Source organism: Brassica napus, chromosome C8 (assembly GCF_020379485.1).
Source record: "Brassica napus cultivar Da-Ae chromosome C8, Da-Ae, whole genome shotgun sequence".
NCBI lineage: Eukaryota > Viridiplantae > Streptophyta > Magnoliopsida > Brassicales > Brassicaceae > Brassica > Brassica napus.
Genome location: NC_063451.1, coordinates 25340048 through 25410548, shown reverse-complemented (window position 1 = coordinate 25410548; position 70501 = coordinate 25340048). Strand labels below are relative to the sequence as shown.

Here is a 70501-nt window from a genome sequence, read left to right as displayed (position 1 = left end):
GTAGGTGAAATATAACAACAAATTTACAACGAATTTACAACGAATATATAACAACGAATTTACAACGAATTTAGGTAAGCTAAAGCACATTAAATACACGTTTACACCTAAATATAACGGTAACATGTTTCATTGTAATGTCGATGTAACGGTTACGACGAATTTCTCTTTCCACGTACTTTCGTCGTAAACTTACATTGACTTTACGACGAAATTGTTTCCTCGTAAAGTTACCTGGAGTTTACGACGAATTTTGGACTCGTCGTAATTTCGTTGTAAATGCCATGTAAATTTACGAGGAAAATTTTTCCTCGTAAATCTTCGTTGTTATAGAAACGTTTTCTTGTAGTGTTTCAAGATTTGTCTATATTTTATTCCATCGACTGACAAAGAAACTACTAAAAGCATATCTCTATTAGTTAAAATTTCTTATTATTGGAACTTTGGTTTGATAAAGAAATCAGATACAAATTATTTGTATTATAAAAAGTAGAGTTGATAACTGCATAAGATGAGATAGGGGATTTCTTCTATGCTAGGCAAGTGCTGATCTGCATACTGGGCAGGTTAAGTTGATCTTGATCCAGCCTAAGATGCATTGGTGATGGCAAATTGTTCAAATCTCCTTATGCTCTAAGCTCGTGGTGGCAAATTGCGCAGATGTCATTCTCTTCGCTAGAGTTGGGTTCTCTTCGGTTGCTTCGCAGGTCGATTGTATAGACGTCGAGATCAATTCTGCTCCAAGCTTGTGGGTTGTAATCAGTAACCTTAACAATTATATCAAGATCTGTAGATGTGACATCGTCGAGTGTTGGAATAACGCTTGCGATATAGTTAGTAGTCTCATCTATAATCTCTGTCACCGAGTCAAAGTTGATTTCATGATATTGAAGCATGTACTACATATCGCTGATTGTAGTGTCGTCTAGGTGGCCGTTACTTGATGTTCTCAGTGCTATAGATATTGTGATTGGTGTTTGTTGGGTGTTGGGCATCTTGATCTTCATGGTGAGAGTTCTTTTAGGAGATGAGGAAGCTGGTTTCGTTTTGTCGCTTAGAACCAGAGTATATGGTGGTGGATGATTCATTTTTATGGTTTTGTTGGAGTAGTTTGGTGGAACCGGATATGAGGGTATATATGGCGGCAATGACGTTAAGAATTTGTTAATACGCTTTAGTCAATAACGCAAAGAAGAGGAGTGTATTGAAAGGGGCATTCATTTTCTACAACCTGAAACCTTTCTAAATTTGAAAAACGTTTCTAATTTACTACAACTTAATTGTTAATAGGTTTTTGTATTTCACAAGGGTCTAACTTGAGTACGTTTTGTTGTTATCAGTTTTCTCTTAATCATATTCCGATAGAACAGTTCCCATTCAAAATAGTATTGCAACTGAAAATGAATAAAAGAAATTTATCACAACTCACTTAGGTTTTAAAAACCAAAAGATTTAACAACACTAAAATTATCAAAACAACATGAAATAAGAGATAGTTAAACAAAATAGTACTATCAAACGATAAAAGATGCAACAACACTAAAATGAGTAAAGCAACACGACATAAGTAATACGCAAAAAAAGGAAGAAAACAAAGCATAGTCTTTAATAAACACCAAGGTTGTTCAAATGATGCAAAAAACAAAATACCAAACGAAGGAAACAAAGCATAGTCTTTATTAAAACAAAGAACAAAACCAGTACTAAAAATTTATTAGCCACATTTGGCACGCTTGGTCTCTCCCGACTCAATCCCATCAGAGTTCCTTTTCACAGTCCCACCTGCAGCTTCATCCCTTTCATCAGCAGGTTCCTCATCCACGTTTTCCTCTAGGACGCCTTCAAGTACTGGAGCTTCAAGAGGTAGCACCTTTGTCACAGTCAAAGCTTGGGTCTTGCCTTCCAAATTATGTTTTGATACCTTGACGACGAACTTGCGAGTTTGCCCAATTGTATCAACCAGAGCTTGAGGCACTGGGACCACGGCATCATCACCTACGCTCTCATTGGCCTAGCATAATATAAAACACCTCAGAGTACTCTATTCAAAAAGATGTACGACGAACAGGTTTGTAAATACCTCAAAGTAGCTCTCAACCAATTCAGAGGCTAGCTTCCTAGTCTGATCACACCCAGCATCATAGAGAAGCACAAAACGCGCATGGTCATTATTGTTATAGACAGAGATGTTTGTGAGGTACCTGTGACAGAAGCACATTAGTAATTAATGCTGAACGTATGAGGAAGAAAAAAACTAAAACTCTTACTCTGCAACACCGGCAACTTCAGCTTTTCCACATTTCTTACACATAAGTGTGGTAGGCCCTTTGGTTGCCTTAGTTTTGCAACCACCGCAGGCAATATAATACCATGCAGAACGAAGCATAACATCATCAATGGTGGCTGTGCACTCAAACCGAGCAACCTGCGCATTTGTATTATAGAATATCTTGAATAACAAAGTCCAACGCAATGACTGTGTAAAACGCATGAGATATTATACCTTTGCTCCTTCCTGCTTGATGTAGGAAAATATCTCCCTATAGTGACTGTCTCAGCCTTGGTGACTATATCGCATTAACCCTGTTAGAAACATCTGAGTTTGAGCCCAACCTGAAGGAAAATATTACAGAAAAACTAAATAAGTCATTGTTTCAAATTGCATATACAACAAAGGAAAATATACCAAGTCAGATAGTCTCTGGTTGGTTGTACGTCCAGGTCAAAAAACACACGGGAAGATGATAGAGAGGAGATAGAAAGGGCGCCTGCAGCATAACCAATGTTATCATACACAACAATAATAAAACAGTACAAAACAAAAGGTAAAAAATCTTATTCCACACCTAACGTGTCTAATCTATGTTCTTCATGCATCATATCAACAACTATTAACCGTAAACAAACTTTTAATAATACTGACCTCCAAATCGTTTCGGGTTTACGGTAGTCACCAGAATAACACTTGGAGTGTTTCCTTGCGCCTTAAATTTCACACAGAAGTCCGTAGCAGCTTTGTCCCATAAGTAAAGCTTCATCACAGGACCACTACAACAATCCGAAACTCATGTGTTAAGTGTAACATATAATTCTACAATTGTGAACGTATATATAATAAACATGAGCAATAACTTACTCATGTGTCTGAACATGAACCAAAATTCGTCGTGAAGAAGCTATCTCGACTTCATCAAGCACAAGGCTGTTACTCAGGGTCTGCTCATTCACCAATTTCATGTGACCAACATAATCTGCAAGAAGATAGAATTGAACTTAATACTCTATATACCAACAAACCTAAACCTAACCAGCTAAGACCGAGACATAACATCATCCAAACCAATCGAGTGCTAAAACATAAAAGCCGTGGAGGCTTACCATAAAGATCCCCCTTGAAGTCACAGGCCGCTTCAAACTCTTCATAACTATAGAACCGAAACCGATCTTCAAGAAACTGAACCCGACTGTTCTCAAGAACGGAGAGAACAGAATTCCATGAGAAAGCAATGGTCACATCTTGTTCAGCAACTCGGTACACAGTCTTGCTTTTAGATCCATAAAACTTGTTAAGCATGTAGAGAGAACCAGCGACCATATGTGGCAAATAGGTGTCAATCCTGGTCGGTGGGATGAACCCTTGGATCACAGTACCCTGTTGATAACGGAAAAAAAAATGAAAGTTAGTATTTGATCGACCAAGCAAAACCGAAACAAAATCATAAATGTCGGTATAGACCTGTCCGTCAATCAGAATCATTTCAAGACCAATAAGTATCTTCGTGTGTGCGTTCCGTGCCTCCCAAAAATGTATCAGACGAAACCTTATCTCGCCTTCTTGTGGTCCGAACTTGACATCTTTGAAGAACAGCACTTCATCAGATGAGGAGACAACGGCCTTGCGGTTTGATTTCTTCGGTATAAGCTCGCCGGAGACAGCGTTTGCACGCGAGCCACCGGTGCGTCTGATCGGCTCGGCGGAGGAGACAACGGCCTTGCCGTCTAGTTTCTTGGACTTTGGATCGCCGAAGACCGCTACAACGGGATAGACTCCGGTTTGGATGGCTTGTTTGATCGGCTCGGCGGAGGAGAGAACGGCCTTGCCGTTTAGTTTCTTGGACTTTAGATCGCCGGAGACAGCTACAACGGGAGAGACTCCGGTTTGGCCGGCTCGTTTTATCAGCTCGGTGGAGGAGACAACGTCCTTTCCATTTGGTTTCTTCGCGGTAAGATCGCCGGAAACAGGTGTTTGGCAGTTGGATTTCAGCGCTTGAGAGAGTTGTTCTTGTCCGTAATAAACCCGAGCTGAGAAGATCATTATAAAGGAACTCAGATGATGGAAGTCGAAAGGAATCCATAAATGCGATTCTCGGAGGATTCATTGCACAGAGATTTATTATTGTGTCGATTGAACGACGATCAGCTGAGAAGCGGTAACGACGAAGCGTAAGTCGTTGAAAGGAGAAGACTCAGCATATTAGGGTTCGAGCTGTTTCACCGAGATGATTCAGCAATTCCGATGTTCAAGCGGACTGGGCTTATAGGCCCATCGTATAAAAAAGAAAAAAAAAACCGAAGCCCAAACCGAGTGTGACGTGGACAAATAAACTCACCCCATTAGCTGATTTTAATGGCCGACGTGGATGATCTCTCTTATGAGTCCAATTGAATTAAAAGGTAAACTATAATTGGATGTGATTATAAATATTCGAGGTAATTGGTTGGGATATAGCACTACCACCTTAAAAATTATTTTTATTTAGTTTTTAAAGTTAAAGTTAAAAAAAAAAAAAAGCTTTAGGAATCCTATTTCTAAAGTATTATTTATTAAACTATAGAAAAAAAATATTTACCGTAAGAGTATCTTTCATTTTCTTTTCATTTAATTTATACAGTAATATAAGATACAACTACATCAAAAAAAATTACAAACTAAATCATACACTAATATTTTTTAGAGCTATACTCTAACCAATCATCCACATTATATAGTAATTCAAATTAAGGTTCATGTAACATATACTTGCCTATCTCTAAATTCTAGCTTACAACTCACACTCTATATCCCAGAAACAAGAACAAGAATGCAGAAGGTACAACTCTGGAAAAACAGAGAATAAGCCACATCAGCAAAGATATGTATTTTATAGTCTTAAGACTTTGGGGTCGACCGGTAAGTAGACAGGTTTAGAATGCCAACACGTTTTAAATTCGATATCATTTCATGCATGAAATTAAATCACATTACTCTTGGACAACCACACGGGTACGAGCTATTGCTTTCCATCCATTTGCTTTGGCTCCAGGGCTGATCTTCATTCAAGTGTCTGCGGGATTATGTGTCTTTTAATCGCCGGATTGTTTTCCGTTTTTGGACTTCAGTTTCTTGTTGACTTGTAATCTACCTTAGTAGGTTTGTAATGTTGTGTTTTAATAAAATTTGGTTTTCAAATTTTTTTTCGAATGAATGTAAAATTTATTCAAACGGAAAACGTTTTTACATTAAGTGCTTCTTATATTTGATTTGTGCAAAGAATCAAAAAAATAAACATCATGGACCTATAAGTTGTGTCCCAAACCAGGTACACAACCCTTCATCAAGATAGCTCTTCTCTTTGTTTTTTACTGCAAGCCGCTTTAGTCTGATCGTCTTGTCTACAAACTTGTAGAGAGTTTCCTTGTCTCTCGGTTGCTCTCCATGTCCACGAGCATTACGCTCACGCCAGATACTATGCACCAACGCTTGGAAATCATAGCGAAATAGAAAGCCTTCTGTATTTTCACGACCATGACTGGATATAAGCTCTATAATCTCATTCCAAACAGGGGTGAAACCATCTCTCATAATACCTCCAACCAGTTTCCTCCATACTTTCTCAGAATATCTGCATCCAAAAAATAGATGCTGACAAGTCTCTTCTCCTCTTTACACAGAACACAATTCACATCAATAGTAGTGTTCCACATCTTCATTCTGTCACAAGTTTGCAGCCTATTTCGTATAGCCACCCAAACTATTACACAGTATTACACAATAATATTCCTGTCATGATGCAGTCAATGGCCCGTTTGCATATTCCTGTCATCGTTGCTTCTGGTCCTCCATATACTTCCAATCACCAATCGTAATGATGATTAGTATTCAACCTAAACGGACAGTATGCTAATACTACATAAATAATAATCTGATTATTAAACATTGAAGTATTGTTGGAATGAAAAGTTTTATAAAGATGGAGAAAGTGTTTAAAGTGTTTGAAGAGAAAGAAATTTTGTGAAGAAGAAAGATTTTATAACTTAGAAGAAGATTTTTATTACTTGTTACAAGCTTTGTTTATTTCTTGGTGATACAAAATGAAAGGGGAGTGGAGGTATTTATAGCCTCCAAAATACAAAATATCTTACATATTTTAATCATAAATCTAGAGAATTCTACCATAATATCTAAGATTTTTTATTATAATTATCTAGATAATTCTATGAGAATATCTAGATTTTTATTCTAAGGAGGTGGAGGATGATTCTAGATATTGGACTAAGTTTGGACTAAAATGATTAGTAAATTATTAGCCCAAAATGTGATCCAAATCAAGTTTAACTTTCAACACCCCCTCTTAAACTTGATTTGGTTACTCCTAGCAAACTCCTCATCTTGATAAAGTCTTCTCGCTTGAGTGGCTTGGTGAAGATATCAGCTACTTGATCATTTGTCTTCACATACTCTAACTGCACATCCATCTTGGTAACACATTCTCTAATGTAGTGATAACGAGTATCGATGTGCTTACTCCGATCATGGAAGACTGGATTCTTCGCCAATGCTATTGCCGACCTGTTATCCACAAAGATCTTTGTTGGCTCCTCTTGTGGTAGGTTCAACTCCTTTAGCAAGTTTCGTAACCAAATGGCATGGCAAACACATGAAGTAGCTGCCACATACTCCGCTTCACAAGTAGAAAGAGTGACAATTGGTTGCTTCTTTGACATCCATGTGAAAGCGGTTTCTCCAATGAAAAACACGAAGCCACTTGTGCTTTTCCGGTCATCTACGTCTCCACCCCAATCGCTATCGCTATATCCAACAAGCTTGTAATCGTCAGAAATAGAGTAATACAAGCCAAAGTTGATTGTACCTTTGATATAGCGTAGGATCCTCTTGGCTGCCTTGAAATGAGTTGTTGTTGGATGCTCCATGTATCGACTCACAACTCCAACTGCGTGTAGGATGTCGGGCCTTGTGCACGTTAGATATCGTAAGCTTCCAACCAAACTCTTAAAAAGTGTTGGATCCACACTCTCTCCTTCTTCTTCCTTTGATAACTTGACTCCACATTCCATTGGCGTGCAAACTGGATTTGAGTCATCCATCTTGAACTTCTTAAGCACCTCTTTAGCATAGCCTTCTTGAGTAATGAAGATTCTATTCTCTTCTTGCTTTACTTCAATGCCAAGGTAGTATGACATCAATCCAATGTCGGTCATCTCGAACTCCTTTGTCATCTCCATCTTGAAATCTTCAAACATAATCGGATTGTTGCCCGTGAATATCAAGTCATCAACATATAAGCATGCAATCAATATATCATTGTTTTGAGTTTTGATATAAAGTGCATGCTCATATGGACACTTGATGAAGCCTTTCTCCTTGAAGTACTTATCAATCCGAGTGTTCCATGCTCTTGGTGCTTGCTTTAATCCATAAAGCGCCTTCTTCAGCCTTAAGACTTTGTCTTCTTCTCCTTCAACCATGTAGCCTTGTGGTTGCTCAATGTAGACTTCTTCCTCAAGGTCTCCATTTAAGAAGGCTGATTTGACATCCATTTGATGTATCCTCCAACTCTTTTGGGCTGCCAATGAAATGATTAGTCTAACCGTTTCTAAGCGAGCAACTGGAGCAAATACCTCATCATAGTCGATCCCGGCTCTTTGACTATAGCCTTTTGCCACCAATCTTGCCTTGTACCTTTCAACTTCTCCTTTAGAGTTCTTCTTTGCCTTGTACACCCACTTCACACCAATTGCCTTGTGTCCATTTGGAAGTGAAGCTAACTCCCATGTATCATTCTTTTGAATCGACTTGATTTCCTCATCCATTGCACTTCTCCATGACTTCTTTTCTTGGGCTTCTTCAAAGTTCATAGGCTCGCAATCCGCAAATAGACAAAATAGAGTAAGATTGTCTTGATTTTCGGTTACCTCGTAGATGTCTTGTAGACTTCTAAAACGTGGAGTCCTTTCACTTGAGCTTTCATCTCCTTGAGAACTTGTTGTTGGTGAAGTTGGTGGTGTAGCTGGCTCTTCTCTCGGTTGCTCCACATTCTCTTCTTCAAAGGATGGAAAGAAGTTGTAGTCTTCATTATTTGATCTCCAATCCCATTCTCCTTCTTCATCAAAGATGACATTCCGACTAATGATTGTCTTCTTTGTTTCAGGATTGTAGAGCTTGTAGCCTTTGGAGTTAGCGTCATACCCAATGAAGATGTACTTCTCACTTTTATCATCTAGTTTGCTCCGCTTCTCGTCTGGAACATGAGCGTGAGCAATGCTTCCAAAGACTCTTAGGTGTGAGACTCCAGGCTTCCTTCCGCTCCAAGCTTCTTGTGGTGTTTTTTCTAAAACACTCTTTGTTGGAGAACGGTTTGATATATAAACCGCACAAGCAACTGCTTCTGCCCACAACTCCTTTGGTAGCTTCTTACTCTTGAGCATGCTTCTTGCCATCTCAAGTATTGTCCTATTCTTTCTTTCCGCTACTCCATTTTGTTGAGGGGTTCTTGGCACCGTCAACTGTCTTCGAATGCCATTATCTTCACAATACTTCAGAAACTCCTTGGACATGAATTCTCCTCCTCGATCTGATCTCATGGACTTGATCTTAAGACCACTTTCCTTCTCAACATGGGCTTTGAACTTTTTGAAATTTTCAAACACTTCTGATTTTTGATTCAAAAAGTAAACCCATGTTTTTCTTGAAAAGTCATCAATAAAGAGAAGAAAGTAGTTACTCTTACCAAGTGAACTTGGTTTGATTGGCCCACATACATCTGTATGTATGAGTTCTAGTGGCTTTCTTGCTCTTGTCTCCGACTCCTTTGGAAAACTCATCTTGAATTGCTTTCCAAGTAAGCAACCTTCACACACTTGATTTGGATGATTGATACAAGGTAATCCTTTCACCATTTCTTTCTTGGAAAGTAGCTCTAAGCCTCCGAAGTTGAGATGACCAAATCGAAGATGCCAAAGCCAAGATTCCTCCTTGTAGCACATCTTGAGACATCGTGCAATGTCATTTTGAATGTTTAGGACAAACATTCTATTGCTTGACATTGGCACCTTTGTGATGAGATTATTTGCATTATCTCTTAAAGAAAGGCTATTATCTTTTAGTCGAATGTCATAACCTTTCTCTAAGAGTTGTCCTAGGCTCAAGATGTTGGTCTTCATGCTTGGAATGTAGTAAACGTTGGAAATGAATTGATGATCTCCATTCTTCAAGCGGATGAGAATATTTCCTTTACCTTTCACTTCCATCCTCGATTCATCTCCTAAAGCCACATCAGTTTTCACCGATTCATCAAGCTCCACGAACATGCTTTTATTTCCACACATGTGGTTGCTTGCACCACTATCAAGGTACCACTTGTGAACCTCATTTGGTTCATCCTTCTTGTAAGCCATCAATAGCATATCTTCTTCTTTACTCCTTTCTTCAACATAGTTGGACTTCTCTTCAACTCTATTCTTGTTTGGAGTTTTGCACTCAGAAGCATAATGTCCAAATTTTCCACAACTATAGCATTTGATGCTTGATTTATCGTACCTTGATTTTGGGTTTCCTCTTCCACGATCTCTTGATGAATTCTCTCCTCTTTGGTTGAAGTTGTCTTCATATGGTCTCCAACCTCGTCCATTTACACCACAACCTCGTCCTCGGAAATGACCGCCACCACGTCTTAGATTGCTTCGGCCACTTTCTTCCTTGTGATCAATTCTCATCTTGAGAACTTGCTCCACAATATCTTCTTTCTTCTTCTTCTTTTCTTCATAAGCTTGTAGTGATCCAAGAAGTTGCTCCATTGTCATAGTCTCCAAGTCTTTTGTCTCTTCAATAATGGTGACGATATGCTCGAATTTTGAATCCAATGATCTAAGAACTTTCTCCATGATTCTCACCTCATCTAACTTCTCACCATTTCTTTTTAGGTTATTAGTAACCGTCAATACTCTTGAGAAGTAATCTGAGATGAGTTCTCCTTCCTTCATTTGTAATGCTTCAAATTCTCCTCTTAGAGTTTGAAGACGTACCTTCTTAACTTGTTCCGCTCCCTTGTAAGATGTCCGAAGCTTCTCCCATGCTTCTTTGGATGTCTTTGCTCCAGCAACCTTCTCAAATGTATCTTCATCTAATCCTTGATGGATTAGACAGAGAGCCTTCTTGTCTCTCTTCCTTGAATCTCTCAAACCATCCTTTTGTGTTTGAGATAAACCACCATCATTCTCCGGTTCAACGAAGCCTTTCTCGACTATCTCCCACACATCATGTGCTCCTAAGATAGCCATCATCCTAAGACTCCAATTGTCATAGTTGCTCTTAGTGAGCAATGGAACTTGGAAGGGAACACCATTATTTGCCATCTTCAAAAGGAACTTGTGGCTCTGATACCACTTTGTTGGAATGAAAAGTTTTATAAAGATGGAGAAAGTGTTTAAAGTGTTTGAAGAGAAAGAAATTTTGTGAAGAAGAAAGATTTTATAACTTAGAAGAAGATTTTTATTACTTGTTACAAGCTTTGTTTATTTCTTGGTGATACAAAATGAAAAGGGAGTGGAGGTATTTATAGCCTCCAAAATACAAAATATTTTACATATTTTAATCATAAATCTAGAGAATTCTACTATAATATCTAAGATTTTTTTATTATAATTATCTAGATAATTCTATGAGAATATCTAGATTTTTATTCTAAGGAGGTGGAGGATGATTCTAGATATTGGACTAAGTTTGGACTAAAATGATTAGTAAATTATTAGCCCAAAATGTGATCCAAATCAAGTTTAACTTTCAACGAGTATAAAGCCACTAACAATAATAATATTAAGGTCAACTTTAATCTTCGATGCAAGTATATACAGCCTGAAACAGTAAACAGTAACCCAAAAACGGTAGACAAAGTCATGAATTTGTTAGCGTCTTTAATTGATTGACAAGAACAAGTTTATATTATATGAATAAGACAAGCCTGCTTGCTACTTTGATTTTAGTTTCTGCAAGTTTTTGTTTTTGTTTTTGCACCGTTCTTGAGTTTAAACGAGTGCTTGGTGTTCTTCTTCTTCTTCTTTCTATTCTTATATCCTCTTGCTTTTTCTTTTCTACTAGACCACGATGGGGGACGTTTCAAGCGTAATCTCAAGCGGCTTTCGAGCTTCAAAAGATTGGTTTTTTGAAAACACCAAGTATATACTCGAACTGGAAGATTATCTTGAGGATTTGCAAACGGTTGCGCCACGCCTCGAAGCAGTGAAGATTGACTTGCAGAATCAACTCGAGATGGCAGAACGAAAAGGTTTGCGAGGGTTCCACGAATTTAAGGTATGGATTTCAGAAATCGGAGCCATTCAACCAAAGATCACTAAACTGCTTGAAGATAGGACTGCAGAAATCCAAAGATTGTCTATGTACGGGTACTGCTCCAGCAACTTCTTTTTAACATATCGTTATGGTAAAGATGTTTCAGAAACGTTGGAGAAAGTACAAAGAACCTTGTCTTCAAAACCTTCTGGCGAGGTGGTGGCTAGGATGGGTCCTCCACCTGGTATAGAGGAGAGAGCCACTCAACGCACAGTCAGTTTGGAGAACATGCTCGAAGCTACATGGAGCCGTCTCATGGAGAATGAAGTTGGAATCATGGGTCTTTACGGGATGGGTGGAATAGGGAAAACCACCCTTCTCAAACAAATCAACCAGAAGTTACTTGAGAAGAAAGATGAGTTTGGGGTCGTGATATTTGTAGTGGTGTCTCAAAATCTACAAGTTGAAAAGATCCAAAATGAGATCGGTGAAATACTAGGCATTTGGGATAAAAAAAAACTCAAAACCAGAAAACTTCTCGTATAAAAAATGTTCTTGCAAGGATAAGATTCGTTATGTTATATATTAGATGACATATGGAGGAAAGTGGATTTAAAAGAGATTGGTATTCCATTTCCCTCACCAAAAAATGGAAGCAAGGTTGTCTTTACCACTCGCTCGAAAGAAGTTTGTGGGCGAATGGGGACTGATGACGACCTGGAAGTCGAGAAACTAGACCAGAAGAATGCTTGGGAACTATTCCAACAGAAAGTGAGAGGTACGATACTAGCAAGTGATCCAAAGATTCTCGATCTAGCAAAACAAATATGTGAGAGATGTCAAGGCTTACCCCTAGCACTCAACGTTATCGGGGAAACAATGGCATGCAAAACGTCAGTACACGAGTGGCAGTATGCTATTGATGTTCTAAATACAAATGCGGCCAACTATCCAGAAGTTAAAGACGAGATTCTTACAATTCTCAAGATTAGCTATGATGATCTTAAGGACGAGACAGTACAGCAATGTTTCCAGTACTGTGCTTTATTTTCAGTAGATGATAAAATTTATAAAGACATGTTGGTCGAGTACTGGATATCCGAAGGGATTATAAATGGAGGTGGAGATAGAGAAAGAGCTATCCACGAGGGTTATAATATAATCGGTATCCTCGTTTAGGGCATGTCTATTGATGCCTGTTGACATTTCAGGGTTTGTAACAATGCATGATGTGATTCGCCAAATGGCTCTTTGGGTTGCTTCAAATTTGGGGGAAGAGGTAGAGAACTTCATCGTCAAGACAGGTTCTGGACTCCTTCAGATGCCTAGGGTCAAGGACTGGAATGCGGTGAGAAGGATGTCACTAGTAGGAAATAAAATTCAGAACATCTCCGTATCCCCGTAGTGTCCTAACCTTACCACATTGTTGTTCATAAGGAACAATCTGGTGAACATCTCAGGTGATTTTTTTCTATCGATGCCTAAGTTAGTGATTTTGGATCTATCTTCCAACATAAATCTAACCAGGTTGCCAGAAGAAGTTACAAGCTTAGTGAGCTTGCCACATCTTGACTTATCAGGAACAAGTCTAGAGAAACTTGCCTGCAGGATTAGGAAAGTTGATTCAGTTGAGATACCTTTCTTTGGAAGGCATACGAACTCCTCAAAGCATCAGTGTGATATCAAGTTTGGTGAACATCGAAATGCTGTTGTTAAATTCTACTACTTATTTAAGTCTGGAGTTGATAGAGGATATCAAGTTAATGAAGAATTTGATAGGCTTGGGGGTAAGTATCAATGATGCGGTTGTTTTGAATTGTAGCAAAATACGTTCCGTTTGCAACGGATATATCTAGCCTTCGCTCTATCATGATACAAGGAGGTACCATCTCTAATATAATGGATCATTCGAGATATGGATGCAGAAGTACAAGTGCTATATGCTTCCAAAACCTCTTCTTTGTCAAAATATCTGGCGTCAGTGGTATGCAGGATTTGTCGTGGTTAGTTTTTGCTCCGAATCTTGCGGTTGTGTTCGTAGAGGGGCCATCATCGGAATTGCAAGAAATTGTAAGCAGAGAAAAGGTCTCTGGTATACAAAAGGAGGGGATCGAGTATTGTACCCTTTCGAAAACTACATACGATTCGCTTAGTCTCTTTGTGGGAACTGAAGAGTATCTACTGGGAACGATTGGAATTGCCAAGTCTAAAGAGAATGTTTATAAAAAAATGTCCAAAGCTGAAAAAGCTTCCATATAGCAAGGAGAGGGCATACAACATTGACCTACATGCAGACAATGAAGAAATATTTCAGTGGGAAGAGCTACTGAAGACTAACTAGGTGGATCCATCCGTAATCAGGTAAAAACAAAAAGCATATAACATGTTTTTCAGTGTTTATCTTACATCAACCCTCACTTCACATCATGCTTTGATATTCTCAGGTCACCTTTGTAAAAATGAAGCAATAAGAAACAAGATGGTGGGTTAAGGTCTCAAGACAATGGAGATACCACTACAAGGGACAAACATGCATGGTTGGTTAAGGTCTCAAGACAATGGAGATGCCACTACAAGCGACAAGCATGCATGGTGGGTTAAGGTCTCAAAACAATGGATTATTAGTTTATCATATCTCATCTACCATTTACCATATTTGTAACCACTATATATATGAGATGTTCTCATAAGCAAATTAATCAAGTGAATAAGATTATCCTTCTTTACTCTCTCTCTCTTTCTCTCTCTCTTGTTCTTCACTATGTTCTTTAATTTCTAACATGGTATCAGAGCATCAAAGCTCTTGAACACCAAACTGCTTCCGCAAATCTATTCTATTCACCTTACTCTTTCACTTGTTTGGTTTACTTTCTTCAGAATCTCTTTCATTTTCTTTTACCCAGTAGCAAGCAAAGATGGAGCAACACCAGCTAGTGAGGATTCCAGTCACCCTGAAGGGTCCTAACTACATTACTTGGTCGAGATTGACCAGGACAGCTCTTGGAGGAAGAGGTCTATGGGAACACATCACCACAAGTGAGGCCCCAAGACAAATCACCCAAGGAGAAGATGGCAAGGAGGTTGTATTGGTAGATGAAGGCAAATGGGGTCAGGAGGATCTCATGGTGCTGTCTATCTTGCAAGGCTCACTTGATACTCCTATCATGGAGTCTTACTCACACTGTGAGACTGCAAAGAAGCTATGGGATACCTTATACAAGGTATATGGCAACACTTCAAACCTCACCAGAATATTTGAGGTTAAGAGGGCAATCAACAACTTGCACCAAGAGGAGATGGACTTCACCAAACACCTTGGAAAGTACAGCCAGTTGTGGTCTGAACTTGAGATGTTGAGACCAAGTACCACTGATCCTAGTATACTAGAAGAGAGGCGTGAGCAAGACAAGGTCTTTGGATTGCTTCTCACACTCAACCCAAGCTTCAATGATGTACTTAAACACATATTGAGAGCTAAAGAGCTTCCAAGCTATGATGATGTGTGTGCTCAACTTTGGAAGGAGCTAGGCTCAGATGGTCTCTTTGGTGGAAAAGAGGAGCTGTCTATGGCAAACAAAGCTGAGAAGATGGAGAGTGCTTCAGGCAACAAAGCACACTTCAAATCAAGAAGAGGAGGAGACAAGTCTGTGACTTGTGAGCACTGCAAGAATCTAGGCCACTCCAAAACCAATTGTTGGATCCTCCATCCTCACCTCAGACCTGCTTCAACCAACAGATACAACCAGGCCAAAGCACATGAAGCAAGAGCTCATGAAACCACAATATCAGGCTCCATGCACATAGGAGAAGATGGAAGAGCTATGATCTCAACCACCCACACTGGTGGATCCACATCCCATGCCATGTCTCAGCCATCCCCTGATGATGCCTTCATCCGCAAGTCAGACATTGAAGCGCTTATCAAGGCTATCAATGCAAACTCTGGTAACATCAGTGTCAATGCTTTAAATTCTATTCACAGTGCTTCACATACTACTAGACCTTTGATCATTGATTCTGGAGCTTCTCATCATATGATTAGGGATGCTAGACTGATTAGTGATGTTAAACCTGCTCTAGGGAGTGTAGTGATTGCTAATGGTGATAGAATTCCAATTGAAGGAGTAGGAAACTTGAAACTGTTTGATAAGGAGTCTCAAGCTTTTTATATGCCTACTTTCACATCCAACTTATTATCTGTCAAGAGAGCAACCAATGATTTAAATTGTAATGTTATTTTCAGTCCTAATGATGTGTGCTTTCAGGATATTAAGACCAGGAAGATGCTGGGAAAGGGTGTGAGCAAGGGAGAGCTTTACTTGCTTGAAAACACCAAGCTTTCAGATTTATCTTGTGCTTTCAATTCTGCTTCTGTGTTAGCTAGTGATGTTTTATGGCATGCTAGATTAGGTCATCCTCATTCTCGTGCATTAGGATTGATGTTACCTAATCTATCTTTAAAGAATGGAAGTTGTGAGGCTTGTATTCTTGGTAAACATCAGAGATCTGTTTTCCTTAATTCTAAGACTATTTATGAAAATTGCTTTGATCTTGTGCACTCTGATGTTTGGACAGCACCTTGTGTGTCTAGGGAGAACCATAAATATTTTGTTACATTCATAGATGAAAAATCAAAATATACATGGATCACCTTGATTCAAACTAAAGATAGAGTTTTAGAAGCTTTTATTAACTTCCAAAACTATGTATCTAACCATTTCAATTCCAAGATCAAAATTTTTAGGTCTGATAATGGCGGGGAATACACAAGCACTGCTTTCAAACATCACTTAGCAAAACATGGCATAATCCATCAAACAAGTTGCCCATACACACCACAACAGAATGGAGTTGCTGAAAGGAAGAATCGCCACCTTATGGAGGTTGCAAGGAGCATGATGTTCCATACCAATGTTCCAAAGAGGTTCTGGGGAGATGCTGTGGTCTCAGCATGTTATTTGATCAACAGGATCCCCACCAAAGTCCTCCAAGATATCTCTCCTTTTCAGGTATTAAACAAAATAAAACCTCAAATTGATCACTTGCGTGTTTTTGGGTGTGTGTGCTATGTCTTGATACCAGGGGAACAGAGAAACAAGCTTGAAGCCAAGAGTGCCAAAGGCATGTTCATAGGATATACTCATGCGCAGAAGGGGTACAAGTGCTACATACCTGAATCAAGAAGAGTTATGGTCTCAAGGGATGTTAAGTTTGTGGAATCAAAGGGATACTATGATGAGAAGAATTGGGACAGTCTTCAGGATCTCCCACAAGGATCTTCAGATAGGGCAAACAACTTGAGAATCATTCTGGAAAACCTAGGCATCAGCCAGCCTCAAACAAGTGGCATACCGAGCACTTCACCTATACCTCCAGTTGTGGATGAAGCTGCATCAGTTGAAGAAGCAGTCCATCCTGATCATGAGGGGGGAAATCAACCTAATTTGCAAATCCATGAAGAAGCTATCATCCATCAGGAAGCTATCCATGAAGAAGCTATCCATGACGAAGCCATCCACGAGAAAGCTATCCAAGAAGAAGTTGTTAATGATCAAGATGGAATGCAACAAGAAGTTCAACCATTAAGGAGGAGTACAAGGGTGAAGAAACCATCTCAGTGGATGGACACCAAAGTATACTTCAACAACAATGCAGTAGCTCATCCTATCCAAGCAACATGTTCTTTTGCGAGACTATCTGAAGAGCATGTAGTCTTCATCAGCAACCTGGATCAAGAGTATGTACCAAAGACTTATGAAGAAGCCATGAAGCATGAAGAATGGAGAGATTCAGTTGGGGATGAAGTTGGTGCCATGATCAAGAATGATACTTGGTATGAAACTGAGCTCCCCAAAGGAAAGAAAGCTGTTACAAGCCGTCTACTCTTCACCATCAAGTACCTTGCCAATGGGAAACCAGAAAGAAAGAAAACAAGGCTAGTTGCAAGAGGATACACCCAAGTCTATGGAGAAGACTATCTCGATACATTTGCACCAGTAGCTAAACTCCACACCATAAGGATTCTACTCTCATTGGCAGTGAACTTGGAATGGGATTTATGGCAGATGGATGTCAAGAATGCTTTTCTTCAAGGAGAGCTGGAGGATGAGGTTTACATGAGGCCACCTCCGGGTATGGAAGACATGGTCAAGCCAGGGAATGTCCTAAGGTTGAAGAAAGCAATCTATGGATTAAAACAGTCACCAAGGGCTTGGTACCACAAACTGAGTACAACTCTCAATGGAAGAGGGTTTGTAAAATCAGAAGCTGATCATACACTCTTCACACTCACAAGCAAGCAAGGAATTGTGGTGATTCTTATTTATGTAGATGATATTATCATCACAGGAAGTGACAAGGAAGGTATTATCTCAACCAAAGTATTTCTTAAGTCTACTTTTGATATTAAAGATTTGGGTGAGCTAAAGTACTTTCTAGGGATAGAAATATGCCGCTCTAAAGAGGGGCTTTTCTTATCTCAAAGGAAGTACACACTTGATCTTTTGAATGAGGCAGGAAAGCTTGGAGCGAGAGTAGCCAAGACTCCACTAGAAGATGGGTATAAGGTGTTGCGTGAGGGGGAGATTGAAGATAAGCCTTATGCTGACGTTAAACACTATAGAAGAATGGTAGGAAAGCTGATATACCTCACCATCACCAGGCCTGATGTATGCTTTGCAGTTAACCAAGTAAGCCAGAATATGCAAGCTCCCAAGATACACCATTGGAACATGGTTGAAAGGATCCTAAGATACCTAAGAGAGGCGCCAGGGCAAGGAGTGTGGATGGGATGCAACAAAAATACAGAGATAGTTGGGTATTGTGATGCTGATTGGGCAGGAGACAGAGTGGATAGGAGATCCACTACCGGTTATTGTACATTCATTGGAGGCAATCTTGTCACTTGGAAGAGCAAGAAACAGAAGATAGTGTCATGCTCAAGTGCTGAAGCTGAATATAGGGCAATGAGGAAGCTCACTAGTGAGTTGATTTGGATCAGAAACCTACTTCAAGACTTTGGTATAGAGACATCAACTCCAATCACCATGCATTGTGATAATCAAGCGGCAATACACATAGCCTCCAACAATGTGTTCCATGAGAGGACTAAACACATTGAGGTGGATTGTCATAAAGTTAGGCAAGCAGTGGAACAAAGGATCATCTTACCCTGCTATACAAGAAGTGAGGATCAACTAGCTGATATCTTCACCAAGGCTGCAAGCACCAAGGTTTGCGAGTTCATACATTCCAAGTTAGGACTCGTAGATTTTTCATCACACTGATCCTCTTAGTCATGAAGTGTTCTACTCTTTTTCCTTGGCTTGGTTTTTATCCCATGAGGTTTTTCCAAGCTAAAGGTTTTAATGAGGGAATGCTTCATGGTTTCCAAGCTTGACCAGTTCCTATGATCAAGCTTGAGGGGGAGTGTAAAAATGAAGCAATAAGAAACAAGATGGTGGGTTAAGGTCTCAAGACAATGGAGATACCACTACAAGGGACAAACATGCATGGTTGGTTAAGGTCTCAAGACAATGGAGATGCCACTACAAGGGACAAGCATGCATAGTGGGTTAAGGTCTCAAAACAATGGATTATTAGTTTATCATATCTCATCTACCATTTACCATACTTGTAACCACTATATATATGAGATGTTCTCATAAGCAAATTAATCAAGTGAATAAGATTATCCTTCTTTACTCTCTCTCTCTTTCTTTCTCTCTTGTTCTTCACTATGTTCTTTAATTTCTAACATCAAATAGACATGCAACTCCACAGTTCACCGCTTCCAAGACAATCCATTTCTTGAGTTGAAACTGTTTGTCTTTTGCTCCTGTAATTGTATGCGCCTTGGGTGTTTTTCAATTTTTTACTTTACTTTCTTATAGACGCAAATGTGAGTGATACCTCAAGATACTTTGTACCAAAAATAAATAAACTTGTTGTGTGATGTTGTATGATTTTGCGTGGTGATAAATTTGTTATAAAGATATTTGTACACTTTGGTATAAAAAATCAAAATAGTGATATCTTATTTGTACACTTAAAACAAGGATTTTGACCGTTATGATTACTTACACTTTTTGCAACACAACACACAATGATTTGGTTTTCAATATTACACTCACACAAGCAAAAGATTCAAAGAGCTTTTCATTTTCAAATGTAGAAAGAGAGATGAAGAACAGGGTTCAACACATACACTCCTCCCAGTCTCCAACTCCACGTTTGTGTTCTGCTGTTTTCAACTGAAGAAGAGATCATAATAGGTTTGGTTGATTATGCATCAGGTAACATGATGCAATCAATGGCTCGCTTGCATATTCCTGTCATCGTTGCTTCTGGTCCATATACCTACAATCACCAATCCTTATGAAGATCAGTATCAACCCAAACCGACAGTAAAGCTAATACTCCATAAGTAGTTTTGGTTACCTCTAGAGGAACACCGAGTTCATCACCCAGAGCACGCATTCTAGCCAGACCAGTCTGGTAATTAGGACCACCTCTTCTTACGTAAATGTGCATTCTTGATGCTTTCAGTCTTGTTTCCTGCTCATGCCCCACACAACAAAGATACAACACAAATAGCCAAACACCGATTCAACTCTCTTAGGCAATCATCTCAACTTCGCCAAAATGCACTAGCAGCTGTTAAAGGAACGTACCTTTTCTCTTAGAGCGCGGATGATACCGCTGAAAGTAGCTGCCACGTCTGTGAAATTGGCAATGCCACCTCCAATGAGAAGAGCTCGTTTGCGCCCATCAGGATCAGCGGTAGCACACTGACAAAGCCAGTAACATTTGGTCCATGAGTCTCTACATTAGTATATAGCTAATGGCAAAAGCTAAGTTCTTTGGCAAGACTCACATCAATGACAACTCTAGCGTATTGTAACACTTCTTCCTCATTAGGTGCTCCACTATACTCTGCGTAGTTCCCAAGCTCTGATGCGTAACCTAAATCTCCAACCTTGTTAAAAGCAGATAAGCATAGTGTGAGAAATTGTTTTGGAGTCCTCATAATAACACTTTCTTTCTTTTACAAATTTCACCGTATCAGCATATATGACGCTAGCACCGCCTCCAGCTACCATTGTCCAAATGCGACCTTTAGGATTCAAAACAGTGAACTTCAAAGAAGCACTTGTCTGCATTAAGTTAAAGTAACACACACACATGTACTATCAGTAACACTACTTTCTTTCATGAGTCATATAAGAAGTGTCTCAACTCTCAAGCCAACGGCTTATACCTTCTCATCTAAACCATGGATAAAGCTCTCCGTTGGACTCAGGACTCGTCCAAATGGCAGAGGAAATTCAATATCTCCCCACCTGAGTTGTTAGATCTTATCAATCTAATGAGCTCCCACAGAAAAAAATTACTGAGAAATGTTTAAACCTACTTGTTGAAATTTTTGAAGGCAGCTGTGTCATCTAACTCTCCCCTCATGTCCAAAGGATATGGCTCTCCATCGACTAGCGTAAAAGGATTCATCTCCAAAAAACTGAAATCCAAATCTTCAAAGAGAACACAAGGAGATAATAAGTTAACGCTCTCAGAGGTCCTGTAACATAACTCATGGTATTTGCACAAATGCTTGAAAATCAAGAAATGACCTCATCTCATGTAAATACATACCTTGGAACACAGCAAACACGCCCATTATGAAGCTGCCTATTTTACCTCTAACCTGAAAGGCATTGAAACATTAGTTAGAGAAAGGCTTAACATAATCCTTTTTAAAGCATACATCTAAGCTTTTTCTAAACCAAACTAAAACTTCAGTTGCATGGTGCCACTGGCACACTCAGAAGCTTCTATAAACGCAGCAAAAAGAAACTTACCTCAAGAGGAAGTGTTGCTATCAAAGGAGCACATACTTCAAGCGTCATTGGCTTTTCCGCAGGAAGAAACACAGTCTTCACCTGTTGATACTCCAGGTGAATTTTTTGCTATAGATTACTTATATAACATTAGAACCAAAAAAAAAAAAAGGAAGTAGTTACTTTGTCCCAGTTCTCTTCAATTTCAATACCGCCACATTCAGAGAAGCTTATAGTGCAGCCAAGCCTATCAGACACTACAGAAAGATAGTATTCTTGATCATGAGGAACAAAGGGCTCCACAATGAATGTAGTGATAGGAGCTTTACATCCACCCATCTCAACCTGCACACACACACAGAAAAAAAAAAAATAGCAAAAACAAACATTAAACAATATAGCAAGATTCAACCACTTTGTTCTATCACTCAGCTTCAGAGATCATTCACCTCAGAACCGAGGCGGGCTTTGACAAACTCTGCAACTTCAGCAAGATCCAGCTTCAGAGCTACCAAACCACTTTTCCCGCGTTTTCCAAACAGCATATCAGGCTTCACAACTAGCTTCGTGGAAGAGAGCCATGCCTCCTGGTTGGTCAACTCAGTGAAATCCGTAGCTTCTGTCACCTGCAAGAGAGAAAAAAACAGTTTCAACTTCAATGTTTCTTCGTTTGGTTACAAACATAGTAATCATCAAAAATCAGATTCGATGAAAACAAAGCTATAGAATATTCGTGAGAGTGACAGACCTGAGCAGAGCGGATTTGGAGGTTGATGTTAGCGAGACGTTTCAAGTGTTCCTTGAGAAGTCTCTTCGAGTCGTACTCTCTGATCTTCTTCCTCGCCATCGAGTTTCAACCTCAAAGCCTAAAGAAAAAGAGAGAAACTCAGAATCTGAACACAGAGACAGTAAGTTTTAAAAGACAACGATCGTCTGAATCATACAAGTGTTTAGCAGAAAAGGTGACAAGTTTAGAGAAGATAAGATCGAAGAAGTTGAGTAACAGGTGATCTCACCAAGAGGCAACAACAAGACAGAGAGAGAGAGAGAGAGAAGTAGACGCCGAGTGGGAACCAGAAGAGACGTTGACGTTTTTAGTGCTAAAAGTCAACCTACCCACCCCCGCCTAAACCATTATTATATTCATTTTCCTCAATAACCAACCGTTTTACTCGAACCAAAAATAACCATTTTGGTTTCCGTAAATAGTGAAACTAATCAGCAGCTGGCAGAAGAACTACAGAAGTTAATCTTGTTCTGTCTTGACTTTACACAGTAACATGTTAAGCTTAGCTTAGTCAGTAGGGATTCAGAGCTACTATGTCTCTCACCAGTTGCTTGCTTCCCTTCTCTCAATCAGCGACGGCTCCTTTGACCTCCACCTGTTCTTGCCATCTCTCCGCCTCTTTTTCTACTTTTCCGGTAAGCACATGTACTCTCCGTACAACCTTCAGCTTTCTTTGCATGTTTGCGATCTATGAGATGATCAGTAGATAAGTAGTTCACTTGGTTTAAGCTAAGTTTTTTGTGACATCTCACCAGAGATACTGAGATCTTTGCGTCTGAATCTAAGCTTAGTGTTATAAATTTGGGGACTTGATACGAACATGAACTTGATCTTTGCTCCAGTTATTGAAATTCGAATCCTTTTTATCTGAGTAGGTTTCATCAAGAAACTACTATAGTTACTTGAGAAATGAAAGCCTTGTGCTAAACGGAGGAGGCTCGAATCTTTGGAGGAGATTCTACGGTTACTTACATCTCCTGTCTTTATTTCATCCTTCTTTAGCATTTCCTGAGGTCAAAACGTGATGCAGGTTCTGCTGCAGATTTACGATCAGAGGAGACTATTCTAGAAACTGATTTGGTTACTGGTTCTCACAAAGCTGGAGATTCACCATATGTGTCAAAACAGTTCTTGGACGGTCTCTCAGATGTGCCAAGAGGAGCCTCACTTTGCATAGCTGTTGTAGGAGCTACTGGTGAGCTAGCAAGAGGGAAGATTTTCCCTGCTTTGTTTGCCTTGTACTATAGTGGCTACCTTCCTGAGGTATACTCTCTATGCTCTCATGAACAAAATGATCATTATAGTTTCTTTATTTTTTTTAGTTGTCTTGTTGATTGGTCTTTATTGTCACAGGATGTTGGTATATTTGGGTATTCAAGAAAGAATCTTACAGATGAAGACCTCAGATCCATCATCGCTTCAACTTTGACTTGCCGCGTTGATCATCAGTATATATATTGCTTGTTCTTAACATAAATTTTATTCATTGACTTGTTTGCTAAAAGAATGATGTTACATGTTCAGGGAAAACTGTGGGGACAAGATGGATGCGTTTCTTAGTAGAACATACTATATCAACGGAGGTTATGATAACAGGGATGGGATGTCTCGACTTGACAAGAGAATGAAACAGATTGAGGTTTGTCTTTGTGTGTTTTCAAACATTTGGACAGACAAGCAAAACACAGTTTAAAAATTCATTACCAGCTTCATTTTTAGGGAGTATCGAAAGCGAATAGGATATTTTACCTCTCGGTACCTCAAGAAGCTCTTGTGGATGTGGCGTGCAATATTGGAGATAAAGCTCAGGCACCACAAGGCTGGACTCGTATAATAGTTGAGAAACCTTTTGGTTTTAACTCGTACTCGTCTCATCAGTTGACGAAGTCACTTCTCTCTAAGTTTGAAGAGAGGCAGATCTACAGGTCCTTCTTCCAAATCTAAAATTCTTTCTGAATGCACAGTTCATCTTTATTTACAGTTTCTTTATATTCCCAATTCAGGATAGATCACATGTTAGGAAGAAATCTCATTGAAAATCTGACTGTGCTGAGGTTTTCAAATCTGGTTTTTGAACCATTATGGAACAGAACATATATACGCAATGTGCAGGTAGTATCACTGTTTTATTTTGTGTGTAGTGTCTAAAAGATTCTCTCTTTCACATTCTGAGTTGTTCACTCTGTCTACAAATGATACTTTCAGGTTATTGTATCAGAATCAGTTGCGCAAACAGCAAAGTAAGGCATAGTAGTTCCATTTCTAGCATATCTTTGCATGCATGCGTAGACAATGAAATGGCCTCAGTTATGTTAATTTCTACTGCTTTTTTAAAAGGTATTCTGATGGATATGGCATAATACGAGACATATTTCATAGCCACATACTTCAGACAATTGCATTACTTACCATGGAGCCTCCAATAAGTCTTGATGGTGAAGATATCCGCAATGAGAAGGTTAACCTTCATAAACAAAGAACAGTATAGTCTTGTGATATATAGATAAGTAGTAGTGTATTCTGTTTCTGTCAAATGACCTGGTGGCAACAAACCTAGGTGAAGGTTTTGAGATCGACTCGCAGATTAGATCCTGCTGATGCCATCCTTGGGCAGTATAAATCCAGATCTGGAGACAAAAATGAAGCTATCTTGAACAGTGTAGGTCCTACTTACTGTGCTGCAGCCTTGTATATCGATAATGCCCGTTGGGATGGTGTACCGTTCCTAGTAAGAGTTGGCACTGGCCTCATTAAACACAGGTAAGAGTTAATAACTCCTACTCATGGTAACATATTGGTATTGTATCAGTTGACATAGCAAATGATTTGGTGTGCTTTAATGTTTAAAAGAGTGGAGATCCATGTGCAATTCCGACATGTTCCGGGAAACATATACCGAGACAACATTGGAGTCAACATAGATTTGGGGACTAATGAGCTTATCCTCCGTGACGAGCCTGATGAAGCCATCCTGGTGAAAATCAACAATAAGGTTCCTGGTTTAGGTCTTCAGCTAGACGCTTCTGAACTTAACCTGCTCTATAAAGACAGGCATGTTTTGGTTTTTCTCAACTTTGCTCCTACACGTTTTGAATTAGTACGTTCTTATGGTTTATTTGCATTGTTGTTGGGTTCAAAAACTGTAGGTATAGCACAGAAGTACCAGATTCATATGAGCACTTAATTCATGATGTGATTGATGGAGACAACCATCTGTTTATGAGAAGCGATGAGGTTGCAGCCGCATGGAACATTCTGAGTCCGGTCCTGGACGAGATAGACAAGCACCACACAGCTCCGGAGTTGTATGAGTTTGGTGGACGAGGACCTGTTGGAGCATACTATCTCTGGGCCAAACACGGCGTCCCATGGGCAGATGAATGAAGGGGAAAACATAGATGCAGCAACTAACAAAGCTTTACAATCTGTGAAATACTTTTATTGTGAAGTGGTTAGTCTAGCTTGAAGCTACTGTAACACATGTATGACATGTTGCTATATGAATGTCTATCATGGTGGGCTCTCCATGATTGTGTTGAAAATTCTCTAAAGCCACCCAAAGAGGAAAGTATGGAAGACTTCTAGATAAGGTTGTGTTGTTAGTCCTCTCACTAGAGGCAGGTATTATATCTCCACCAAACCCTGCAAAAAATTCTTCCTCCTCAACCATGTTGCTGCACTGTAGTGAAACCAAATAAGAGAGGAGAGAGAGAGAGTAGGATACAAAATTGTTTGGTGAGTGGTAGAATGGATGAGAGAGATAGAAAGAAGATGAAAATGGAGAAGCAAGAAGAGGAGAAGATGGAGAAGTTGTACACATTGCTTAAAAATGCGAGGGAGATGCGGAAGCACGTCATCAGCTCCATGGAGAAGAAGAGGCAAGAAGAAGAAAGAGCGAGGGTTCACAGATTCCCTTCGTTTCAGCCAGAGGATTTCATTTTCAATAATGAAGCAGAGGCCAACAACAATGAGAACGCAGCAGGTAATGCAAGCTCTTCAACTTCCAACAAGTACGGCTCTAAGGAAGAGAAAGAGGAAGCTGAGACTAACGTTTGTTTAGACTTGAATCTTTCTCTGTAGTAGACGAGACACTAAATTGCTAGTAACAATAAGAAATGTGCCTTTGGATTCTAATTTTGCTTGAATGGGAGATGACACGAATATGCAAACGAGCTATTAACTGCATCATGTTGCCTGATGCATAATCAACCAAACCTTTGATCTCTTCTTCAGTTAAGAGAAAAACAGAACATGAACATGGAGCTGGAGACTAGGAGTGTCTATGTGATTGTGTGTGTGTTGATTAATGTTCATCTCGCTTTGTGCATATGAAAGTGGAAAGCTCTTTGAAACTTTTGCTTGTGTGGGTGTACAAATAAGAATTTTTATACCAGAGTGTACAAATAATTTTATACCAAACTTAGACGCAACATCATACACCTCACATAACAAGTTTATTTATTTTTGGTATAAAGTATTTTGAAGTATCACTCACACTCGGTGCATACAAGTTTCTTCAGACCGAATTCAAAACAATCATAACATATTAACATGAGACAAGAAAATACGATACAATTACAGGAGCCGAAGACAAACCATTGCAACTCAAGAAGTGGGTTGATCTCAGAATCTGTGAGCTGTGGAGTTGCATGTCTATTTAAGAGCGACCTGAGAATATCAAAGCATACGTGAAGTGAGGGTTGATGTAACATAAACACTGAAAAACATGTTATATGCTTTTTTGATTTTTACCTGATTACGGATGGATCCACCTAGTCTTCAGTAGCTTCATCTTCCCACTCAAGTCTTTCAAACCATTCTTCATTGTGTGCATGTAGGTCAAAGTAGTATGCTCTCTCCTTGCTAAATGGAAGCTTTTTCAGCTTTGGACATTCTGATATTAACACTTTCTTTAGACATGGCAATTCCAACCTTTCCCAGTAGATACTCTTCAGTCCCTTCAAAGAGAGTAAGTAAATCTCACGTAGTTTCCGAAAGGGTATAATACTCGATCGACCCCTCGTTTAGTATACCAGAGACCTTTTCTCTGCTTACAATTTCTTGCAAGTCCCGTGATGGCCCCATTAGGAATAGAAATGTAAGATTCGGAGCAAACAACAACCACGACAAATCCTGTATACCACTGACCTCCAAAAAATTGACAAAGATGAGGTTCTGGAAGCAAATGGTACTTGTACTTGTGCATCCATATCTCGTATGCTCCATTATATCAGAGATGATACATTCTTCTATCATGATAGAGCGAAGGTTAGCAGTAGCCGTTTCAAACTGCAACAGACCGTCTATTGCTTCAATTCCCTCAAGAAATATATGTTGGATACAACTAGCCAATTTGGGGATACTCAAAAGACGTTTCAAAACAACCACATCATTGATACTTACCCCTAAGCCTTTCAAATTCTTCAGTAACTTCATATCCTCTATCAACTCCAGACTTAAAAAAGTAGTACCACGTAACAATAGCATTTCGATATCTACCAAACTTGATATCACACTGATGCTTTTAAGAGTTCGTATGCCTTCCAAAGAAAGGTATCTCAACTGAATCAACTTTCCTAATCCTGCAGGCAAGTTCTCTAGACTTGTTTCTGATAAGTCAAGATGTCGCAAGCTCACTAAGCTTGAAACTTCTTCTGGCAAGTTGGTTAGCTCTCTGTTGGCAGATAGATCCAAAATCAGGCATCTGTTGCAGTCTAGCACCTGTCTTGACGATAGCTTTCTCTTCCTCTTCCCCAAAATTAGACGCAACGCAAAGAGCCATTTGGCGAAGCACAAGCACATCATGCATTGTTACATACTCTAAAGTTTCAACAGGCATCAATAGACATGCACTAAGGAGGATACCAATTATACTATTACCATGGTTGATAGCTCTTTCTCTATCTCCATTTATGATCCCCTCGTATATCCAGTACTCGACCAACATGTTTTTATCCATTACATCATCTTCTGGAAATAAAGCACAGTACTGGAAACATTGCTTTGCTCTTTCGTCCTTAAGATCATCATAGCTAAGCTTGATAATTTTAAGAATCTCGTCTTTAACTTCTGGATAGTTGGCCGCATTTGTATTTAAATCATCAATCGCACACTGCCACTCGCGTACTGACGTTTTTGCATGCCATTGTTTCCCCAATAACCTTGAGTGCTAGGGGTAAGCCTTTACATTTCTCACATATTTGTTTTGCTAGCTCAAGGATCTTTGGATCACTGTCTACTGTAGTACCTCTCACTTTCAGTAGGAATAGTTCCCAAGTTTTCTCCGGGTCTAGATGCTCGACTTCCAAGTCATCAGGTCCCATACGCCCACATACGTATTTCTAGCGAGTGGTAATTAAAGACAACCTTGCTTCCATTTTCTGGTGAGGGTAATGGAATCCCAATCTCTTCTTCTAAATCCACTTTCCTCCATATGTCTTCCAATAACATAACAAATCTTTTCCTTGTAAGAACAGCTTTTATACAAGTAGCTTTCTCGTTTTGAGTTTTTTTCTCCCACGCCATGTCACAGAGGCCTAGTCTTTCACCAATCTAATTTTGGATCTTTCCAGCCTGTAGATTTTGAGACACCACTACAAATATGGCGACCCCAAACTCATCTTTTTTCTCAAGTAACTTCTGATTGATTTGTTTGAGAAGTGTGGTTTTCCCTATTCCTCCCATACCATAAAGACCCAAGATTTCAACTTCTTTCTTCATGAGACGGCTCCATGTAGCTTCAAGCATCTTCTCTAAACCGACTGTGCATTGAGTGGTTGTTGGAGATTGGCTTAGCACAGACCCATTAAGAGCTAAACCTAAAATCAGGTCTGGCCCATTAAGCAATAATTGGTGATTTCGCTAGAAGACAAAATGTACGTCACTATAAATAGAAGACGTCAGACTCATTGAAAGGAGGTTCAGAAAAGTACAGAAAGTACAGAAAAGGAGAGCATCGCCTCTTCATCACAGACAAAGTTTCGGACGACCTCGACCACTAGACGAGCTCGGCCCAGGCGACCTCAGACCATAAAATAGAAAGATACTTGTTTAGACAAACTGTTTAGACGAACATCTTTAGTTCTTGTAATTGACCGAGCTTGTTTATTCTTGACTATTAATACTAAAATCTCCACCCCTTTACATCATTTATAAATATTACATCACCGACCGGATATGGAAACAACAATTGGCGCCCACCGTGGGGCAGGGGATTCTTCTTCACCTCAAGACAGCTCGTCAGTCACAGAACCCACAGCGCAACCAGACGCCCTGATTTTTGCAACCACCGACCATCCTGGAATGACGAGTACACAATTAGCTGCTATGACAATCTCGGACCACCTAGCCAACACCTCGACGCCAGTGGTGACGACCTCGGACGAACCATCCATGGTGGCAACCTCGGACCATCCAGCCAACACCTCGACGATAGTGGCGACGACCTCATCCCCGCCATCAATGGTGACGACCTCGGCCCTACCAGCAACAGTTACGACCTCGCGTCATCCAGCCGACACCACGTCTCTCATACCGACGACCTCAGTACCTAACACAAGAACGACGTACTCCACTCAGCCGGACATCTCCCTGATCTTTTAGACCCTTCTCGGTAGGATCGACGAGCTCGCTCGAGGAACGACCTCTCGCTTGGACGACCTCGCGCATTCTCAGATTATTTGCAATAACCGCATCAACGAACTCCAGTCTGTAGAAATTGACGCATCAAAATCACAACAAGTTGATATCACTCCACGACTCCAGCGTGTTCTGTTCAGCGATTTACCAACACCAGTGACCGGTTCAGGACAACAGCAATCAATCCAAGCCAACGATCTACGTGCACCAATCACAAATTCCAGACAACAACATCAGAATCATGTGAACGAATCTTCAGCACTAATCATCGACTCCAGGCAGCAGCGCCCAAGTTATCTAAATGAACAACATCTTCAAAACACCAGTTTCCCGCAGATCCCCAACAGGGAAACCCAACAGAGAGACGACGACATTGAAGAAATGAGGATTCAGCTGCAAAGCATGAACTCCAAAGTCCATCAGGCAACCAGCGCAGCACCAGAGATCGATCGCGTACTCCGTGAAACCCAAAATACACCTTTTACAATTCGCCTCATTAGTATCCCTGTCCGACACCAGAAGAACAAAATCAAACTCCCAACTTACAACGGAACATCCGATCCAAGAGAATATCTCACCGCCTTCAGTATCGCAACCGGGAGAGCCAATTTCTCACCAGAAGAACGTGATGTCGGTCTCTGTCAATTGTTTGTGGAAAATTTGAGCGGACTCGCCCTCGGTTGGTTTTCTCGCGTTGAAGCTCATTCTATTGACAACTACAATCAACTCTCGACGGCCTTCCTCAAACACTACTCGCTATTTATCCAACAGAGTGCAACTAATGCCGACTTATGGACTCTAGCTCAAGAACCTACAGAGACACTACGCTCGTACATCAAAAAATTCAGAGCCATCGTTTCTCGCATCACCGTGCTCGACGAAGCAGCAGTCCTCGCACTCCGAAACGGTATTTGGCACGAATCACCATTCCGAGAAGAGCTCATGAAGTATAAACCACAGACTCTGGAAGATGCACTCCATCGGGCTATAACTTTCATCGAAATCGAAGAAGATAAAGCTGCATTCAGCAAAAAACACGCAGCCACCAAAAAATCATTTTCAAAGGACAAAGAACCTGACGAATACAACGAACCTAGACAACATTATGACAAAGCGTACAGAGATGGAAAGAGCAGGAAAGCATCCAATTATCAAATCAGCGACCAACCATCTAGTCGCTCCACAGGAAAGCAGGCTCGCAGCAGTCAAGGATCAGAGGATACCCAAACATATTGCAGCTACCATAAATCTAAGACTCATAATACGGAAGAATGTCGCCATCTACAGGAGTGGTTGTTGAACAAGTACCGCAACGATCGGGATTCATCATCTAAAGACCAGCAAAACGACAAGGCACCAAAAAATGAGGTGAACGTTTTCGACAAGTCAAGGAAGAACGCGATCGCCAACACGGACAGAAACGTTCTAACGAGCAAACAAACGCAGACACAGAGGCTCATAAGCGCGCATGCGACGACCGAAACAATGAACAGAAACGCGAAAGAACTCCCCCACCTCGACGTGTAATTAACGTGATCATGGGAGGCCTCCAGACTTGCAAAGATTCAGTTCGATCAATCAAGGAATACGAGCGTAAAACATTCACCTCGCAAAAATGGGGAAGCATCAGTCACATCGACGATAAACCAAAGAATGACTATGAAATCAGTTTCAGAGAGGAAGACACCAAGGGACTAGACACGCCACACAACGACCCCCTCGTCGTCGAACTCAGGATAGGTGACTGTGAAGTAACACGCGTACTGGTCGACACTGGAAGTTCAGTTGATTTAATCTTTTCAAAAAAACTTCAATGGATGGATGTCAAAGATTACGAGCTAAAGCCTTGCAAAAGACCAGTCACAAGTTTTACCAGAGATACAACAATGACAATCAGAACAGTAAAGCTCCCAGTCTACGTAGCAGGAATCACCAAAATCGTCAAATTCGTGGTTATCGAGAGCCCTGCCATTTACAACGCCATACTCGTCACCCCATGGATACATTCAATGAAAGCAGTTCCATCTACATATCATCAGTGCATGAAATTTCCCACTACGTCAGGGACCTACACCCTCAAAGGAAATCAACGTCTCTCGCGCACATGCTTCGTAACCGAACATAAGTTAAGAAAATCTTCAAGGATATGTCTAATAGCTAGGCAAGGCGATGAGCAAGAAATAATAGACGACCACGCCCGGGAACTGGTGATACAAGTTAACATCGACCAAAGCGACCCAGAACGATGCGTCGGAATCGGAGCAGACCTAAAAGACGATCTCAAAGACCAACTTATCAGCTTCCTTCAATCCAACGCTTCAACCTTCGCCTGGACAACCGAGGACATGCCCGGGATCGACCCATCTGTCACTTGCCATGAGCTAAACGTAGACCCCATCTTCAAACCAGTCAGGCGAAAAAGGCGCAAGCTCGGCCTGGAGCGCGCCAAGGCCGTAAACGACGAAGTTGAACGTTTGACAAGCGCAGGATCCATCACAGAAGTCAGGTACCCAGAGTGGCTCGCTAACCCTGTTGTCGTCAAAAAGAAAAATGGAAAATGGCGCGTGTGCGTCGACTTCACCGACCTCAACAAAGCATGTCCCAAAGATAGCTTCCCACTCCCTCACATCGACCGGATAGTCGAAGCAACGGCAGGGAACGAGCTCCTATCTTTTATGGATGCCTTTTCAGGATACAACCAAATTATGATGCATCCAGATGATAGGGAGAAAACCGCGTTCATCACCGATCGAGGAACATACTGTTACAAAGTCATGCCCTTTGGACTCAAGAATGCTGGCGCAACCTATCAACGCTTAGTGAACCGAATGTTTGCCGAACAGCTCGGCGACACCATGGAAGTTTACATCGACGACATGCTCGTCAAATCCCTCACTGCCAGCGATCACATCAAACATTTAACGACTTGTTTTGAAAGCCTCAACAAATACAATATGAAGCTCAATCCGGCCAAATGCACTTTCGCCGTCACATCCGAAGAATTTCTCGGATATATTGTCACCAAGAGAGGAATCGAAGCAAATCCAAAAAAAATCACAGCCATTGCGGAACTCCCATATCCAAAAAACACGAGAGAAGTCCAACGATTGACAGGACGCATCGCTGCACTCAACCGATTCATCTTGAGCTCGACAGACAAATGCCTCCCTTTCTACCAACTTCTACGACACAACAAACGTTTCGAGTGGGACGCGAAATGCGAAGAAGCCTTTCAACAGCTGAAGCAATATTTATCCACACCACCGATTCTGGCCAAACCCAAAGACGGAGAAGTATTGTACTTATACATATCAGTCTCCGCATGCGCTGTAAGCAGTGTTCTGGTTCGCGAAGACCGTGGGGAGCAGCGTCCAATCTTCTACACCAGCAAGGTTCTCGACAACGCTGAAACACGATACTCACCACTCGAAAAACTCGCCTACGCCGTAGTTGTCGCAGCTCGCAAGCTCAGACCATATTTTCAATCTCACACAATCCACGTCCTGACTAACCATCCGCTTCGATTGATACTCCACAGCCCAAGTCAATCTGGACGAATGGCCAAATGGGCAGTCGAGCTCAGCGAATACGACATCGAATTCAAAAGCAGAACGAGCGCAAAGTCTCAGGTATTAGCAGATTTTCTGACCGAGCTACCTCCATCCGAATACGACAATGATCTAAACACCAAGAATTGGTGTCTCTACGTCGACGGTTCATCTTCACGAAACGGATCAGGTGTTGGAATACGACTCATATATCCTACCAGCGAAATCATCGAGCAGTCCTTTCACCTCGCTTTCCCGGCCTCCAATAACGAAGCTGAATACGAAGCTCTCATCGCTGGTCTCCATCTTGCAAAGGCGGTTGGTGTGAACAAGATAGAAACTTTCTGCGACTCTCAGCTTGTCACCAATCAATTCAGCGGCGAATACGAAACAAGAAACGACCAAATGAATGCTTACTTACAAGTCGTCCAAAAACTTTCCCAAGATTTCACCAACTTCACCCTCACCAAGATTCCTCGTAGCGACAATTCCTCTGTTGACGCTCTTGCCGCCCTAGCATCAACCTCTGATCCTTCGCTCAGAAGAATGATTCCAGTGGAAAGCATCGATAAACCAAGTATCGAGTTAGCTATGGGAGTTAACGTCATAGATGACCTCGACGAAGAGATGGACGGCACCAATGAGATAGACGAACCTACACCTGAAGAAGAAGTTGCTGTTCCTATCGATTGGCGCGACGAAATAAAACTCTACATTACCGAGGGAACAACACCAGACAACCGCTGGGCTGCACGACGCTTGAAGGCTCGATGCGCACATTATGTCATGTACGACAACGCCCTCTTCAGATGGAGCTCGACCAAAGCATTACTGCGGTGCATACATGGTCAAGAAGTCAGATGGGTCCTCGAAGAGACACACGAAGGTGCGGGTGGTAATCATTCAGGTGGACGAGCCCTAGCCATAAAAATCAAGCGACACGAACATTTCTGGCCGACAATGGTCACAGATTGCGAAAAATTTGTATCTAAGTGCGAGAAGTGCCAGCGCCACGCCCCTATGATTCACCTACCAACGGATCTCCTCTCAACCACTACATCACCATATCCATTCATGAGATGGGCAATGGACATTGTTGGTCCAATGCCACCATCCAAACAGAAGCGCTATCTCCTTGTCATGACAGATTACTTCACTAAATGGGTCAAGGCCGAATCATACGCAACCATCCGCGCCCCTGACGTTCAGAAATTTGTTTGGAAAAACATCATCTGCCGCCACGGTCTCCCATACGAAATCGTCACCGATAACGGCTCTCAATTCATCTCAGCAACCTTCGAAAGTTTCTGCGCTTTATGGAAAATCAGATTAAGTAAATCTACACCAAGGAACCCCCAGAGAAACGGGCAAGCTGAGGCCACAAACAAGACAATCCTCAACGGAATCAAAAAACGTCTGGAAGAAAAGAAAGGAGTTTGGGCTGACGAACTCGACGGCGGTCTCTGGTCACACCGCACGACACCATGTCGTTCCACGGGTATAACACCATTCTCCCTATCCCATGGAATGGAGGCAATGTCACCAGCCGAAGTCAGCATCCCAAGCCTCCATCAGCTCACACTCACCGAAAATGAAGAGCTCAACAACTCAATGATCATCGACCACTTAGACCAAGTCGAAGAAAAACGGGACCAAGCTCTCCTCCGCATTCAAAACTATCAAAACCTGGCCGCTCGATATTATAACAAAAGAGTCAAAGGAAGGTTCTTTCAAATGAATGACCTCGTCCTTCGCAAAGTCTTCGAAAACACTCGCGAGTGGAAAGCAGGAAAGCTCGGTGCGAACTGGGAAGGCCCATACATGATTTCGAAAATCATCAAACCAGGTGTCTATGAACTCACCGAAATGAGCGGGGAAAAAGTTCCGAGATCATGGAATTCCTTGAATCTCAAGCGATTTTACTACTAAAGAAATCTACAAAGACCGGCGCGCCCCTGATGTACCAAAAATAAGACTCCAGGAGGATCCACCCTTTTTCAATTCAAGCATTTATTTTCCTCGTAAAGGTGGAACTACGGTCGGCTTGATCCCCGCCTGTGGGGTACGTAGGCAACCTCTCACGAGGCTCAGCTAGTTCTATAAAAAAATTATATATTTTTAACAAATATCAGGATACGACCACCACTCACAAAAAATACGAGATCCGTTCTCAGTGCTGCAGCCCCGCGCTCACACTTAATTTATTTGCAAAATAAAAATACGAGATCCGTTCTCAGTGCTGCAGCCCGCGCTCACACTCAATTTATTTGCAAAATAAAAATATGAGATCTGTTCTCAAGTGCTGCAGCTCCGCGCTCAAACTTACAAAATAGAAATACGAGATCTGTTCTCAGTGCTGCAGCTTCGCGCTCACAATTAATCAAATTTGCAAAATAGAAATACGAGATTCGTTCTCTGTGCTGCAGCTCCGCGCTCACACTTAATCAAATTTGCAAAATAAAAATACGAGATCCGTTCTCAGTGTTGCAGCTCCGCGCTCACACTTCAATCAAATTTGCAAAATAAAAAAATATATAGAGATCCGTTCTCAAAACACCAGCCCTACGACATCTCAACGATTTAAAGCCGGGCAAAGAAGACTAAAAACAAACATGAAGAATTCAAGCATCATATAAAAGAAGTCCAACATGATCCATCATAACAACCAAACCAACAAGAAGACCACCATCCATATCCGAAAGAGATCAACATGATCAAATCATAACAACCAAAGTCTCAAAAAAAGCAGCAAAATAAAAGATAGCAGCAGCCACGCAGGGCCTTGACGATCACACGAACTAAACTACGGGCGGGAAGGAACTTGACCCTCATGCCTCACATCCGAAGACACAGCACCAGCACGCTCAGCCACACGACGATGACTTGCTTCCTCACGACGACGATTTTCCTCCTTCCCTCTTGCCTTAGCAGCATCTTCAACCCCCGCAGTCAGAGTCATATGAACAGGAGAAAGTGGACGAGTAAAATCAAAGGAAGGGATATCAGCCAGTTCCTTGGGTTCAAACTCAACACGAACAACCAAGTTTGCCTTCTCCTTCCTCCGGACCAATTCATTCTCAAGATGCCTAACCTTACCATCAGGAATAATTATTGCCTCTTTCTTCCAAGTCTTGGCAGCATCAAGCACTCCCACAATCTGATTCACTCCATACATAGATGTGCGAACAACCTTCTGATTTTTCACATACCTCCGCACCTTTTCCATACGAGAATTAAAAGTAGCAAGCACATCATCATGTCTCGTTACTGCCCTGCGATACCTCCTGCCCGCCACCTCTTTTTACTTCTTAAAACGCTCCAAGTCGGCCGCTTGACGCTTCTTCACCCGTCCAGTTTCCAGAGCTATTTTTGCAGTGAGTCTTTGAACTTCTTCCAATGCATCTGACGACACTTTCTTCTCAGCCTCATACTTACCGCGCAGAGCCGCTATTTCCTCAGAACTATCAGCCTTGCCCTCAATAGAAGCAAGCTCAGCCTTCGTTTTTTCAAGCTCTGCCTTCACCTCTTCAAGCTCTTCATCCTGATTAACCACCAATTTGTTCGCAAATTTTAAAGCCTGCACAAAACAGCACAAAAAATATATATATCCTTTAGTTCAAAACCATAAACCATTTTTTTTTTTTTTAACTTTGAAGAGAGAAACAATTATCTTACAACAGCCAAGTGACGAGCGAACTCCTGATACCACTCACCGCGCCTGCCGTGGTCAAAAGGCAAACCATCAACGCCACCAGGCGATTGAAACAACTTAAAAAGATCACCACATCCCGAGGACAAACCATTGAACGAATGTTCAAACGGTTCAAAGGCAGCCTTCTCCGCAGCAGGCGACTCAACCACCAAAGACGGCTCAACATCAGAGCTCACAACTTTGCGAGATTTTGAAGGGGGCACGTTTTTTGGCGAATGACCAGCGGCAACTCTCTTCTTCACAACCTTCTCGCCTCCCGCAGCAACAACTTCCTTTCCAGAAACACCAGCGGACGGGACAGGAACTGTCGTACTAGTAAGACCCACAACAATACTACGAGCAGGTGCCGAAGGCTCCACACCGGCGGTACACTGACCAGACTCCACAACAGGGGCATCGTCACTACCCCCAGCAAAACAGTCAACCAAACTCGGAATCTCGCTCAAATCCATCTTTCTCCAACAAGCTACATTTTAAAAAAAAAAAAAAACCAACAAAACCACACAAAATCAGTAAACATCTAAACCAAGATCTTAACAATCAAAGGCATTAAAAACGCATATTTTCAACCTGAGTCAATAAACGGGATGCGCCGCCAAACCTCCGACCGCCTCACCACAGTCCAATCCCGAGCCTTCGTCTCCTTGAAGTATTCCACGCACTCACTATCACCAGGAGCAAGAGGAACACCAACTAAATGACGACCTGCAAAACAAGACAACAATCAATAAGAATGTCAAACAAGAACACACCAATAAGAGTGAAACTACCATTGTAAGGATTCCAACTACTCCTAAAAGGGACACTCATATCAGAAACATCAGGGACCGACGAAGGCGCAATTCGAACATAAAAAAACTTCTTAATCCAACATAACGTTTTTCTCTTCCTCTCCCCAACAACACCACAGCCAGCCTTCATTGACACGTAAAAATCCCCGTCCGTTTTATCACACCGAGTAATATGCGCGATACGTTCAAACAAGCATAGGCTCATGTGAACACCAATATCCGCGGCTGTGAACAAAGCTGCAACTATGTTTCGGATAGCAGCAGGAGTAAGCTGAGCGAGTGCAATAAGATGTTCATCACAATACGCCAGCAGCAACCTCGGGAGGGGAAACCACAAATGATACTCGGTGAACCAGAAGTCATAAACACAAAGCCACCCATCGGGAACCGTCCACGGACGTTCATCTTCGCCAGGGATACGCGCTTCTATGACTCCATTACGGCAACAGTTGGCTAAGATCCACTTAACTGTGTCCTCACTAACAATAGAAGGAAATGACTCCGATGGATCCGGAGGACTAACAAGAGGACCTATGAAACTCCTAGGCCTTTCCCTCGCCTTCCTGACCTTTTTCTTCACATAATCACAAGGATCACCAAAGGCATCAAGTGAACCAGCAAGGGAAGTAGCCAAGCTTTCTTGTTTTATTTTTCTCAAAATATCAGTAACATCGGCTCGACGATCACTACTTCCGTCGGCATCATCCCTCCCATCAGCTACAACAATGATCTCTAGACTACCACTAACACCGCTTTGCTCATCACTAAAATCATCATGCTCATCACTAAAATTACTACGTCTATCTACACCATCTCGGTCACCCACGTCATCATCGCCAACAGCGGCACGATCACCGTCACTAGCAAACTCGTCTTGCTCACTTTCCTCATCAACATCAACGTCACCGGTCCCATTCTGCTCATCACCGGCGCCTCCCAGAACACCATCATTTTCAACATCAACGTTTTCAACGTCATCATCTCGTCCATCATCTCCAACAACGTTATCAGATTCATTAGCAACATCAGCACCATCCGCAGATTCCTCACTATGAGAACTCGAGTACGAACTACCGTCAGAGGAACTTGTAGTTTCCGACGACGACTCTCTCGCTAGAAAGGAGTTTGCCAACTGCATCTGCTCATATTCCCGGATAGTTTCCAACATAGTCTTCTGCACCAAAGATGACGAACTCAAGACAACAGGAGGCGTTTTCAAAGATGGTCTCGACCCTCCAACACCAGGCTCCGCCACCAAATTCGTCCCGTGCTCATCAAAAAGAAACTCGGTCCCTTCCTCGATCAAACTCGCACTTACCCTACCTTCTGCTTCGCTTCCCGTAAGAGTACCTACCTCAGCAAAAATAACAGATTCAGCAATCTCCGACCACGACTTGCGACCATCAGCAAGCTCCATCTTACGAACCATCAAAGACAGCTGCTCACGAGCAAACTCCCCATCCAACGAACTGAACCCCACTTCATCACAACACGGCTCCGTGGAGCTCGGCATAGCAAGCGACAAGCTCGTACCCTCCACATCTCGACCACATTCTTTCACTGACAAAGAATCTGATACAACAGACGAAATCAAGCTCGGCACTGCCATCGACGTGCTCACAACACCGGAAGCCGACCGCAGAGCCACCAACGACAAGCTCACAACACCAGGAGCCGACCTCGGAGCAACCATCGACGAGCTCGGGATATCAGGAAATGTGCGCGAGATCTCCACCGGCAAGCTCGGAGCTACCGTCGACGAGCTCGGGATCTCCACCGGCGAGCTCGGAGCTACCGTCGACGAACTCGGGACCTTCACCGGCGAGCTCGGAGCCAAGGTCGACGAGCTCGCAACACCAAGAGCCGACCTCGAAGACACCGTCGACAAACTTTCACCAGTGACGACCTCAGCCACCATCGACGAACCTTCACCAAATAAACAAACCGGTGGAGAGACAAGCTTGTACAAAAGACAAGCCGACCACAAGACAAAGCTCAGCTCACCCTTCACGACCAAATCTCTCGGTCTCTTCTCCCACAGACCGCAAGCTCAGCTCACCCCTCACGACCAAATCGAGCTCGGTCTCTTTTCCCATAGACCGCAAGCTCGGCTCTCCCTTCACGACCAAATCTCTCGGTCTCTTCTCCCACAGACCGCAAGCTCGGCTCACCCTTCACGACCAAATCGAGCTCGGTCTCTTCTCCCACAGACCGCAAGCTCAGCTCCTCCTCCAAATCGAGCTCGGTCTCTTCTCGAGCTCGGTCTCTTCTCCCACATCACAGACCGCGAGCTCAACACTGTCAACCGTAAAAAAAAAGGAGGGAGGAGAAGAACCGCGAGCTCAACACTGTCAACCGTAAAAAAAAAAAAAAAAGGAGGGAGGAGAAGAGTAATAAGACGAGCTCGGACCTTTTCTTTTTTTAAAAAAAAAAAAAAACTCAGCCTCTCTTTCTCCCACACATCACAGACATTCAGCTTCTTCCACCGAAAAAAAAAAAAAAAGAAGGGAAAGGAGAGACAAGAAAGAGTGTCGGCAAGAAGGAAACCAAAAAAAATATATATATATAAAAATAATAAACAAAGAGAACAAGGACCACACCAAAACAATAAAAAGAGAGAGCAAAATCTTTAACTTTGCTTCCAAATGGGAGACAAGTTTTTAAAAAAAAATAAGAGATCCATCCATCACTTATATAGCAGAAAAAAAAACGTGTTGCCCTATTTCTCGACAATTCCTGAGCCTGCCCTGATTTTCTCAGACAGAAGATTCTAGAAGAATTCACCAAGATTCAACACTTGGCGAACTATGGGGGGACAATTGTTGGAGATGGGCTTAGCACAGACCCATTAAGAGCTAAACCCAAAATCAGGTCCGGCCCATTAAGCAACAATTGGTGATTTCGCTAGAAGACAAAACGTACGTCACTATAAATAGAAGACGTCAGACTCATTGAAAGGAGGTTCAGAAAAGTACAGAAAGTACAGAAAAGGAGAGCATCGCCTCTTCATCACAGACAAAGTTTCGGACGACCTCGACCACCAGACGAGCTCGGCCCAGACGAGCTCGGCCCAGACGACCTCAGACCATAAAATAGAAAGATACTTGTTTAGACGAACTGTTTACACGAACATCTTTAGTTCTTGTAATTGACCGAGCTTGTTTATTCTTGACTATTAATACGAAAATCTCCACCCCTTTACATCATTTATAAATATTACATCACCGACCGGATATGGAAACAACAGTGGTTCTCTCCTCTATACCAGGTGGAGGACCCATCCTAGCCACCACATCACCAGAAGGTTTTGAACGCAAAATACTTTGTACTTTCTCCAACTTTTTTTTTTTTTTTTTTGAATATATGTTAAATTTATTTAAAAGAAAATACCATTTTTACATGTAGTGCATCAGTTTATAAAATTCAACACTCAGAAAAAGCTATTTGTTATGAAAAGAAGGTTATCTTGTGGCAAACCACAAAGAAAGCCCTGCTGCAAATTTGAAGTTTCCTTGTTGGCGGAAAGCTAAGCAACGGTTCCGAGTCAGCCGATTCACCATTTTTGCAAGCCTTGCTGGTGCTGTAGGTATACCCCCATGTCTCCTTTCATTTCTTTCCTTCCACAGAGAATATATTGTTGCTTGGATAGTGTAACGTGTGAAAAAAGTTTCAAGTAGACCTCGGTTAGTATCCATACTAAGGTCCATCAGTTCTGACCATCTTGTAGTGTAGCTCGTCTTTAATACATCTTTTAGTGTCCTTTCGTTTCTAATACATCTTTACCATAACGATAGGTTAAAAAGAAGTTACTGGAGCAGTACCCGCACATAGACAATCTTTCTATTTCTGAAGTCCTATCTTCAAGAAGTTTAGTGACCTTTGGTTGGATGACTTCGACCTCTGAAAGCCATACGTTGAATTCGTCTAGCGCTCGCAAACCTCTACGTTCTTCCATCTCAATTTTTTTCTGCAAGTCATCCTTCACTGCTTTGAGGCGTGTCGCAACCTCTTGCAAAGCCTCAAGATTATCTTCCAGTTCGAGTATATACTTGGCCTTTTCAAGAAACCATTTTTTGCAGGTTGAAAGCAGAATGAAAGTACGCTTGAAACTACGTTCCACATCGTGTTTCAATAGAAAGAAAAAGAAAAGCAAGCAGGCTTTTCTAGAACGTAAAACTCAAGAACGTACAGAAACTAATACTAAAGAAGCAAGCAGGCTTCGTCTTGTTCGTAGAATACAAACTTGCCCTTGTTAATAAACTAAAGATGCTAACTGGACATCGAAAATTTAAGTTGACCGTAGTTTATTATTATTGCTAGTGGCTTATATTTCAACATTTTATAAGTTTCTTGTTAACACGTTACTTTATTTCTTTCTTTCTTTCTTTCTTTTTTCAACAAAAATAAACTTTTGTACAATGTTTCAAAGAGAAGAAGAAGATTTCATTTTCAAGAATGACGCAGAGGCCAACAACAATGAAAATGCAGCAGGTAATTCAAGCTCTTCAGCATCCAACAAGTATAGATCTAAGGAAGAGAAAGAGGAAGCTGAGACTAACGTTTGTTTATTTAGACTTGAATCTTTCTCTGTAGTTGACAAGCGAAAAAAAATGCTCCTCAATACGTTACTAAGTAGTAGCTATGTAAGCGTCCAAGCATATCAATCACTCTAGCATATTGCGTGGTTATTGGCTCAACTCCGAAAACTCATTCCATAGATTAACAGATCTTAAGCCTTTCCTCAACCAGACAACCATCCTCAACCAGACAACTATCCCCCAGTGTAGCTACATGCTGTGAGAGTTTCAACGAGGGTGGTTTCAACCAGACACGAATATGATTTGAAGGATACCTGTCAAAGATACTGCCCGAGTTTTTGTAATATTGCAGAACAAAGCAATACTACGAAACAAAATTTGTTGAACACGGGAAGATCATATAATAAGAAAAAATATAGTAGCTCAAACTTTTTTAGTAATCGAGAACAACTATGCGTTTATTTTAGGGGTGTAACGTTATTAGCTCTAATTTCTTTTTTTGTTTAAATTCTCTTTTTTTTTTTTGTTTTGTTTTGTGTTGAAGCTAGGAATCGATGTTCAGTAAAACAGAACTAACTAAAATTGAATCAAGCCGAAGTTGAAAAAGTGGTTTTGATTTGGTAATACCGGATAAAATGAATAGAGGTCATTTTTCAAAAATCGTGGTATATGGATATGTTTCAATCTATAAACCGGTACTACCTAATAAACTGAAGAAGCCGGTCAATTAAAATGCATTAGTATACTTATATGTAAATTCACTTGCGGAGCTTGACCATTTATTATGTCATAAAAAACATGTGAGCGATCAAGAACATTGATATCATTTAAGTTACCTGGAGGTCCAAAAAACGCATGTCATATCCAAAGATCATATGAAGTAATCGCCTCTAAAACGATAGTCGGTTTTCCAGAACCACGAGAATATCGCCCTTTCCAAGCGGTGGGACAATTCTTCCACTCTCAATGCATACAATCGATGCTTCCTGATGTTAGGAGTTTTCAAAGCTCCTAAGCCAAATTTTGTAGTAAAAATGATTGTCGAACCAATTCTAAGGGAATTCGAAGCAACGAGAATGCAAATACTCACTCAATCTAAGTGCAACCAGTGATTTCAAATGATTTCTAAGCTAATGAATAAAGCTGATTCAGTTTCAGAATAATAAAAGCGGTAAATGAGTTGACTTTCTTAACTAAGGAAAATGAGAACTCATGGGCATAGAAATTTGACCTTGGGTGATCAAGTTTCGAACTAAGGATGGCAGACGAACAATCAAACTATCAACCTCAAGCTTAGACATGATTCTAAACAAACTCTATGTCTAGATGAATGTTCATTTACTAACACATTTCAAGCAACAAATGTCTTTGGTTGAATAATATGGAAGCAATCATTACTAACAGGTCTAAGGCTATCTTAGCACTTGTAACAACAAATGTCTTTGGCAAAATATGCTAAAAGCTTAGAAGAGTTGTTTCAGGCATTTCATCGAACACCTTTCGGGTAGGAAATACCTAAAGATCAATTTTTGAGAAGCTAACTCAGAAGATACATTATGATTACTCTACTAGCAAGGTTTTGGAATGATCTACACTAAAGCATCCTAGCTCTAACCTAATCACCCTTAATCTTCCTAACCCATGAATTCAAATGGTGATTACTCACTACTCTTCATGATTTCTCTTAAACCCATTTTGGATTTCAGATTAATCATACAGAGGGATACAACAATGAATTGGAAACACAGAATTGCAATAACTAGATGAACAAAAATAATTCAAGAGATGAACTTTCCAAAGGTTTTTCTTAAGAACAAAAGATAGTCTGCCTGGTGGCTACCAAAGGTACATAAAACATAAGTTTTGAAAAGTAAAAACGTGCATAATAAAATGACCAAAAAGCCCTTAGAAAACATGAGTTCGACAGGCAAATAGATGCGGAGCGACCTCGGCATGTCGCTCCGGCCTTCGGGAGCGACCTTAGTGGGTCGCTCTGAGAGGTCGCTCCGGACTTTGTTTTGTGTCGTCTTGCCATGGAAATGCGAGCGACCTCGGAGCGTCGCTCTGGCAAGTCGCTCTGAGAGGGGTGTCTCACGATAGAAACGCGAGCGACCTCTCCATGTCGCTCTGGCCAGGTCACTCCGGGATGTGTGTCACAGCGACTTCACGGCGTCGCTCCGATGAGGTCGCTTTGGTGCGCTGCTCGTCCGTTGGTCGCTTTAAACACTTCTTTTTAGCTCCAAAGGCACCCAAATGCCTCCAAGAACTCCATGTGGTACTCCAACACATGATAAAGACTCATGTATGCAAAATGCAACCTAAATGTGGCTAAATCCTAGTCTATATGATCAAAATGCACATGGGTGAATGGATAAGACAATGGAAATATGCAAGATATCAACTCTCTCAAACTTGTTCTTTTACTTGTCCACAAGTGAACTTTCTAGAACTCATAGGGAGAGAGGTTTGAAGGTGGGAGCTCATAGCCAAAAGAAACACAACTAGCACTCAATTCAACATCTAATCCAACATGAGCACACTCTCTTATTACACTCTAGCTTCTCTAGGCCTATCTCAACTCCTTTTGCCCTTATACTCATCATCAAGCATCCACACATTCAAATCAACCAACTCTCACATTCATTAAGGATAAAACATTAAGTGAATTCTTGCAAATGGTCAATTGGTCCAATTCATTTGGTTGAGTAAGAGAAGGCTTTTATTCAACTGGGTCAAGATGTTCAAAATCCATGATCTTTTAAAGTGGTTTACTCTCAAAACAAGTAGCCTTGACATTACATAATATATCTAAGAAAGGGACCAACTCATGCATACAATGCTCAATCTCCATTGTTCTACCCTTTTCCCAAACATACAAGTTACACAATCACTTCCCAATGTCAAACCCAACTCCCATCTCTCACCAAAAGATCCCAAGAAAACTTTGCACATAAAACTCTTTTTCTTTGAAATCTATAAAAGATTTTCTCAACTTCTAAACAAATCTTAGCTCTAAACAACTTTGCTAGCCTTTTTTTTTTTTTTTTTGGGGGGGGCCAAGACTTTTCATAAACTCGAGCTAGACGTTTATCTATTAATTCCAATAAGATTATCCATTTAAACACAAAGAATCTATTCTTTTCCTTCGAAATTTTCATGCTTCCAAACCATAGTCACAACACTCACCCCCACCTATAGCTAGACAATAGAGTGCCTAATCTAGCAAGAATGAAGACCAAGCATTGTCGTTTCCGATACTCTCAACATTATGCACATGTAAGGCTTTCCGAAAAAGGCATCACTCATCAAATAATGAAAGCTCAAAAGGAGGGAAGGGTTTTGGGAATGGTGTACCACTCGAGTTTGTCAAAAAGATTGGCATAAAGGATGTGACAACTCAAGTGTGTATATCCATGACTCAGTACACAAGGGACCATAAGCAAGAAGCATTAAGTTCATTCAGTTCAAACAAGGTTGTAGTTGGCTTCAAAGGTTGAGTTTCAGCAATCAACAAGTTTCAGGAAGAGTTTTCAAGGCTCGAAGCATACAAGTCTTTTTGAGAGGTGCATAAGCTACTCAGGTGCAAAGTAATGTTCTTTACAAGGTATTTCAAATCATCGCTCTTAATGCAAGTAAATGCAACCTATATGCTCTAGACTCTCCTATAAATGCAAATGATGCAAACTAAATGATTTTTTTTTGTGTTTTTCAAATTTTTTCAAATTTTTTTTTTATGCAAATAGGTATGCAATGCATGACTCAATGAAACAACATCAAAGCAAACATGCTCAAATACTTGGTACCTCTCCCAAACTTAAATGACACAGTCTCTGTGTTGTCAAGTAGAGAGAGATACCCAAAAAGAGAAAACTAATATGCAAAAACGAAATGGTATATACAAGGGAAAGTAGAGAAGCACCTTCAAGGATAGTGAGTGGGGGCAGATGCCCCAGCATCGTCTTCTTCCGGTGGGAACGTGGTGTAGTACCTCCATGTCCTGAGCTGTAGTCTCCATACCATTGTTGGCTCTGAACCTCTTCAATCTTAGCCTCACTTTCTAAAGAGGCTAGGGATGGAGACTTGTTTCCAGAGGTGGAAGGCTGAGTGGGTGGGTTCCTCAATTTTCGCTGGAGCTGTCTATCAGTGAATGGGAAACCAAGATCAGTGGTCTGAGGTGGGGGCTGGGGGACTGATGTGTTCGCGAAGGCGAAGTCCGCTGAGTTACATCCAGCTATTCCTCCTCTGGTCAAGACATCGGCCACCTTCTTCATGAACTTGGCTGAAGTCTTTGCTTGCTTCTTCACCGTCTTGCTCAGCGCCTTGCACTTGTCCTTCAGCTTTTCGATTGTTCTGTCTTGTGCCTTGTTCCATCGCTGAAGTCGGCCAATGTGGTCATGAGCGTCACGAAGCGCACCGGGGGGAAGGACTCCATCATGTGGCTTGAAGTAGTAGCGTGGAGGTCCATAGATGGGTACATATTCTTCCCTAGGAGGTTCCGTGAAGTCATGTCTCGTCGGAGCACTCCTTTTCCTTGGTGCAGCAATGGGACCGAGAGACCCGTGTTCTCCAAGAAAGTCTTCTTGGGATAAGTTGAAGCTGATAGCTCCAGGTCTCTCTAAGCTCGTCAGTCTCTGGTTTGTAAGAACCACTTCGACCGGCTTGCCCTTCAAGTAGTAGTGATAGATGTAGTCCTTCCCATACATCCCACTGAAATAGGTGGCAGTCCTCAAGTAAGTGTCATCGATGAACTTAGGCCCTGCTGCGTCCTTTGCCAAGGGAACATTCAGAAATTGGAGCAGTGGTGTGATCATCCCGCCTATCCCAACCTTTGGTTGGGAATCAGTTGTGTACCATGCCAAGCCTCTGTAGTGCTCGAGAAGATTCACGAAGAAGCTGACCATCCCGAAGGAAGCATAGATGTCGTTGCTTGGAAGGGGCAACGTTCCAGGTGGGGGGTAGGGGCGGATAGCTGGGCAGAGCAGTCGCATGTCTTCCTCGATGACATTACCAGCTTGCTTCCGTGGGTATAATTCATGGACGAGCATCCTATGGAGGTAGCGTACAGACAGGTGCCGAATATGTGAGTTCTTGTCAGCCCCGGTAGAGTGCTTGTTTCCAGTGATTAACTTCCAAAGCTGAGTAGGGAGGTTTTCACACTTGGGAAGGGAGTAGTCTGCCAAGTCTTGGAAACCCATGACTCTCCCAATGTCTTTGAAGTTTATGTTATACTCTCTCCCATTGATCTTGAACTTTATTTTGCCCTATCCTTGCCTCACGTGCGGAGCGTCAAGGTAAGTGACCTCAAAGGAAGACAAGAACTGACAGGAGACATCCCGGTAGGCAGGGTAGGCCATGGTGAGGAGTTTGGGCATCTTCAGGTGCCCCAACATTGCCTCAATATCAGAATCGAGACTCACCTCCTTCAGCAAATCAAGGTCAGCGAATCTGGTTGGAGTCCAAGTTACCCCATTCAGAAAATGATGATACAGCTCTTCCTCAGATGGAGTTTTCGCCATGTCTCTATCGTCAGCAACCTCCTTCCCCTTGGACATCTTGGCCCTCTTTGTAGGAGCCTGCTCATCTGCACTTTCATCGCCACTCTCCTCATCTGTGACAACTGCTATACTCTTTCCTGCCCTCTTCTCTTGCTCCTTTGCCTTCTTTGCAGCTACGGTTTGCTGTCGAGAAGTCCTTTGTGTCCCAGAACCAGCTTGTTCCGAGGCTAAAGCCTTTTTCTCTCAACGAAGACTCTTGTCTCTCAGGTTCTTGCCTCTCAGCATCCGACTTTCCCTTAGTTTTCTTAACCATTGTACCTGAGAAATACAAAACTTGGAAAGGGATAAGTGGATTGACTTTGCAAATGTAAACTTCAAGAGGCAACGTTCTCAACTTGACCACTTGTTTGAGGATGGTAAGGAGTTGCCACCTTGTGCTTAACACCGTTCTTCCTGAGAAGTCCCTCAAGCAGTTTGTTGATGAAATGAGACCCTCCATCACTGATTACAACTCTTGGAACTCTGAACCTTGGAAAGATGGTGCGCTTGAACATCTTGATTACCACTCTTGCATCATTGGTGGTACTTGCAATAGCTTCCACCCATTTTGAGACATAATCAACAGCTACGAGGATGTACTTGTTGCCATGTGATGATGGAAATGGCCCCATGAAGTCAATACCCCACACATCAAACACTTCAACTTCAAGGATTGGATTCTGAGGCATCTCATTCCTCTTGGTGATGTTTCCCCTCCTTTGGCATAAATCACACCTTGAAACAAAGTCTTGTGTGTCCTTGAACATGTGTGGCCACCAGAATCCAGCTTGTAACACCTTAGCAACAGTCTTGAAGGTAGCAAAGTGGCCTCCATAAGATGATCCATGACACTGTGTAAGGATCCCATCAATCTCCTCATTAGCAACCACTCTTCTATAAAGTTGATCTTTGCAGAGAATGTAGAGGTATGGCTCATCCTAGTAGTATCTCTTCACATCCTTGTAGAACTTCTTCTTGGCATAACCCACAAGATTCAAAGGCTCTTTTCCTGTGTCTAGGTAATTCACCAAATCAGCATACCAAGGTTCTTTCTCTTCTGTTGCCTTGACTTCTTCAAGCTTCCTTCCAGTCTCACAAACTGCTATCACTGCTCCAATAGCCAAGATCTGTTCCTCAGGGAGTCCTTCATCAATTGGAAGGCCACACTCCACTCTCAGACTGGACAAGTGATCAGCTACACCATTCTCAACTCCTGGCTTGTCCTTGATCTCTAAATCAAACTCTTGCAGCAAAAGAATCCATCTCAAGATCATGGGCTTTGCATCCTTCTTCGCCAAAAGGTGTCTCAACGCAGCATGATCTGTGTAGACAATGACTTTAGATCCCACCAAGTAGCTTCTGAACTTCTCAAAGGCAAAGACAATGGCTAGCATCTCCTTCTCTGTTGTGGCATATCTCATCTGAGCATCATTCAGGGTTTGGCTCGCGTAGTAGATCACATGGGTCTTGCCATGTTTCTTCTGCCCCAAAACAGCTCCCACAGCATAATCACTAGCATCACACATGATCTCAAAGGGGAGATCCCAATTAGGTGGCTGGACAATTGGAGCACTGATGAGTTCACCTTTCAGCTTCTTGAAGGCTTCTAGACACTCCACATCAAAGCTGAAGGTGGCTTCTTTGCACAGCAACCTGGTCAATGGTCTAGTGATCATGGAGAAGTCCTTGATGAATTTCCTGTAGAATCCAGCATGACCAAGAAAACTTCTGATGTCTTTCACTGTTTTCGGTGGGGGCAAACCAACCATGACATCGATCTTAGCCTTATCCACCTCAATCCCCTTCTCTGATATCTTGTGTCCCAGCACAATCTCTTCTTTGACCATGAAGTGACACTTCTCCCAGTACAACACAAGGTTGGTGTCTTCACATCTTTGTAGGACCCTGCACAAATTTGACAAACAAGCAGAAAACGAAGATCCATAGACAGAAAAATCATCCATGAACACCTCCACAACATCCTCAATCAGATCAGAAAAGATCGACATCATGTACCTTTGAAAGGTGGCTGGAGCATTATATAGACCAAATGGCATTCTTCGATATGCGAAGGTACCATAAGGACATGTGAATGTTGTTTTCTCCTGATCATTGGGATGTATGGGGATCTGGAAGAATCCTGAATATCCATCAAGAAAGCAATAGAATGGATGATTTGCAAGTCTCTCAAGCATCTGATCAATAAATGGAAGTGGAAAATGATCTTTTCTAGATGCGAAGTTCAGTTTTTGGTAATCAATACACATTCTATGCCCAGTGACTGTTCTTGTTGGTATCAATTCATCCTTGTCATTTTTAATCACAGTTATACCACATTTTTTGGCACAACATGCACACGAGATACCCATTTAGAATCTGAGATAGGGTAGATAACACCAGCATCTAAGAGTTTAAGAATCTCTTTCTTTACAACATCCTTCAGGTTAGGATTTAACCTTCTTTGATGCTCGATAGAAGTCATTGATTCATCCTCAAGATGTATCCTATGCATACACAAAGAGGGTGATATTCCCTTGATGTCATCAAGTGAGTAACCTATTGCTTTTCTAAATCTTTTAAGTGTTTTCAAAAGTTCAGATAGCTCACTTTCAGTAAGTTCACTACTCACAATGACTGGATAAGTTCCATTAGGACCAAGAAAAGCATACCTTACACCATTGGGGAGAGGTTTAAGCTCCACTTTAGGCGCCTTAAGCTCGCTCCAGTCGTCTTGTTGGGTGTCCCCTTGTTGAATGACCGAGGCTTCCTGATGGACAATTTGAGGCAGTTCCTCATATTGATCCTTACTACCAAATCCTCTGTGTGAATCCAACATCATCCCATAGGCAGCACTCTCCAGGTTCTGAATCACTTCAGCTTCCCTCTCTATCGTCAAAGCATGTTGTAGAGGGTCTTTTAGTGACAACTCTTCAAGGAGCTCATCAGCAAGGGCATCCATCTCTTCAATGTAGAAAACTTGCCCTTGAACTGTTGGTTTCTTCATTACCTCCTTGATGTCAAAGTGAAGAACATGCCCTTTACCCAAGTGGAGATCAATCTTGCTCTCTTTCACATTAACAATTGCTCCTGCTGTAGCTAAGAAAGGCCTACCAAGGATTAAAGGATCTGCAGCTTCGTCACCCATCTCAAGCACCACAAAGTCTGTAGGGATCTCATATTTTCCAACCATAATGGGGAGATCCTCCAAGATACCCACAGGGTACTTCACTGAACGATCAGCCAATACCAGAGACAATCTACACTTCTTGTACTAAGTGAAACCAAGCTTCTTAGCAACAGATAAAAGCATCTAGCTCCCAAATTGCAGAGACATCTATCAAATACCATAAGTCCAAGAGCACAAGGTAATGTGAAGCATCCTGGATCTTCTAGCTTCCTTGGAACAACAAGCCTCTGGATGATGGCACTGCACTCATGAGTGAGAATCATCATGCCCTCCATCTCCTTATTTTTTGCAGCTACAACATCTTTCAGGAACTTGCTATATTGAGGAATCAACATGAAAGCATCAATGATGGGCATTGTAACTTGAACTTCACTCATTTGCTTCTCAAATAGAGCTTTGTATTTCTCTAGCAGCTGCCTCTTGAATCTACCAGGGAATGGTAGTTTGGGTTCATAGGGAGGAGGAACAAAAGAATTCTCACTTGCTGGAGCAACAACTTCACCATCTTTCACTGTTTTCTTCTCTTCCCCAACCTTTCCTTTATATTTTGCTTCCACAATCTTCTCCAAGATTTCATCATTGATTTTCTCATCAACAATCACCACTTCATCATCTATGTTGATGGCAACCCCCTCACCTTGTTTCTCAGCATCCTTGGTGAGAGCTTTCTGAGGTAACTCCTTACCACTCTTGAGGGTGATAGCTTTCATGGTCTCCTTGGGGTTTTGCTCAGATTTTCCAGGTAAAGAACCTTGTTGGCGATTTTGTTGAGTGTTCATGGCAGCAAACTGGTTCTCCAAGGTTCTGAACTTGTTGTTGAGCTCATTGTAGCTTCCATCAATCTTTGAGTGAAGGTTCTTCAACTCATAGCCAACATGCTTTTCACTTCTTGTCTGAGACTCCAAGATTTGTTTTAGTAGGGCATCAGTGCTGCTGACTTGAGGAGTAGAGGTAGAAGTAGTAGGTTGTTGTTGGGCAAGTTGTTGTCCTTTGTTGTGGAAACCAGGAGGAGTGGTTTGCTGAAGTTGGTAGTTGGCTTGCTGGTTGTATCTAGGCTGATAACCACTCTGTTGGTTGCTGGGGTAAGATCTCTGTTGGTAGTTGTTGTACTGAAAGTTTGGCTCTTTCTTGTACCAGCTACCATTGTTGTTGATGAAGCATAGCTCTTCTTGCCCTTCCAAACCATCAACTTCCTGGACAACAGGTGTGGCTTCTTGGTTTGGGTTACCAACAAAGTGCAGCTGCTCTTGGGTGGTTTTATCAGCAATGAGGATATCTATCTTATCCTGTAGAGCCTTCAACTTCTTCCTCGTCTGCTTGTCATCTGTTCTACTGCCTCTGTCGTGGTCTCCACTGTAGACTGCATCACTCATTACCATGTTGTCAACCAGCTCTTCTGCATCTTCCTCAGTTCTCCCCAAGAAGAACCCATTGCTAGCTATATCCAGTCTGGCCATGTACTTAGGAAGAACACCCCGGTAAAATGTGCTCAGCAGGCTTTCCTTAGAGAAACCATGGTGAGGGCATTGAGCTTGGTAGCCTTTGAATCTCTCTCATGATTTACTTAATCCTTCCAAGCCCTTCTGTTGAAAGCTAGAGATCTCATTTCTCAGCTTAGCAGTTCTTGAAGTAGAGAAGAACTTCTCCAAGAATGCTTTCTTGCAGTCATCCCAAGTGGTGATAGAGTCGCTGGGTAGAGACTTCTCCCACTGATGTGCCCTATCCCCCAAAGAGAAAGGGAATAGCTTGAGCTTCAAGGCATTGATATCTTGCATATTTCCATTATCTTATCCATTCATCCATGTGCATTTTGATCATATAGACTAGGATTTAGTCATGTTTAGGTTACATTTTGCATACATGAGTCTCTATCAGGTGTTGGAGTGCCACATGGAGTTCTTAGGGCTATTTGGATGCATTTGGAGCTCAAAGGAGGTGAAATATGTGATCATTGGATGAGCAGAGCAGGGGAGTGAGGTTCCGCAGCGACGTCATGTGGTCGCTCCAAAGCACCTCTCAGAGCGACCTAGCTGGAGCGACCCCGTGAAGTCGCTCGCCATACTCACCCCATGAAGCGACTTGCCCAGAGCGACGCGCCGAGGACACTCGCATCTCACACCCCTCTCGGAGCGACCTCCTAAAGCGACGCCATGAAGTCGCTCGCGTTCTCGTCACTCCGAACAGTCTTAGATGACCCTGTAGCGACCTCTCAGAGCGACCTATCAAGGTCGCTCCCGATCCAGAGCGACCCGTTGGAGCGACACACCAAAGTCGCTCGGGACCTCTCGCCCGGAGACACCAAAAATCGGCCCTAGAGCGACACCTGCAAGTCGCTCCGCGTTATTCTGCTGCCGAAAATCATGACTTCTCAAGGACCTTTTTGCAATTTATTTTGGACGTTTTACATTTCTAAAACCTATGTTTTAAACATTTTTTGTAGCCACCAAGCAGATTATCTTGGATCTATTGAGAAATACACAAAAACTCTCTTGAGAAGTTCATCTCTTGGATTTTGATTGTTATGTTCTTGTGTTATTGTTGATTTCATATCGATTTCTCTACATGATTAATCTGAAATCCAATATGGGTTTAAGAGGAATCATGGAGATTAGTGAGTAATCACCTTTTGAATTCATGGGTTAGGGAGATTAAGGGTGATTAGGTTAGTTCTAGGATGTTTTAGTGTAGATCATTCTTGTTCCTTGCTAGTAGAGTATTCTTAATGCATCTTCTGAGTTGGCCACTCAAAAGTTGATCAATAGGCATTTCCCACCTGAAAGGTGTTTGATGAAATGCCTGAGACAACTCTCCTAGGCTTTTAGTATACTTTGCCAAAGACATTTGTTGTTAAAGATGCTAAGATAGCTAATAGACTTGTTAGTAATGATTGCTTTCATATTATTCAACCAAAGACATTTGATGTTTGAGATATGTTAGCAAATGAGCATTCATCTAGACATAGAGCTTGCTTAGAATTGTGTCTAGGCTTAAGGTTGATAGTTGATTGATCATTTGCCATCCTTAGTTCGATACTTGATCACCCAAGGTCTAATCTCTATGCCCATGAGTTCTCTTTTCCCTTAGTCAAGAAAGTATCATTCTGTAATTGCTTTCTAGTTTTAGTCATAGCTTAAAACCCATCTAAATCATTGGTTGCACTTAGATTAAGTGAGTACTTGCATTCTCATTGCTTTGATATCCCTCAGAACTGGTTCGACAATCACTATACTACATCATTTGTCTTAGGAGCCTTGAAAACTCCTACCATCAGGCATCTTCGGACACACCATTGGTCTTTGACAACCCACAGTAGTTGTCGAACCTATCCAAGTGATCAAATGGGTCCTCTAGAGCCAAGCCATGATACTTGTTGTTCTCTATCACGTTGAGGAGTCCTGATTTGATCTCAAAGCTGTTGGCTGCTGGTGCTCGGATTCCCAATCTATGACCATGAATGTTGGGGCGGTCATAAGTGCCAATGGGTCGAGCTGCTCGCTGTTGGTTTTGTGGAACGTTGTTAGCTCCATTGTCGCCCGCATCATTTTGAGGTATGTCACCCATATCAGTGTCCAATCTCTACAATTGAGCCTGTTGCTCTTCTTCTCTTCTCTTTCTAGCACACTCTCTTTCTAAAGCTCTAATGTCTGCAGCTCTTAGAACTAGGTTTCATGGACCCCTGCTCCGCAAGTTCATACACTTGTAGATTAAAGGGAGGTGAAGAAGGAGAATCAGTAACAAAAGAAAATAAAAATGACTTAGTCTTAAGCAAGAGACTAATTCTCAATGTTCAAATCTACTCAGAATTTGGCAACGGCGCCAATTTGATGTTAGGAGTTTTCAAGGCTCCTAAGACAAATGTTGTAGTATAAATGATTGTCGAACCAATTCTAAGGGAATTCGAAGCAATGAGAATGCAAATACTCACTCAATCTAAGTGCAACCAGTGATTTAAAATGATTTCTAAGCTAATGAATAAAGCTGATTCAGTTTCAGAATAATAAAAGCGGTAAATGAGTTGACTTTCTTAACTAAGGAAAATGAGAACTCATGGGCATAGGAATTTGACCTTGGGTGATCAAGTTTCGAACTAAGGATGACAGACGAACAATCAAACTATCAACCTCAAGTTTAGACACGATTCTAAACAAACTCTATGTCTAGATGAATGTTCATTTACTAACACATTTCAAACAACAAATGTCTTTGGTTGAATAATATGGAAGCAATCATTACTAACAGGTCTAAGGCTATCTTAGCACTTCTAACAACAAATGTCTTTGGCAAAATATGCTAAAAGCTTAGAAGAGTTGTTTCAGGCATTTCATCGAACACTTTTTGGGTGGAAAATGCCTAAAGATCAACTTTTGAGAAGCTAACTCAGAAGATGCATTATGATTACTCTACTAGCAAGGTTTTGGAATGATCTACACTAAAACATCCTAGCTCTAACCTAATCACCCTTAATCTTCCTAACCTATGAATTCAAATGCTGATTACTCACTACTCTTCATGATTTCTCTTAAACCCATTTTGGATTTCAGATTAATCATACAGAGGGATACAACAATGAATTGGAAACACAGAATTGCAATAACAAGATGAACAAAAATGATTCAAGAGATGAACTTTCCAAAGGGTTTTCTTAAGAACAAAAGATAGTCTGCCTGGTGGCTACCAAAGGTACTTAAAACATAGGTTTTGAAAAGTAAAAACGTGCATAATGAAATGACCAAAAGGCCCTTAGAAAACATGAGTTCGACAGGCAAATAGACGTAGAGCGACCTCGGCATGTCGCTCCGACAAGTCGCTCCGGCCTTCGGGAGCGACCTCAGTGGGTCGCTCTAAGGCTATCTTAGCACTTCTAACAACAAATGTCTTTGGCAAAATATGCTAAAAGCTTAGAAGAATTGTTTCAAGCATTTCATCGAACACCTTTTGGGTGAGAAATGCCTAAAGATCAACTTTTGAGAAGCTAACTCAGAAGATGGATTATGATTACTCTACTAGCAAGGTTTTGGAATGATCTACACTAAAACATCCTAGCTCTAACCTAATCACCCTTAATCTTCCTAACCCATGAATTCAAATGGTGATTACTCACTACTCTTCATGATTCCTCTTAAACCCATTTTGGATTTCAGATTAATCATACAGAGGGATACAACAATGAATTGAAAACACAGAATTGCAATAACTAGATGAACAAAAATGATTCAAGAGATGAACTTTCCAAAGGTTTTTCTTAAGAACAAAAGATAGTCTGCCTGGTGGCTACCAAAGGTACTTAAAACATAGGTTTTGAAAAGTAAAAACGTGCATAATGAAATGACCAAAAGGCCCTTAGAAAACATGAGTTCGACAGGCAAATAGAAGCAGAGCGACCTCGGCATGTCGCTCCGACAAGTCGCTCTGGCCTTCGGGAGCGACCTCAGTGGGTCGCTCTGAGAAGTCGTTATGGGCTTCGTTTTGTGTCGTCTCGCCATGGAAACGTGAGCGACCTCGGAGCGTCGCTCTGGTAAGTCGCTCTGAGAGGGGTGTCTCACGATAGAAACGCGAGCGACCTCTCCATGTCGCTCTGGCCAGATCGCTCCGGGATGTGTGTCACAGCGACTTCACGGCGTCGCTCCGATGAGGTCGCTCTGGTGCGCTGCTCGTCCGTTGATCGCGTTAAACACTTCTTTTGAGCTTCAAATGCACCCAAATGCCTCCAAGAACTCCATGTGGTACTCCAACACCTGATAAAGACTCATGTATGCAAAATGCAACCTAAACGTGGCTAAATCCTAGTCTATATGATCAAAATGCACATGGGTGAATGGATAAGACAATGGAAATATGCAAGATATCACTTCCTATTATCCCGGGAAACCCACGAAGCTCTCCAATATGAAGTAGACTTTGAAGATCATCTTGTGTTGGTCTTCTTAGGTACTGATCACCGAACAAATCTATTATTGCTTCCACAAAATTTTCCACATATAACCGAGTAGTGGTTGCACCGAGCTTGAGGTATTCGTCGACCGCATCAAGCGCATAACCATATGCCAACACACGAATAGCTGCCATACACTTCTGAAGTGTAGAGAGACCAAGCCTTCTGAGACCATCCTTAATCTGACAAAAGAATTGAACTTCATTTGAGAGACGATCAACAATATGCATAAACAATGGTTTGTTCATACGAAATCGTCGTCGGAATAGATTTTATGGATACGTTGGAGCGTCACTAAAATAATCATTCCATAATCGGAGATAACCTTCTTCACGGTTTCTTTCGATAAAAACTCTTTTTTTATTGTCTTCTTTTCTTCTGTTTGATCTCCAAAAGTATTGCACAAATTCTCAAATGCTTGATCGAATTGATGATCAAAATATTGATCAAACGCTTCATCCATTGAGTCCTTGAATTGATTGTTTATAACTTGAGAAACGAATGGAATGAGAATGGATTGTTTAATCAACGAGAATGAGAATGGATTGTTTAATCAACGAGAGTGAGAATGGATTGTTTTGATGACAAGGAGAGTGAGAATGGATTGTTTTGATGAAGAGAATTGAGAGAATTAAGCAAGATAATGTATTGTTTATAACATGCAATAATGGTGAGAATGAGAAAGTGAAACATAACATTTTATAAGTCTTACAAAGACCCGTGACCAAATACATATCAATGCATTCTCGTGACCAAATGATAGAAGTCTCGTTACAAAGACTCGTGACCAAAACAATGCAAGAGTACAAGTCCCGTGACCAAATACAAAACAGGAACAAGACAATACAAAGACCCGTGATACAATGCTCCACTCTCGCGTGGTCTTGTCTGCCTCTCCACTCTCTCCTGTTCTTGTCCAAGTCTCCACTCCCGTGATACTAGACTACAAAACAATAAAACAGCAACATCAGCGTCATAGAACAAGTGACAACAGGAACAACAGCAACAACAATATCAACAGAACCAATAAAACATAGAACAAGAGCATTACAAGATTACAAGAACTTGATTAAATTAAACATGAACATTGTAGCATTACAAGAACTTGATTAAACACAACAACAACATCCGGTGAAACGAGAAACAGAAAGACAACAATAAACAGAACAACAAACTGATGGACAACTAGAATCAGAACAAGTCATTGATTAGCTTTTTCTTAAGGGATTCTTCATACTCAGGCAAAGGTTCTTTTTTTTCAATAAGACTATCAAGCAGGCTCATCTTATACAAGTGTTCCTTAGCTTCCATTTCCTTCTGCTTGATTGTCCGAATCCTCTCAAACTCCTGCAGTTGCTTCTCTTGATCAACCGTCTTCTTACCTCTCGCCTTTGAGGCTTTAACACCCGGTGGACGCTTCTTAGAATCTGCTTCAGATGTTGAAGAATCACCACCGTCCTAACACCCGGTGTCCATGTTCTTCGTTCCCGACGGTCAGCAGGAGTGTCGTCGTCGAAGGCTGAATCAGCGGTACCTTGAGTGGCAAGAAAAGGAACTTGGGTTGAAGATAGCTCTACACTATCTTTATAGGATCCAAATCCAATATCTTGTTGACTATTGAGTAAGTCAACAAACTTTGGATTCTGCCTATATGGATAGGAATCCATATTCCAAGATGAGAAAGAAGAGATGAGACTCAAGAGAGAGGCCAAGATGAGAAAGAAGAGATGAGACTCAAGAGAGATTCCAAGGACAAAGTTAAAATGCAGGAAGAGAAGCATTGATCACAACCAGTTCGAGAGGACATATATCTAACGCAATTAACACACAAGACCATTAATATGTATCAAACCATAACTACAATTTATTATCTTAACACAACCATAACCTAACCATCACATTTATTACAGTGTTTACCTAACCTAACCATCAACATTTACATTTACACTACCACACAATGCTTTATCATATTAACCAGAGCAAAGAGAGGGGTTTACCTCTCTATCAACAAGTGTAGGGCTTTTGTCTCACGAACCTTGCCATTGCATCTTGATCAAACAACCTAAAGACAGAGAGGAAAAGAACAAATCACAACCAAAACAAAGATTTATATATAAGACCACAAACCACCAAATGTACATGAACTCGCCAGAGAATAAAAATCAACAATAACAAACCACAAACCACCAAATGTAATTAACAATGTTTCATCCAATTCCCCTGACCAAATATAAAAGGTTGTATCAAATTGAACCGACCAAAGACAAAGGTTTACCTTTAACATGTGGCCCTTGATCTTATGTCTTTTGAATGAAGAATCGTCTGGCTCTTGATCATTCCATCTCACAAGAACATGACAGAAAAAAATCAAATCAAAATTTATCATGTTCCTCATATTAAAATTCTCGATCTGTTCGAGAAAATCTAAATCAAATACATGCATAATCAAAATCAAATACATGCATCATCTTAACAAATCTTTACCTTCGATTCGCCTTAGATAGAGCTCGCCACGATTCCGCCGAGGAGAGGAAAGAGACAGATAGGAAGATCGCTGTGGCCCTTCCTCGACAACAGCCACCGACGGAGACGTCGCCTGATCGTCCAACAGAACCACCGATCGGGAGAGATCTCCCCTTTTGCCGAGGAGAGGAAAGAAACGGAGAGAGATGTCGCCGTTTTCCTTGGTGGAGAAGAGCAACAAATAGAGAGGACGTCGTTAGCCGTCGTCGACGACAGCCACCCACAGAGACGCAGCCGTGGCGTCGAACAGACCCACCGATCGCATCAGATTTCACCTTTCGCCGCAGCGAGGAGAGAAAGAGAGAGAGAGAAATGAAGGAAACGAGAAAACGCGAAGGAAGCGAGGGTCACCTCTTCTCCAGCCATTACCGGTGCGACACCTGGCAAAGAAGAAATGACGCTTTCCGTGCCAAATTAAACAACACCTTTTTTTCTTTTTTTCCATTTATCATTTATTTTAATTGCAATTAGCCTTAAGCAATTAATTTAAGTCACTGCAATAAAACCTGCTCTTAGCTGATAAGTTAATCGTTTATCAGTTATGTACATCAATATGCCCACATGTCTAAAATATGGACACCATGGTTTTAGTGTAGGCACGATACATGTAACCTACATATGGTAGCTGGTAATTAAAATATTAGCTGATGAGTGGATTGTTTATCATTTAAGTCTCGCAAGATCATCACGCATGGGTCCAATATTGTTAGTTGATAATATTGTTAGTTTATTTTCTGATAATGTCTCAGTAACAAGTAAAATCAGAAAATAAAAGAGTTGGGTGAAAATAATTACATTAATCTAAGACTTTTTTGAAAAGGTGTCGTAGAAATTAACGGCCAACTGTTTTGCAGCTTCTGCGAGAACGCAAGAGTGATGCCTTACATTGATCAACACCACCTGAGGCGTGAGCTTCAATCAAGAGCATTGTCATGATGGCTGACTCGTTCACCAGTAGTCGGTTCCTCGCCAGCCGCAAACACTTTCGAAGGGAGGTTGATTTCTTCCATCTTACGATTAAGAAATCAAAGCTCTATCTTTGACCAAAGTTTTGGTTTTAGGAGAAGAAATAAAATCAATTTTGGATAACAGAGGAACGAATCAATGAATAGAAAGTAGGTGGTTATTAGAGATTGAATTAATGCTTAGACCGATGGAAAAATGGGAAGGGGATTTGGCATCAAAGATTATGGGTATATTGCAAAATAGAGGTTGGTTTAGGTGTATTGACACCAATTTCTGTTTATTTTAATCGGTGAGAATTACTAATACAGTAGACAGATGCTCAGAGCTAAATGCTCTCTCTGCCTAAAAATCTAATATATTATATCCTCCAAAGTCAAAACAAAATTAAAACCAGTTTCATTTGGACTAACGTGGATGTTTATTTAAGTAAGATTGACTCAATCTGATACCAAAGCCTGTAAAATTTGTTAAAACAAATAATAAGGTTCTAAAAATCAGTCTAGGCGGCGCTTAGGCCCCCGCCTAGGCGGCAACTCGGTCCTATCCGAAACATTTTTTTTTAAATCTGATTTATGCCGATTTATACGATTCAAATTGGTTTAAACTTTTCTAAATCGATTAAAATCAGTTTAAATCGATGTAAATTTGTCTAAATATGTGAAATTAAGCAATAATATTATTATAAATCTATAAATTTGTCTAATTTCTTCTGTTTTGTATATTTAATTTTTATAATTCTTCATAATAATTTATAATTAAACTTAAAAACTAAAATGACATATAAATGTATAATATAAATAAAAATAAATCAATAATTTGCTAACGCCTAGGCCTCGCCTAGACCCCGAATAATCCGCCTAGTCGCTAATCCTCTATAAAGCGCCTAGCGATTTTTAGAACATTAAAAATATAGAGTCAACCATGAGCGGTCAAAAAAATAATTTAATATGGTATATGATATATATATATATATATATAGCAAGATATTAAATATATAAAAAGATATTAAGTATAATTTAGTAAATTAAATTTTACTTCTTTACAAAATTACATTATATATCAAAAAAATTGTATATCTTACTTTAAAAGATTGAGACTATCAAAAATTGTATATCATAACTTTTCTCAGTTCTACATCACCCCCACCTACCTTGAGATGCATAATGTTGGAGAACAAGATTTAAGTCAAAAAAATCTGCGGTTGAATTTCTTGGACTTTCTTTCCAGCAAATTCTGCCAAATCCAGCTGAGAGTGAGTCCTACACGCTCCCAACAGAGACACCAAACTGCAGGATCCGGTTCCACTGTCATGCTTTCCATCAGTCTCATTGCCTCATCTAACCGTCTTGCACGACCAAGCATATCAACCATAGGTTCAAATATCTAAAGCCCTTTCTAGACCATGAGAGTTGCAAAGAAGGTGACTTCATTAGGCTTAATACTACTACCAGACGAAAGCATCTCATGGAAAACCTTTACAACTTCCTCTCATATACCGTGCACGGCATAAATATATGTGACTGAACTCCACATGACAATATCCTTTGCAGGAGAAGATAAGCAGATAAAAGTAAAGTATCGGAACAAATCTAGCAACTCGAATCTTTTTTTAGATTAATTGAGAGCAACTATGCATTTATTTTAGGGGTGTACCGTTTTTTTAACGCTGGACTGGGTGTAACGTTATTAGCTCTGTTTTACTTTTTTGTACTTTAGTGATAGGTGTAGAAGCCCAATTGTATTTTTCTTGTCATATTTTGGACCCACCTCCCATCACATCATTATTACCAACCTAATCTTCTTTAGATGCGATCTTGACAACATGAGAGAGACGATTACTATGAGTCTATGACTTTAACACGCAACGTCTCCGTATTTCTTTAAACTTCTTGTTTTCACGGTAATAAAGTTCAATCTTTCTCACAGGTTCTCTAGAGTTCCTGAAAGATGGAGAACTCTGCAACCAATCAGACCATTCCCCTTCTCACACCATTCTCAATGAGAAACTTCAATCTTTCTCACAGGTTCTCTTAATCTCATACTGTATCAGCGTTAATCACATTAACTTCCTCTTGTCTCTGAATGAAATCTATCTCTATTCCAGAATAGTTATGGCGCCGATGGCGAGAATGAGATCATACGGCAGCATTCCACAACCTCACGCCGCCTTGTATTACTCAGAGAGAGCAACACCGGGAGGTCTTCTCATCAGCGAAGCCACCGGAGTTTCAGAAACCGCCATGGCGTAAAGTCCTTTCTTGAAACTATTTAACCATAAAGTTGACTATTTTTTTTTGCTCTGTTATGAGTTGTGGTTCACTTTTTTGTGACAGGTATCATGACATGCCAGGGATATGGACGAAAAACCAAATCGAAGCGTGGAAGCCTATTGTTGACGCCGTTCACTCTAACGGCGCCGTCTTCTTCTGTCAGCTCTGGCACGCCGGTCGCGTTTCTCATCGAGGTGTTTATATTAAAGAAACTAAACAAACTCTGTTAGGTTTCTTTTAGGGTTTGAAAGTGTTAGTTCTTGTTACGTGTGTGCTAAGAAATTGATATTTGCACTAGATTCTTAGCCACATGGTGAAGCAAAAAATGAAACAAACCCTCTTAATTTTTACTAGAAAAATTGAAAGCCTTACGTGTGTTCTAAGGAAATGATACAAGAAAGAAAGAAAACTCTGTCAGGTATCTTTTAGGGTTTAAAATTGTGAAATCTTATTACGTGTGTGCTAAGAAACTGATTTATACTAGATTCTCAGCTAAATGGTGAAGCAAGAAAGAAAAACAAACTCTTTAAGGTTTCTTTTAGGGTTTTAAATTGTGAAATCTTGTTAAGTGTGTGCTAAGAAACTGATATTTGCACTAGATTCTCAGCCAAATGGTGATGCTCCAATCTCTTCTACAGACAAGCCTCTCGCCGACGATTCATCCAACGAGTTTACACCTCCGATACGGCTAAGAATCGACGAGATCCCGAACGTTGTAAATGATTTTCGTCTCGCTGCAAGAAACGCTATAGAAGCTGGTTTTGATGGAGTGGAGATCCATGGGGCACACGGGTACTTGATCGACCAGTTTATGAAGGACACCGTCAACGACCGAACTGATTGTTACGGCGGATCTCTCGAGAACCGATGCAGGTTCGCACTGGAAGTAATCGAAGCTGTGACGAGCGAGATCGGATCTGACCGCGTAGGAGTCAGACTCTCTCCCTTCGCTAACTACATGGAGTCGGGAGATACAGAGCCTCAAAAGCTAGGCGTTTCATGGCGAAGTCTCTGAATAGATTCGAGACGCTATACTGCCACATGGTTGAGCCGAGAATGAAAACAGCTAGTGAGGTTTTCGAATGCACGGAGTCGCTTACGCCGATGAGGAAGGTGTTCGAAGGAACGTTCATCGTCGCCGGAGGTTATACAAGGGAAGACGGAAACAAGGCGGTGGCGGAGGGAAGAACTGATCTGGTGGCGTATGGGAGACTGTTCTTGGCGAATCCAGATTTGCCAAGAAGATTTCAACTCGACGCGCCGCTGAATAAATACGACAGAACAAGTTTCTATACTTCTTCTGATTCTGTCGTGGGTTATACTGATTACCCTTTTCTTGAGACAGAACCTTAAGGTTTTGTCCTTTTTTTTTTTTACTTTTCCATTTTTTCAGTTGCTGTAATAATCTTACAAGTTGTTAAAAGCATACAATTTGTTTACATTATAGCAATAGCAAATTGTTCACATTATATTTAGAAGTTCTAGTTCATTTTATTGATAAGCGTGTACATTAACTGAGCTTCATTATATGGCTAAAAATATGATAACTAGAAATAAATTTTCAATTGACCAAAAGTTGAGATGATGTTGAAACCCTAGGAATATCTTTCAACTTTCCGATGATGGCATCTTGCTCTAGTTCAGGATCTAACATGGGTTTGAGGGAGATTGTCGCAGTCTTTAAACACTTAGAATTGGCTAGGATGTATGTCAAGAATTCTTCCTCTTCTTCTCTGTGTCCATAGTATCTCCATTCAAATATTTTTAGATGTGACGACAAGCATCCAGGAATAGAACTTGGTTGATTCCATGAAAGTGGGATATCCTCGAGGTCATAGATAAATTCCTAATGAGAAGCAACGGTGACTATATATTATAAAAAGTTACTAGTATTATAACGTCCATCAAAGCTTGAAGAAAAGGAGAGTACGTACATAATTTACCAAAAGTTCTTCAAGTTTTGGAGTATTTGCTAGTAGAAGTAAGAGTGGTTCCACCCAGTCGGATCTACTTGGATCTACAGATAACTTTATAAGTCGAGAAAATCTTAGGGTGCTACAACGCACAAGCTGCAACAAAAGAAACAACAACTTGGGTAGATGCAACAAAGTAATCACAACAAACAGTCAACACATAGATAAAGAGAGAGCTACCATTTCATCGGTAAAAGTCAAGTCAAGAGACAAGATCGACGAAGAAGCTGTTATGAACTTGTCAAAATTAGATAAAGAATTGACACTAATATATGCCTCCTCGAGAGAAGGCATATTCCTAATCGACCAAGAGTCTCTTGAATCATCATCGACCTTAAACTTTATTAATGCCGGAGTATCTATAACCAAACAACTATCACTATCCACTACGTCAGTGTCATCTTGCAGACAAGCTGTATTATGATACAATAACATCCATAAAGAAGACACTTTCACAATAAAGTTCGTCAGATTGTCACTCTTCTTTCTTTTCACTATCAATATTCCAAGGATAGGGCAACTAGATAAGAACCTAGCGAGAGAAGCCTCGTCTTTATATGCCACACAGAAAAGTTGAAGTAGTTCGAGTGACGGGAGGCAGGAAGGGGAAGAAGGGAAATCAACAAGAACCTTGTTAGATAGAGTCAGTTCTTTGAGTGTTTCGCAGGTGTAAAGGCTCCTAGGCAATGTGGTTGGACCTGCTGACCAGCGAAGCTTGAATTTTACCACGACGACGCCGCGATCAACAGCCTTTTCAACCCAATTTCCGACATTAGCATCACTAGGACATCGTCGACCAAGACTAATAAGCAATTTTTCTAAGACAGGTGCTTTGTGAAGTTTCAGTGACTTGTCCAAAAACCACCAAATGCTCTTCTTTCTCTCATCATCATCATCATCATCATCATCATCATCATCATCATCATCATCACCATCATCATCATCATCACCACCATCACCATCATCATCACCATCATCATCACCATCACCATCACCATCACCATCACCATCATCATCATCATCATCATCATCACCATCACCATCACCATCACCATCATCATCATCATCATCATCATCACCACCACCACAATCATGATCATCTTTGATATCATTGGTTTCATTGTAATCAAGTCTAGGCAACATCATCCATATACAGCGCCATTTTTTGGACAAAATCATGGTGGCTACTGCATCTTTAATCGGGACAAGCAACAAAATTGTCACAAGCAACTCTTCGGGCAAAGCACTGATCCTGTCTTCACAATCTATCTCTTCAATTTTGGGTTCTAACATCTTCACGAGGAAACCACAAGGAACAAGGATTCGACGTAACAAGCAACACAACTAAATTGTTATGACCAAAATAATTAGATTTTACCTAGCCTATTAAATGGTTTATATAACCATTTGCATTTCCCAATGAATACAAAATCCAACTAGTTCCTACATAAATAAGAAAGGAATATAGGCGATGAAGAAAGAAATATCAATCTCATCAAGTTTATTTAGTTATAATTAATAAAATTGATACATTTGGCACTAAGATAATTATTATTTTTTGTTCAAATTAAGATAATTATCTTTTGCATGTAGCAAAAACTAATAGGTATCAAATTAAATTAAACTCTGAACTAAAATATATTTAAGTTAAAAGATATATAGTGCTTTCTGAATTGGAAAAAAATCTGCTTATTTAAAAAAATCAAAAAAATTACTAATCTTAAGAGAAAAGAAATTATAATAACTATTAATATATATCTCATCACCAAATATATATTTTTCTAAAAATCATACAATAGCTATTTACTGTAAAAGTAAAAATATCTGATTTTGAAATAAATTTCTATAAATATAACTATACAATAAATTGCTATATTATATAAAATAAAATATATGTATTGTAAAAAAAATATACTTCCAAAAAGTTGTATAATTTATTTAGATTTTGATTATTCACAATAAATTGTCCCTATGTTTATTTTTTATATTAATGGCATTTAATGTAATCATATATATAGTACAATTTATTATGCTAATGTGAATTACATTTTATAACAGTATGTTAATATGTGTGATTGTGATTGTGATTATGTATTAGACAGTGTAGGTTTAAATATAATTTCTTTTTTCAGTTTTTAAGTTTATACATATTAAAAATAATGGATTCATCGTAATATTTTTTATTGTAAGTGATAATATGTTATGCAAATTAATTTTACTTTAAAATATAGAAGAGTTACTTACTCTAAAAAAAAAATATCTGATTTTACCATTTATATAATTTATAATAAATTACTAATATAATACAAATCAAACTAATTGTCTTATAAAAGAATACTAGGATACAAACAGCATCCAAACACAATTTATACTTTTTTTTTCAAGTTCACAAAAAATTAATTCAACCAGGGTTATGTGTTTTTACAAAATTGAGTCAATCAATTACTTAAGTTTATAAAAATGGTAAGCCATCTTTATTTTTAAATATTTTAATTTTTAGTTTTAATTATGTTGAGTATTAATTCGCAGTTCATTTTATATTAATAGTTCCAAAGATATTTTACCGACAGTTATATAGTAATTATATTAATCAAATATTTTAACTTGCATTTTTTTTTTACTTATTTTAGACGTATGAAATATTTGTTTCGAAGGAATCAATGAAATGTTCTCATGATTTTTTTAGTTGGAATAAATCTCGTGTTTTAAGAAACTTAAAAATCATATAATTGTTTGCCATTGAAAAAAAAAAATTATAGTAAATTACATCAAAATTTATATATTAAGTAACTTAAATGATGAAATGATTTTTTATAAACTTTGTAAATTTGTTTTTTATAAACATTATAAATACAAATTTACGTAGAATATTCTATAAACTTAAATTGACAGAGTTTACAAATCTGTGATAAAATATAATATTGTAATTTTTTATTTTATATCCATATTCTTATATTAAAATTCATAGCACACAAATAATAATTAATTGCATTTTCATTATAGATTATAAGATATTTATTGTTACATGTATAATTGATATAGTTTAAAAAATCTAATTTCCTGATATATAAATTATTATTTTATTGAAATGGAGAAATTTAAAATATTTTAATATATATATATATATATATGGTTTAGGAATTCTGATATCTTTGTTATAAAGTTTATAATTATATAAGATATTTATATAAATATATATCTGAATTTAGAATTTTATATTTTAAAAATTTGTGTGTTTTGATATATATAAATATTAGTTCTGATGTTTTTTATCGACATTTATATATTAGTTATATGAATAAAATATTTAATTTGCATTTTTTGGATTTATTTTAGATGTATGAGATAATTTGTTTTGAAAGACTTGCTAAAAGTTGTTATTATATTTTTTAAATTGGAATGAATATAGTATTTTAAGAACATTCAAAATTTTGGTTTACAACTGAAATAATAAAAATAATATTTATAGTTAGAGATTACACTAAAGTTTGTATTTTTACTTAAATTAAATGATGATAAAATTATTTATAATCTTGCTGATATAAATTTGTGTAGAATAATCTATTAAACGTAGTTTGGTAGTTTACAAAATTTGTGATAAATATATACTATATATTTTTTATTTTATATCCATATTTTATATAAAATTCATTATAAAAAGAATTATTAACTGCAGTTTACATTTAAGATTACAAGATATTCATTGTTACAAGTAAATTGATATAGTTTAAGAAATCTGATTTCTTTCTAACATAAATAATAAAAATCTATGATAAATAAATACATATTTGAATTAATATATATTTATAAAATCTGATTTCTTGATATATAGGTATTATTACTATTTTAGTGAAATGGAAATGTTTTAAATATTTAAGTATATGTGATTTTATATGTATATCTGATATGGTTTAGGAAATCTGATTTCTTTGTTATAAAAACTGATAATTATATAAGATATTAACTTAAAGAGATGTTCAAATTTAAAAATGTATATTTCTATAATATTTTTGTTTTAATATATAAATATTATTACTTTTTAGGCTATTAAAACATAATTCTTCATAGCCTATTATTCATATTTTTGAACGTGTATTATTAATGAGGTTAATTTAATTGAACCATTATAACTTTTTGATAGTCAAAAATATTATAGATTAAAATTATATTTTAATGGAAAGATATTTCCAAAAAAATATATAATTTATTTATCTTTAGATTTTGCACCATAAGTTGTCTATGTATATGTTTATGTTTATTTTAGTGATATTTAATGTAAAAATATAATAGAATTTGTTAAGGATTATTAATAGTTAGATTTCTTAATTTTAACAAATAATTTGATCACCGAGTTTCAGGTATGGAATCAGTATGTTGTGGGTGGGAATCGATTCCAACGACTTCCACCTATCAATTAAAGGTTTTTACACAAATTAGAAAAGTTACTATTGAATAAAACGCCTCACTTCTAAGTCGTTCTATGATTTGCTTAAAGAAAAAAATGACCGCAAAAGAACTTATACCACATTGTCTCTGAAATCTAGAACCTATAACACATCATATCGTCTCTGATATCGTGAAGATAATTTTGACTGTTAATGAACCTATAACATCTGTTGGTATTTGTTGAGTTTTTACCAAAACATTACTCTGAAATTATTTGAGACAACTTGGTATACATAATGGTGAAAAACCTTCATTGAAGAACCGTACTCATTGTAAAAATAACTCATTATAAAAAAATCAGTGGGAAGAATCATATGTGGGAATGCGTTCGTTTTGAGAACGATAACAAATAATTACAATAAAATTGTTTGCACTTTATTAAATCGAAAATGAAAAAGGTTGCTGTGAATCATAAAAGACAATATTATATAAGCATACTTTTGAGGCAAACCGTATGTTTTTTAGGCGACCATAACTATATGTCGCAAACAATTTTATCTTTTTTGACATTAAGTTAATGAGATCTCCAAGTATTAAATTTATCATATACATTTATGTTTGGGTTTATATAAATTTTCTTACCAATTGGATTTTTTTTTTTTGAAACACATTCATCAAGACAAACTCAAAGGTTTGGTGGGGCAATAACGCCTAACTCAACAGACATGACCTGTTTAGCTAATCTATCTGCGACAAGGTTTCTCTCTCGTGAGATCCAACAGAAAGTAATACAATCAAAGGAGGAAGATAAAGATAGGATATCAGCCACAACTCCATACAATTCTGCATTAGTGGCTTCCGACTTCAAGACTTTAATGAGAGTTGCTGAGTCTGATTCGCAGCGGACCCTAGGGACTCCAATTTCTTTGCATTTTAAGATTGCTTCTTGCATTGCAAGACCTTTTGCCAGTAGTGGAGAGCGAACGTGGTAGGCTGGGGTGGCAAAGGTCTTCTGTTCCATGTCGTCCTCTAAAATCCAGCCTAATCCTGCAATCTTTTGATCTTCATGCCATGCCGCATCGGTTCGGAGAACAGCACATGGTGTCTGTGGAAGTGGGGGTAAAACCCCACGAGCTTGATGGGATGGTGCTTGTTGGCTTTGAGTCCATTCTCTCGCTGTTGCTGTCGCCTGGGTGATAACATCTTCTGCAGAGCATCTTCTATCTTCAAAGGTCAATTTGTTTCTTGTTATCCAAAGTTGCCACAGAATCCAAGGGACCAGAGGGCCTGCGAGTACACCGGTGGGGGGGGGGGGAG

General features: G+C 40.1%; 6 protein-coding genes, 1 long non-coding RNA gene, 1 other non-coding gene and 2 pseudogenes across 11 annotated transcripts; 5 read left to right on the top strand and 5 right to left on the bottom strand.

Annotated features, from left to right (window-relative positions):
• The first annotated feature begins 10752 nt into the window (after nt 1–10752).
• LOC106454374 lies at nt 10753–14020 on the top strand (annotated as a pseudogene).
• A 5558-nt stretch (nt 14021–19578) lies between these two features.
• Nucleotides 19579–22551, bottom strand: LOC106453154 (ATP-citrate synthase alpha chain protein 3). Of its 2 annotated transcripts, none has more exons than XM_013895409.3 (13): nt 22416–22551; nt 22148–22265; nt 21849–22025; nt 21583–21744; nt 21421–21501; nt 21215–21266; nt 20979–21093; nt 20826–20907; nt 20626–20721; nt 20442–20543; nt 20239–20355; nt 20006–20122; nt 19579–19924 (listed from the first exon to the last, which is right to left on the bottom strand). In XM_013895409.3, exons 2-13 carry the CDS (start codon nt 22244–22246, stop codon nt 19850–19852), a joined length of 1275 nt encoding a protein of 424 aa, XP_013750863.1. In that variant the 5' UTR covers nt 22247–22265; nt 22416–22551; the 3' UTR covers nt 19579–19849. The 2 variants fall into 2 exon arrangements, with proteins under 2 accessions (XP_013750863.1, XP_013750862.1); XM_013895408.3 differs by having other exon boundaries at nt 22344–22496.
• Nucleotides 22552–22593: 42 nt separating this feature from the next.
• Nucleotides 22594–25775, top strand: LOC106454375 (inactive glucose-6-phosphate 1-dehydrogenase 4, chloroplastic). 3 transcript variants are annotated; one of them, XM_048766299.1, is made up of 12 exons: nt 22594–22821; nt 23062–23149; nt 23229–23449; nt 23540–23634; nt 23711–23825; nt 23906–24111; nt 24190–24298; nt 24392–24426; nt 24524–24644; nt 24744–24946; nt 25037–25237; nt 25333–25775. In XM_048766299.1, exons 1-12 carry the CDS (start codon nt 22720–22722, stop codon nt 25568–25570), a joined length of 1734 nt encoding a protein of 577 aa, XP_048622256.1. In that variant the 5' UTR covers nt 22594–22719; the 3' UTR covers nt 25571–25775. The 3 variants fall into 3 exon arrangements, with proteins under 3 accessions (XP_048622256.1, XP_048622255.1, XP_048622254.1); XM_048766298.1 differs by having other exon boundaries at nt 23217–23449; nt 24750–24946; XM_048766297.1 differs by having other exon boundaries at nt 23217–23449.
• Nucleotides 25776–25907: 132 nt separating this feature from the next.
• Nucleotides 25908–26314, top strand: LOC106453155 (protein NIM1-INTERACTING 3). The gene has a single exon (XM_013895410.3). The coding sequence runs from the start codon at nt 25934–25936 to the stop codon at nt 26264–26266; it is 333 nt and encodes a 110-aa protein (XP_013750864.1). The 5' UTR covers nt 25908–25933; the 3' UTR covers nt 26267–26314.
• Nucleotides 26315–26371: 57 nt separating this feature from the next.
• Nucleotides 26372–29773, bottom strand: LOC111208805 (annotated as a pseudogene).
• A 6200-nt stretch (nt 29774–35973) lies between these two features.
• Nucleotides 35974–41135, bottom strand: LOC125591684 (meiosis-specific protein ASY2-like). Its single transcript, XM_048766296.1, has 4 exons — nt 37855–41135; nt 37655–37789; nt 37048–37550; nt 35974–36949 (listed from the first exon to the last, which is right to left on the bottom strand). The coding sequence occupies exons 1-4, from the start codon at nt 39791–39793 to the stop codon at nt 36674–36676; spliced, it is 2853 nt and encodes a 950-aa protein (XP_048622253.1). The 5' UTR covers nt 39794–41135; the 3' UTR covers nt 35974–36673.
• An 11508-nt stretch (nt 41136–52643) lies between these two features.
• LOC125592118 lies at nt 52644–52750 on the top strand. The gene has a single exon (XR_007327968.1). It is a non-coding gene; the product is annotated as a small nucleolar RNA R71 (small nucleolar RNA).
• Nucleotides 52751–56207: 3457 nt separating this feature from the next.
• On the bottom strand, nt 56208–62203 carry LOC111208507. Its single transcript, XR_002660399.2, has 3 exons — nt 59342–62203; nt 59064–59128; nt 56208–58009 (listed from the first exon to the last, which is right to left on the bottom strand). It is a non-coding gene; the product is annotated as an uncharacterized LOC111208507 (long non-coding RNA).
• A 159-nt stretch (nt 62204–62362) lies between these two features.
• Nucleotides 62363–64339, top strand: LOC106345679 (putative 12-oxophytodienoate reductase-like protein 1). Its single transcript, XM_013784844.3, is given in 5 exon segments — nt 62363–62579; nt 62660–62800; nt 62889–63019; nt 63425–63817; nt 63820–64339. Coding segments are annotated over 5 exon segments (1101 nt in total). The 5' UTR covers nt 62363–62502; the 3' UTR covers nt 64179–64339.
• Nucleotides 64296–66606, bottom strand: LOC106345681 (putative FBD-associated F-box protein At1g05080). Its single transcript, XM_048766295.1, has 3 exons — nt 64979–66606; nt 64760–64894; nt 64296–64671 (listed from the first exon to the last, which is right to left on the bottom strand). Exons 1-3 carry the CDS (start codon nt 66089–66091, stop codon nt 64387–64389), a joined length of 1533 nt encoding a protein of 510 aa, XP_048622252.1. The 5' UTR covers nt 66092–66606; the 3' UTR covers nt 64296–64386.
• Nucleotides 66607–70501: the final 3895 nt, after the last annotated feature.

What these genes read in the sequence shown, in the direction of transcription:
- LOC106345681 (XM_048766295.1), bottom strand. Translation starts at nt 66,091, where the DNA reads ATGTTAGAACCCAAAATTGAAGAGATAGATTGTGAAGACAGGATCAGT. An exon ending in TGACTTTTACCGATGAAATG is followed by an intron (nt 64,895 to 64,978) that starts GTAGCTCTCTCT and finishes CTTTTGTTGCAG; the next exon opens with CTTGTGCGTTGTAGCACCCT. An exon ending in AAGAACTTTTGGTAAATTAT is followed by an intron (nt 64,672 to 64,759) that starts GTACGTACTCTC and finishes GCTTCTCATTAG; the next exon opens with GAATTTATCTATGACCTCGA.
- LOC106453154 (XM_013895409.3), bottom strand. Translation starts at nt 22,246, where the DNA reads ATGGCGAGGAAGAAGATCAGAGAGTACGACTCGAAGAGACTTCTCAAG. An exon ending in CGTGTTTGCTGTGTTCCAAG is followed by an intron (nt 21,094 to 21,214) that starts GTATGTATTTAC and finishes TTCTCTTTGAAG; the next exon opens with ATTTGGATTTCAGTTTTTTG. An exon ending in GCCTTCAAAAATTTCAACAA is followed by an intron (nt 20,908 to 20,978) that starts GTAGGTTTAAAC and finishes CTAACAACTCAG; the next exon opens with GTGGGGAGATATTGAATTTC.
- LOC106453155 (XM_013895410.3), top strand. Translation starts at nt 25,934, where the DNA reads ATGGATGAGAGAGATAGAAAGAAGATGAAAATGGAGAAGCAAGAAGAG.
- LOC125591684 (XM_048766296.1), bottom strand. Translation starts at nt 39,793, where the DNA reads ATGGTGGCTGAGGTCGTCACTGGTGAAAGTTTGTCGACGGTGTCTTCG. An exon ending in CATCCCGTTTATTGACTCAG is followed by an intron (nt 37,551 to 37,654) that starts GTTGAAAATATG and finishes TTTAAAATGTAG; the next exon opens with CTTGTTGGAGAAAGATGGAT. An exon ending in TCGCTCGTCACTTGGCTGTT is followed by an intron (nt 36,950 to 37,047) that starts GTAAGATAATTG and finishes TGTTTTGTGCAG; the next exon opens with GCTTTAAAATTTGCGAACAA.
- LOC106454375 (XM_048766297.1), top strand. Translation starts at nt 22,720, where the DNA reads ATGTCTCTCACCAGTTGCTTGCTTCCCTTCTCTCAATCAGCGACGGCT. An exon ending in CCTCTTTTTCTACTTTTCCG is followed by an intron (nt 22,822 to 23,061) that starts GTAAGCACATGT and finishes TTATCTGAGTAG; the next exon opens with GTTTCATCAAGAAACTACTA. An exon ending in TCAGTTGCGCAAACAGCAAA is followed by an intron (nt 24,427 to 24,523) that starts GTAAGGCATAGT and finishes CTTTTTTAAAAG; the next exon opens with GTATTCTGATGGATATGGCA.